Source organism: Perca flavescens, chromosome 1 (assembly GCF_004354835.1).
Source record: "Perca flavescens isolate YP-PL-M2 chromosome 1, PFLA_1.0, whole genome shotgun sequence".
Taxonomy (NCBI): domain Eukaryota; kingdom Metazoa; phylum Chordata; class Actinopteri; order Perciformes; family Percidae; genus Perca; species Perca flavescens.
In genome coordinates, this window is record NC_041331.1 from 16,399,089 (window position 1) to 16,460,036 (window position 60,948).

Consider the following 60,948-nt stretch of genomic DNA (forward strand, 5'->3'; position numbering starts at 1 on the left):
TCCAGGAATTATGGACTGGGATACATGATAACCTATGTCAGATTGCAGGGACCTAAGTTCCATTCAGCCCAAGATTATTTGTTCTGGGAGATGGTTCAATCCTAAACGGGATGAATAAGCACGTCAGAAGCTTGGTCCAGACTAGTTTAATGATAGCCAGACAGATTATTTTAAGAGGATGGAAGAATGAAGTGGTGCCATTAATCCAGGAGTGGGCCGGTGGGATGGCTAGGGTGGTGGTGTTTGAAGAAATGTCATATAAACGGTTTGCAAGATTGGATGTCTATAGAAAATGGGGAAAGTTCCTGAGCTTTCTGGAGGGCTCCTAAGACGCTTTGTGCTGGGGAGTAGTCTATATCCACGACGTTCCACTTCCGGGATTGCTCCGGTGCCACAGGAAATTCTGCCGGATGCACTTCTTTTCACCGATGTCTGTTTCCCTGCGCTTTCTTTGTGTTGGAATTTTAAACTCTGGTCGATTTACGCGGACTATTGTTGACTGCTCCTCAGATTTCTGCATGTTAAATTGAGACAGCTAACTAGACTACATGTCCAATCTGAGTTTTCTCTCCCACAACTAAAACAACTTAAACGTATACGTTCCACCAAAACAAGTTCCTTCCCGAGGATATTTTGCAGCGGCTCCGTGCTGAGCTTAGCACCGCCCAAGACAATTCTGATTGGTTTAAAGAAATGCCAATAAACCTGAGTACGATTTTCTCCCATCCCGGAATGCTGTGTGGACTAGCCAGACCCTCCTCCGCAACGCTGTGGAGGAAGGTCTGGCAAAGTGAGCTGGGGAGAGACGTGTATGATGGTCTTATGGTGTTATCATACATTTTTATTTGGTTTATAGTTTATTGTCTATTTTGTTACTTTTTTGTTGAATGGTCTGGAATATTGTTACTGTCATCTTTTCTTAATTTTTGTCTGGGTGGGTGGTGATGATGGAAGGGGGGCGACTTGTTCATGTTGCAGGTTGTATGTTTGTATTTTGTGAAAAAAAATTTAAATAAAACTGTTAATCACAAAAAGAAGAAGCAATATTTGATGACAGACTTTAAATTAGCAGATACGGTGGTTATTGAACATTTTAATTAAAATAATCTGTATTGTGTCAGACCTAAGAAATCTTCTGAACAGCGTTTATCACATACTGGGGAATGAGCTCAGCAGCTAAATCCACTTTACATGAAACTAAACCACAGTGTGTGTGTGTGTGTGTGTGTGTGTGTGTGTGTGTGTGTGTGTGTGTGTGTGTGTGTGTGTGTGTGTGTCTTCAGCACAGGTGAGAAATTTACTTCCTTGCTGACAAAGAAGTGGCAGAAAATGTCAGAGGAATCAATAAAAACACAGATAATTCATCCTCTATATGCTGTATCAATGAACTCAGCTGACCCTGACATTTATAGTACATGTTCTACAACAACTTTTACAAATACTATTCAACATTAACAGGGTAGATGTTGGTGGCTTTGAATCAATAGTAATTGCAATTGTAATTTATTTATTTGAACAGGGACAATGCACAAAAAACATTAATAGATGTCTTGTGCCAGGTTGTAGCAAATTGCTAATTTCCGCCAGTAGTCCCTACTGCATGTGAGTGGGTTGCTTTCCTGGAGCCGTGAGTTATCAACAAAATGGAGACTTAGCAGATGTCCATTTTTTTTTACTGTACTTAGTCTAATTTGCATAAAAGAGTAGCCAGGTTCAGGCTCCGCTGCCTAAAGATCAATCATGACAAATGTGACCTCCACCACTATAAATGTTGATTTTAGATGGTGTGGTTCTGTGCCCCTTCACTGTGTAAAATCAGCAAAAGGTTTATTCTCTCTTCAACATGGCCCAGTCTCAGACCTCCTCCTCTCTTCCGTTCTTCACACCCACTGTCTCGCATTTTTCAAAATTGTATCACACTGTGGGTGGAGAAATGCTCAAAATGGATGTTAGAGAACTCCAGGCATCTGCTACATGATTTTACAGTAAGACTTACATGGTCTAAAATGTCACAGCTAGTAAAAACTCCAGCTGGTAAACATGCTGACCTCTGCTTTACAGATGTTGATGACACAGAGCTGTTGTGATGAAGCTGTATTGGCTCATCATTCTGTAAATGAGCTTACACTGCAAACATGATTACATCCATGCATGCGTATCATGCCTCCACTCCCCCTCTCAGACACCCTCACAATCCAGACACCCAACCCCAATGATCCATCAAACCACATGAACCACCATGCACATGCATACATACGCCCACAGACCTTGGCTGGTGACCAGTAGCCCACAGGTCACAGCTGTCTGTATGTGGGGGGATAACAGTAATGAATATTGAGTAACTGGAGTGATATCTTAGCCATTCTGCCTCATATCCCACTCTTACCCTCCAGCCCTTCACCCCTATCTCAAACTCAACCCCATCCTTCTCTTCCAGATGGCAATCTTTGGTCCCTCTGGGGCGCCAGAGTCTTTAAGCAGGAAGGACTTCCCAATTATTAGTACCACTGTCGAGAAAATGGCTTTTGCTGTTAATACCAGCAAAAACAGACTGAAAAGTTGCGGTTCCAGTTGCTATGAAATTTTAAAGACTGATAATAATTGCAAGTTAATGTCACAGTGATCTGCTATTTGACAATTGCATCAAGTTGTCATGGTAATTATGGTAATCTGTGATGATGTGGGAATTTGTGATCTGTAAGGGCCTTACAAAGTTTTTAAGCATTTGGCACAAACATGGTGGCATATTTACAGTACTTTGTATTATTTGTAGTAAAATATTCAGAATAAATACATTCTACAGAGGTTCACACACCTTTTCTGGGGTCATCACCCCCATATGACCACTGTCCTCCGTAAACCTTAACTTTTATCCAAAGATTTCAAGCTTTGTTAATTATATTCTGTAATAACATCAGCCAACTGCTGTAAATAATGGCAGTATCACTTTGAAAAATGCAGGGCAGATAATATGATCAAAACCTTGGAAACTACAGAAGTTTGACTTGGTTACGCAACACAAGGTTGCTGGTTTCTGGTGCTGTTTTTATGCAGAAATCCTTTGGGTCTGTACAAGACTTTTTCTATCCCGTCAGACTGCAATTAGGCTGGTTGGAGTGATGTGGTGCCAGAGGCCTTAGTATGAGCTACTTCACACAGGTCCTCAGAGAAATAACAGAGCTTACTTCTCTCTTACGTTTTCTGTCTCACTCAACGTGCTGTCAGCCCCTCTCTTTGACTTTCCCTCTTTTTCTGTCTAATCATTTTCTGTCTCTCTGTTTTGTACTTTTTTATTCTGGTCTTTCTATCCTCTTCTCTCTTTTGGTCTCCTCCTCTGTCTCTCTCGTTCTCCCTTTTTTGTTTATGTTTTTTTTTTGTATGTATTTTCCAAGCTTACTGATTTGAATAAACTGCCAGGGTTGGGATGAATTATTGATTATGGTGTAGACTTTTAGAGCATGGGTAAAGTCCTGTTAAATACACCTTGCAGTAGGTTACAGTTATCTTTTAATTAGAAAAGGAAAATACCACACTAAATCATTAAGTCTCCATGTCCTGCCATTGCTGCTTTAGTAGAATACAAAAATAAATAAAAAGTAATAAATTAATTTCACAGTTTTACATCACATCCATGTTTTATTGCTTGTTTGAATAGATTTTTAATCTGCATCTTTGTTCTTCAAATACAGTGGTGCTCATACGTTTATGAACCCATGCTAAAGTTGACTAAAAAGAGGAATATAAAAATCATCTTTTGGAAATTGATGTTAATGCCTTAATTAAAAAAATTAGGAAAAATCCAACCTTTAAGGACACTAATTTTCTTTGTGAATGAATATATCGTAAATAAATACATGTTCGTCCTTAAAATACAGGGGGCATAAGTAAGTACATCCCTATGTTAAATTCCCATAAAGACAGGCACATTTTTATTTGTAAAGGCCAGTTATTTCATGGATCCAGGATACTCTGCATCCTGATGAAGTTCCCTTGGCCTTTGGAATTAAAATAGCCCCACATCATCACATACCCTTCACCATACCTAGAGATTGGTATGGGCTACTTTCCATAAGCTCATCTCTCAATGTAAATCAAACCAGCTATTAGGCTAACTGAATTAAAACCATGCCAATCTCTAGTCACCTTTTGTCGGTTAAACTCAACTTAAAGGTGCTCTAAGCGATGTTGGGTGACGTTACTTCTTGTTGACATTCGAAGTATTGTCAAACAAAATGAGGCTAGGTCGCCCCTCCCTCCTCCTCATCCCGTCCCCTCCCCCTCCTTTCCGTGCTTCCGTGCACTAACCCCCCATCCCCCACCCCAAAATCCTTCTTGTCGGTTATTGGCTGGGACGCTGGAACTCTGTTATGTTTCGTGGTGCAGGTTGGCCATTTTGTTTTTGTTGGTGTTTGTGGAGCCTGGGCTGTCTACTGAGACTGTGTTTTTTTTTACAGTGTGTTCAGGGGACAGGAAGCTAGCGGATAGTGAGGAGATGTTTGCTGTATGAGAAAAAAAATGTTGTAGCCTAAAAAACGCGTGACATCGCTTAGAGCACCTTTAAGCTTCTTCTCTCCACCAATCCCTCTCTTGTCTGGCATGTATTACCTGTATAGTCAAATATGGCCTCATGTTCCTATAAAGTACATTAGATTCTTTCAGCTCTTTCCTCTTTAAAGTGTTAATGCACTGGTTATCATTTTATTCCAGGACACCAGCATTACAAAGCCCTTAGTATCAGTCAGTACAAGGAAGAAAATAGAATCGAGTTCTTGGGACTCAAAAGTATTTCCAGAGCACAGCCTGACAAACATCCTTTACATTTTAATCTGACCAGGTTTACTGTTTTTGCACCAAGCTGTTTCGTTTGCATGCTCCAGTGTCTTCAATGCATTCAAAGACTACAGCTTAATTTCCCATTGCCATTGATTTCTAGCACTGCCACAAAGGCATAGTAAAGATTCTATTGATTGATTGATCATGCTCTCCCTTCCTTTCTTCATCCTCCTCTCTGACCAGCTGTCGCAAACTTGTGGTACGTTGGAGAGTGGGATAAAGAAGATAAAAGGAGATGTGGCAGGATGTAAGAAGGAGGGGGAGCAGCAGGAAAGGTGGGAAATGAGTGTGATTTGGTGGGAAATATGGTTGTGGAAGAGAGAGAAGGTTTGTGAAGGAGTGGTTGTGAGCAAGAGATGTGATTGTGTCTGTTTGTGTGGTCTTTTGCATCTGTGCAGGTCTGTATTTGATGGACAAAATAGTTACAATTCCATTTTTTTATGTGACACATAAATATAAATTGTCTGGAAAGCTTTTGGCTATTGTGGATCATTTATTTGATCAAGTAATCCCTATCATTCAATTTCTGTTGAACTCCAAACACATGAACCTACTTCCCTGAAAATTAAAAAGTCATCCTCTTCCATGTAAATATATAATCTAAACCATTTACAGAAACAGAGCCTAACGTAAAAGGAAGTACAGTATGACATTCCACGTTCAAGGTAGTGAAGCCAAGACAAATCAAGTATGTTGACCCACTGAGGTTGATTCCAGAATGTGATTATATTGTGCCGCAATTTAATGAAATCTAGGTAAATATGTTTGTGACTAATATTTTATTTCCCATTTCATATGGTGAGGACACAAACATACGAAACAAAGATTTGAAAGTATTCATACAGAAAACGCGCATGTAAATCAAGAACCTACAATTGCAGACCTAACCCTAAGGTCCACCTACTGTACCTAATATGCCGTATATGCTATATCTAAATCCAGTGCTGGAGGTAATCAATAAAATAAATACATGAATATGCAAATACAGAAATTACTATTATCATATAATTCCACCTCTGGTATTTTGTGAAAGAAAGTAACTTAAGTAATTCTTGTGGTTACCAGTGGTTACAGTATATGATGACGTGTACACAAAACATCATACATCTTTGGTAAATATTAATAAAATCAAGCCATAGTTTGTAATAATGTTCAAATCCAGCTATTTCTTCACAGTATGTTGTTAAAGGCTACAAACAATGCAGGACATTGCAAAGAGCACATCAAAATAAACCATGCTTGGCTGCATTTAAAGCTATTTTCCGTTTATTTTTTACTCCCCCTATTTTGTGACGACATTATGGTTCCTTTAATTGGATGTGAAGGTAAATTGTTAAAATATAAATGCGAGCTGTTTGCATCATGGTTTAGAGCAAAGGAAATTAACTATGAGATGTGATGGCAGCAATAAAACAGATAACTCAAACAATGGACAGGTTCACTACTAGTTGTCATTTTAAACTGAAAACTATACTACTGTACAAACTACTGTCTCAAAGATATTTCTATTTGTGACTTTCTTCTTAAAGGACAATCCCGTCGCAAAATGAACCTAGGGGTTAATAACATATGTGTACTGAGTCAACTGGGATATGTTTTCGTGCTAATCAAATGTGTCTCTAGCTTGAAACAAGCTAGCGCAAACCGCTGATTAGCTTATAATGTTAGTCTTCGGGGCAGAGGGTAAAGTAAAAAGAAAGCTATTCCATACCACTAACAAGGCTCGAAATAGCACCACACTTCCAAGGTAGCATAATGAGGGTCCATACGTGTAAACGGAAGCATTGAGAACTTTGTAAGTGTACAGACAGTTTATTAAAAAGATAGTTTACAAAGACTGTACCTTCACGTATACAAGTAGGCGGCATCTTGGGAAAACAGTCATGACCAGTCAAACGACGATTCGGTAGGTTCATTTTGCGCCGGAATTGTCCTTTGAGCTGTGGGTAAGTCTACAAAAACAAACAATGCTCTGAGTTTATAAGGGAAGGTCTATATATAATATATAATATACCTATATACTTACCTACCTACATAATACCTGTGTGTGTGTGTGTGTGTGTGTGTGTGTGTGTGTGTGTGTGTGTGTGTGTGTGTGTGTGTGTGTGTGTGTGTGTGTGTGTGTGTGTGTGTGTGTGTGTGAGACTAAAAGTGACTCAGAACCTATACAGTCAAGTACAGGTACTTGCCCATTAATGGGAAACTTATCTCTCTCAAACACATGTCAACCTTTTACTGACCTTCACCACCAGCTAATTGGCATAGGCAGGATTTTGCTTTCTACAAGACTGTAGTCAAGCATGTGTGTGTGTGTGTGTGTGTGTGTGTGTGTGTGTGTGTGTGTGTGTGTGTGTGTGTGTGTGTGTGTGTGTGTGTGTGTGTGTGTGTGTGTGGGTGGGTGTGTGTGTCTGGGCTTTCAAGTTGAGAAACTGAGAAAACACCTGCACCTGCATCCTGTGCCAATTACCTCACTTAACTCTCTCCTGACTTCTTTCCTCACTCATCTGTGCAGGAGAACCACTTATTGTGAAGCCTCCTTCTCCTTTCTCTTTTATCCCCAGTCTGTCACTTCTGCCAGTTCTAGCCCGTCCTACCTCCAGTCTGTCTCATTCATTCATTCACCTTTTCTTTCTTGTGTGTGTTAAAGGTGCTTGTCAGTTTGAGTGGGGTTGTTTCGTGCGTGTGTATCTGTCTGTAAATTAGGGTCCGAAATTAACAGGAACTCAAGGCATAAATACACTTGGAAGGCCATAGAACAGGCATTGTATTCAAAAGTACTCAAATGCACCAAGGAGGGCCCTTTTTGCATTTTTGTCTTGTTAAAGGTTTTTGTCAAATATTTATGTGTATAGATCTGCCATCGGTTGTAGGCCACTATTTATGGGAGCCAATGGGTGAGGATTGTTTCCAGTGTTCTGGGTGAGTAAAACGGAGCCGTTTTGAAGCAGATCAAATAATGGAGTACACTGCCTGAAGCAGTAAAAATGTTGGCTTTGGGCAGCCGGCGGTAGAACAAAATGCTGACCCTATGCAAACGCAAACTGCTGTCATCAAATAAGCAGAAATAGAACAACCACAACTAAAAAAAACGAAAAAAAAACTTTAAGGCTGGAAGATGGACTGGTTGGGAACACACTGTGAGGAAAACAGCGTCATCCTCTTCTCTAAAGCCTGTTTTCAGAAGTGGGAAAGAAATGTAGGGCGAGTGGGTTATTATGATTTTTAAAGAAGCTGTAACAAATCTTGTAATGTAAATGTGAAAGAAATACCCCAAAAATGTGTATTTCTTACCCTTCAGGGTGTGTCACTGTTCATACATCTGTGTTTGCTGCACATCGCAGAGGACTGTCAGTACTGTAAATATGAAAATGTCTAATTTGTCCAGCTAGTCCTTGTCAGTTTGTTTCCCCTGCGTGACGGTGTAACCCTGTCACATTTGAAGTCTCCAACAGGGATAAAACGCATTAATCACTCCAGTGGAATGACTTCAAGTTAACTAATTGTTTTAATTGTTTTCCACTATAGAAACAGGAAATGATCAAAGTGAATGCAGCCAAGCTCTTGCCACATTGTGTCTCCCTAATGCGGGAGGAAAACAGTACACATCTCCGGCACTCTGTGAATAATTCAGTCCCACCTCGGGCTGTTGTCTATTGATGTTCCTGCAAACTTACCCATTGCACAAGTGACAATCCTGACACTTGCCACATCTAACAGCCCCCCTCAATCATCACTATTTTATCATGTGGATGTGTCTGTTTTAATATTCATTGCAGTGAACGCAAACCAAAGTGGGGTGTGCAGTGATACAATTTGATATTCTCCCCCAGATGTTGTAAAACATTGCGGGGTGATTAACATACTTTGGATGGAACTAAACATAATAATCATTTTATGAGGCTAATACATCAGCGCTTCACCATTACAGCACATTAAAAGATACAGCTACTGGCAAAACATATGTCCCATTTACATATGCAAAAGGTAATTGAGAGACTGAGAAAATCTTAAACATTTTAATGATGTAAGTTCCCCGGCTCATTCTAATTAGCCAAAAGCACTTAAAGCCCACTGTTCTGCTATATAGCTTCATGTATCCTTTTATTTTGGTTCTACAGGCATCGCCAGATCATTCTCTGATGCTCAAATGGTCAAGCCCAGTCATTAGTATTCTCTTCAGACTTCAGCCTGTAATTGGTATCTTTTACACTGCATGTTCAAAGCATTTGCTTAATGTTCACCAAAAGGCCAATATGTCTCTGCTATTTAGTATTAACGCAACATTTGTTCTGACGCCTCCTCCTTTCCAGCCTCCTGCACTGAACAGCCCACTAGCAGTAGAATGTAGAGCAGAGCACACACTGGAAACAGGGTGGTTTTGCAGTTCACATGAAAAGCACAGATTGAAGCTAAATATGTGAGTGTGCGAGTTAGTCATACCGTTAGCATCGTTATTACCTAACTGGCCTGTGCCTCGCTGAGGGTGAGCAGCTGTGTTTGAGGATGTCTCTCTGCAGGTGCAAAGCCCACACACACTCCGGACAGGAAATTACAGCTTCACCTGGGCCAGCAATCACCTGTGCTCCATCCTGACTCAGCCCCTGCTGCTCTGTGGGAAAGAAACCCTCCACAACAGTTCTCACACAAGCTCCTCTCCTCTCCTTTCTTTCACTTTCCACATGCTTTCCAGTTGTTTGCCATATTTTCTCCTTTCCTCTCTTCCTCTTAATGCTTTTCTTTGCATCCTCAATGTCTCACATTTCAACAAACTTCTGCAAGTCTCAACAGGCCTCCCTTGTAGGATATATATATATATGATTGTAGCAGTATGAGTTTAACTGGTAACTACCTGGCGTTCTTCCAGGTCACCTACTCCGCGTTTGTCGCTCTTCTGTGGTACAGGTGAGGTAGCGGCTTTACTGTCTGTCTATTGATAACATTGCAATTAGGAGGTAAAATCATTTCCTGGATGAAATTCCCAGGGTGGCGTTGTTGGTATTTTTGGGTCAGATTCCTCCTAGACCACAATCTCCTGTCCACTCTCGTGCTGCCACATACATATATATATATATATATATATATATATATATATATATATATATATATATATATATATATATATTTTTTTTTTTTTTTTTTTTTTTTCTGGGAACAATTAAAAAAAAATTATTATTATATTAATTATTATATATATTTAAATGTCACTACTTTTGGACCATGTAAATAAATACACTAATGAAATAACAAACAAAATAAGAAGACTCCTATTGCTGCATCTTTGGCTTTGACTTGAGGAGGCACAACTAATTTTTCGCTGGTATTGATTAAGAACCCATTTCAACTACAGCAGATGTACTACATTATGGCCATTCAGTGCAGTCGGAAAAATAAAGGGATTATTTAGTGCTCCTATGAGAAGTTATTTACAGTAAAAGCTGATATTTCGATATTTCTGAACAGCCTACAGAAAACTGGACTTCAGACTGCAGCCTCACTTATGGTGTTTGTTTCATAAGGCTTGGTGCAAAACCAGCCATGCCTAAATGTGATCAGGAAACTGTTGCATTTGGACACAGACAAAAACTTGTAACTGAAAAAAGGTATTTAGAGACTTGAAGGAGAGAAGATCATTCTTCCAAACTGCTTGATTCTGGAGACATTCTTGAGGCTGGACCTCTTGTACTCCTGAAAGCTTAAATAAGCATAAAGAATACGCCTGTTACTTCTGCAGTTTCATATTGAGAGGCAATGATCCCAAGCCATGCCCACTCATCTTAATTAAGATACTACTATAATTATGTTAGGTGGGTTGTAACAGTATGTTTAAGGATTCCTCTGGTTTTAATAATAATAAAGATTGGCCTTTTTTCTACTATACAACTGCTATGGATGTTCACATGGCATTACCAAACAGGTAGCTAAATTAACAATGGTACTGACACACCATTGTGTTCCATTTATAACAAAAATATCAAATCCATGTGGAAGATTTATGGATTGAATATGAAAGCATAGCATAGGATTTGTTAATGAAAATGCAGTGTCTGACTTTTCTCTAAGTCAATGAGCAGATGTCCTTATTTTCTTAAAAACCTCCACCTGAGAAGTTTGTTCGGATAAGAACCTCATATGGTTTAAGTTGCTCCTTTGTAAAAGTTTATTTATCTGCTTGGAAATATTTTCTGTGGAATGAGCTATACCTTTACCATTATTTGGAGCTACCGGGTAACAAGAATCTATCTTGTCTTTGTTTTGCTATTATGCTGTTTTCAAAACATTAGGACAATTACATTTATACACTGTCTGTGGCAAAACAGAAAAACAGTAATTTGTACAAAGCAAGCACAACGATCTGAAAAATGAGACTAATTTTTTCCCGAAATGGAGGAGGAAGTATTGAAGGGGGTATAGGCATAATAAAACAAAACAAAGCTACTGTGAATATCATTATCAAAACCATATATGAGTAGCACAGCTAACAGCAAAACCAATTTGTTTTCTTTATAATACACACTCTCCAATGTGTGTGTTTAATGGATTGAGCTACAGTTCACTTCTTAAGGCTGCAGAGGATGAGCTCTAACAATCTGTCAGCGACCTTTCTTGGCTTTCCGTCTGATCAAAGCCTCAACTCAGCAGCACTCCCTGCTGCAGGTCCCAACCCTCTGTCCTTCTCACTTGATGTAGAGGAGAACAAAGGCACGCTGGAGAAGGACAGACAGAGGAGAGGAGGAGAGAGAAGAAATTGAGAGTAGAGAAGGAGAGAACAGGGAGAGGCCGTGCTGAGAGTTCATGTTTGATGAGAACTCTGAATCTTCTGCAGATAGACAAAAGGGAGAAAGGTCAGCTCAACTTAGCCAAAATAGAAACACAGAGGAGGAGGTAGAGGACAAAAGATGAGGCTGAAGTGTTTGGAATACTGTGGAGGAAGAAAAGGAGGGGGAGGAGGGGAGGGATGAGACAGGAGGAGGACCCATCGGATAGCAGCTCCAATTAAGATTGGTTACCAGATAAACAGATGCCCTGCATGTGTGTGTGTGTGTGTGTGTGAGTGAGTGAGTGTGTGTGTGTGTGTGTGTTTGTTTGTGTGTGTGTGCGCATGTCTCAGTAGTTGTGAGTGCGTGAGAAGAGTCAGTGAAAGTGTCTGCAAATGTATGTGTACAAGTATATATTTGCACATCACCAATGCAAATATGTGCATGACTGTGTGAATACATTTTTTAATGTACCTGTGTTTTCAAGAATCTGTGCATGTTTTTCTGCATGCATCCATTATTTTATTTTTTTCCTATACTTAAAATCATGCATGAGTATGTGTTACTGTAGGTATAGTTCTGTGAGTGTGTGTGTGTGTGTGTGTTGATTAGCTTTACAGTAACTGAATCCACATCCAGCGCCTAATTGGTTGCCATGATGGTCGCCGTGGGGATAGTGTCAGACACATCTCGCTAGCATGGAGGCTGTGAGTCTTCCGTACGTCAGCAGACCAAGTGGATATCAAGCAGATCAACATTTTTGTGGGATGATGATAAAGTACGATGCCTGTACTGTATGTGATGCAGATGATAGAATGGGTGCAAAGGATGAAGACTATCAGTGCTTCTCCTCATCTGTTGCTACTGGATACGGATGATCTTTCCACCTCGTGCAAGGGCGGCGGGGCAGAGTGACAACACCCCCACTGTGGCTCCATCTTTCCTTCTCCAGTGTCTTTTTCTATTGTTGTCACTGTCCTTGTCTGTCTGCCTTTCTCTCTCCTTTCATGATGACACTTAGTATAACCAATAAACCGCAGACTTGCTAAGTATCAAGATAAGACTGTGAACAATCCAGCCTATCATTATTTCTCGGACCTGATCAATCAACAAGATACATTATTTATTGTAGGCTTTCTTTTCAATTCTGGAGTGAGTCACCAGGACAAGTATACAGAATACAATTGTGTGTTATGATCAATTAATTACTTACATCTATAAAGTGATCAGTTACATTTACAGAACCTTTAAATGATAGTATTCCAAAAATGAATGGTTAAAAAAGAAAGAAGTAAAATCACGATTAAATGTACCAAATAAAAGTTTAGTTACAATATTATGTTTTCAAATGATGACATCAAGTTTTTCAAGAGTACATCTGCCACAAAATATTGTCCTTAGAGAAAACTGATGTCACTTATAAGTAAATCTGCAGTACAAATTACCAAGGGAGGTGTTTGGTCCCAGGTGAATGGTTGTCCAGAAAATGTTCTATAATGTTAAATAATGAGCAAAACAGAAGTAGCAGTGGTCCACAGGGACTTTTCAATTGTTACTACCATCATGCAGTCTATCATGTGGATCTGTTATGTTGACAGAGTCACAGTTGTTTGTCAGTTTCCATGCTAATTATGTGACTATACCTAGTTAAGCCAGGGATATTGCACAGCAAATGACTTGTGATTCCAGATCGGCAGTGTGCAGCTCTGTCACTATAAGACCATGTACCGTCTTCCCTCAAACTTACAGTAAGCATAGTTATGTTTGACTGTGTATCTGAACCTGATCTTTTTTCCGAAAGTAACACTTTCTAAGTAAAACCTCACAAAATACCATCATTATAATGAAGCAAAAATATCCTCAATGCAGCAAACTTCAAAAGGAAATATTCTACCATGGGAAACCCTAGTTTGTGTTTGACAAGTTTTTTATTTTTTGTGGCCAGGGGGCCATAGGGGGAGGGGATGACATGCAGCAAATGGCCACACAGTGGCGCAAAAAAGGGGGTATGCGCTATATGCGGCGCATAGGGGCGCAGCACCGTGGGGGCGATGGTAAAAAAAAAAAAAAAGTTAGAAATATTTGTTTTGGTGTTTTCTATATGTAGCTGCTTTTGTGCGTTTCTAAATCATTTCTGCATTTCCTCAATGTTATTATATAACATTGTAGAGGACTAACAGGCTTGAGTAGGCGCCCTGTCTGATAATATTCCATCATAAATGAGAAGAGGGAGCGGGGGGCGCTCCCGTTTATATATGTCAATGGGCGCTCCCTACTATGGCCACGCCAAGACCCGGGCTATTGAAGGGCGGGACCGGTCTTGGCGTGGCCATAGTAGGATTTGTAATATCGCGAGTGGGGGCGCCGTCAATGCTGAGCGAACAGGTACAGTAGTGAGTTGTCGTCTGTGGAAAAAAGCAAAAAAGCTGTCGGTGGCTAAAAATACAAAAAAGAAAGAGGGAAAAGGAGATAGCATGTCAATGGATGCAACAGCAGTTAAATACGTGGATGGTGAAAGGCAACAGGTAGGATTTAAAGTGTGACGTCTGTGCTTGGAGGCTTGCAAATATTCATGTTAACAGACTAGCTAGCGTTTGCTAACACTGGGAATGTAGCAGCCGAATGGGGGTTCACGGCTAGCTTAGGATATGCAGAACTGAGGTTGCTGAGCTGAAAACCGGAAAATATAAGGTAGCATGTACAATAAATGACAAGAATCTGGAAAACATAACTAATACTATAACTTTGGTTTACCATGGAATCATTAATATATTTTGTGTTACCATTAGCTGTCAGACATACAGGCTAGGCCTATACATTTGTACATCTGTTGGGTGACATGGAAGCTGTAATTACAGGGTCACATCTCTCTCTCTCTCTCTCTCTCTCTCTCTCTCTCTCTCTCTCTCTCTATTTAAAGGTCTATGTGCTAAGTGGCTCTCCATATTTGTACTTTTTAAAATCCCCAAAAAACAGCAGCACAACCTTACTGCATAATAGTTGTCTTATCTGATGCCATCACTAGGCTGATTTAAGAATTGAATTGAGGCTGCTATATTTAACAGTGAGTTCATTTCATTCAGGTGTGAGGATGGTGGATCAGGAAAGACAGGGGAAGGCAACGGTTAGGTCTAACATTAGGTGGAAGTGTAGGGGGAGCAACTTGATACCAGCAGTTTAATTTCTTAATATTATGGAAAAACTAATACATAATGTTTGTTTGACAATATGTCTTAGTGGAGAAGAGCACAGGCAAGGAGTGAATGAGACAGACATGAGGTCGGCGATGGCATCAAGTAGAGATGAGACCAGTGATGACATCAGGTAGGAGTTCTATTAGTTAGACCACACAAAACTAAAGGTCCACTATGGTCTGAAGTTCTGTTGACCAACCTATTCATTGTGTCCTTTTTGGGGAAAAAATAGTGCAGACAGAGATGGAAAATATAACAATTAGCCTATGTCTGACAGCGGGCACGTAGTAAACATATCAGAACGGGGGGGGCACACTTATTTATTTATTTATATGTTTTTTGTGGGGGGGGGGGCAAAATTGTTGTTGCATACCCCTCTGACACTGGGTAGGTAGTTGCACCCCTGTGGCCACAGGTCGGAGTTGAACCCACAGCTGCCGCATTGAGGATAAACCTCTATAAGCACGTTTGCGCTACCAACTGAGCTAAGCAGGCCACGTGCTTGACAAGATTAAAGGAAAGCATTGCCACAATTATGAAGATGTCCATCTGTGCTGGTGGTCTGCAGCATGTTGTCCAACACTGCCTAGAGTGCCTACTAGTCCTTATGTGTGACACTCAGATTCTCAATGACCAGCCAAGCTTGGAAAGTTGGCATGGTAATCAAGCTGTTAGCAAAAAAAACCTCCCTCACATTCACCTGCTAAATGCAAGCTTTTGTTCATCTAGACTCTTCAATTTGTGAACTATTCTTATTTGAAACTAACAGACAAGAAAAGTGTCTTTTTTGACAAATTCATGGAAAAAAATATGCAAAGCATTTGCTTGACCAGATGCATCTTAGCTATTTCAAATATTTAAGGCCATATTGAAATATCTTTTTCCCCATCCTCTTCAACCATCATTAGCATGACAAGTCCCATTAGTGACTCAGTGTGTGTCATATCTCCTCTTATCAGTGCTGGCTTTCACACAGTTCAGATCATTTCAAGTTCCTCCCTCTGCAACTTTAATTTACACCTTCTCTTTTTCTCTTTTTCACTTTTCTTCAAGGCCCATTGGTCACAGAAAGGAATCTGTTCTCACTGCCCACCAATCTGGGACCTTGAAGACCCGTAACAACAGAGTGCTAGTGTAACTTTAGTCCCTCTGTGACTGGAGGAAGTAAAGGAAGAGAGGGTAAGAGACATGCCTTGCCCTACTGACCTGTTGTGGAACACAACTAAATGTATTTTTTTCACTATCCGGGTTCTCTCTCTGCTGTGGTTGAGGCTATGAAAAATTAATCAGTATTAAATATACATGCTACAACCAGATTACATTTATAACAGGAAAACCCATATGTGGTGCAACAGCATGCAAAATGTAACTATTTAGAGTTCATACGTTGTGTGAGCAAGTCGATTTGCATACAGATGTGTAATGCAGAGCCCTAACAAAGTGCCTGGTTAATTGAATTAGCACCGGCAGTCTCGGCGGAGAAGTGCTGCGCCAGCAATAAGGTGCCACTGTTGCAGAGCAGGGCAGCAGTGAGTGTAAACAGTCGCCCCGCAGGGAGGCATATATATTGTTATGGTCCTCCTGTGGTCGTTTGGGAGAGCAGCTGTCAGAAACAGGGCTGGGCTGTTACTTCTCTCTGTTCCAACATCCCATCGCCATTCTTACTCGTCGTCTTCTAACACTGTTTTGCTCACCCCTTGTCCCTTTTCCCTTGGGAAGTACTGCATGGTTCGACTTGACTCGACTCACTTTTCCCCCCTGCTGATAGTACCCCCTGAGTGTAGGCGGGATTCTCAGCATCACCATAGCCACGCCACGTGAAACTGCTGTGACATCATCTTTAATGCGACATTTGCTGAATCCTTTCATCGGCAACCAAACAGGGGAACGTCTGCCCTTCATTAATTGTACGGGATAGAGTAAGTAGTGTACAGTAAGTTTTGCGGTGAGTAATTGACGGTTTACCTTGCCCAGCAGCTGGATCACAGGATCACATGATCAGACAAAAATCCATCTTGTCAGGCTTTAAGTAATGTGTTTGTGTCTAAGCCACTAGTCGTTTGGACCATTCAACGTCCTGTAAGGAGCTGCGCTTCCCACTAGTAACGGTTCCCTTTGACCAATCAGTAGTCTGCAGTGTTTTAACTCCACCTTCTAGTATTGGCTCAGCTCACTTAGAACCTCGACTGAGGTGGTACAAAAAAAAATACCAGGGAACTTTTGTCCATAGAGAGGCAAAGTCCCTCCCCTTCTGGTGGACGTCATGGGACCTTAATTCGGAAAAAATATGAACGGTAATGAGCGGTGAGAGGCAAATTATTTTTTGATCCCTTTTGAATTCAGCCATGGAGTACAAATATGATGTTCGTCAATTTAAAAGATAATTTTTCAACCGAAGAAAGTCTCAGTTAGCCGTAGGTTTGTCATATGACCACTTAGTTTTGTGTGAAACCACTCAGTGAACTACATCTCTCGTCTCACACAATTTACATCACCTAGCTTGATGCTCAACTTACTCGCTAGCTAGCTAGCTTAGCTCTGTTCCACAACACATGTAACGTTATCTTACCTGGTGTGTTTTATCCAGTGAAGTGTTTTCAGCAGATAAGCAAAAGAACAAGCGAGATCCACTGCTCATTTGAGTAAGATGTCACCCATGCCACTTTGAAGTGTGTAGTCTTTCCAATTATGTATTTTCACAGTCTTATACTTCAACAGTTTAACAATAAACTGAGACTTTCTTGACTTGCAACATTATCTATTAAACTGATGAACATCATATGTGTAATTCATGGGCGTCAGTTTGGTTTGAAATGTGGTGGGGACAGAGACGCATTTGGAAGTGCATTTCCAGAAGTGCTGGGTACAATGATATTCATTTTCTTTTCTCTTTTTCATGTTTTGAAAGACGCTGTCCTGTAGATTACTAATGTAAATTAATAAAAATGTATTAAAAAATGTGGTGATGTCCGACACGTTTTATGAAGAAGCCTTAAGTTTTCAAAAACCATTAGACAGGCATTCTACAACGCTTAACGTGGTTTAATGCAGAGTGCGAACTACGCAAGCATCAAGGCGTGGCGGCGCTGCGGTGCAAATTCAACTCATGTTTAGGACATGTTAATTTAAAGATTCGCAGAAAAAATATAAACATTGGAGGCCATTAATCGGCACGCAAGTCCTTGAAATCCATTCTGCAGAAAGCGTCATATAGCCATGGTAAAAAGAAAACAAAGCAGTTTAATTAATTACTAAGACATAGTGTAGCGATGACGTTAATAGCACGACAAATTCACCTGCTGCAATGTTATTAGCACACCTCCCATCGGGGTGAAAACGCAAGAAGAAGCTGAAGAAATAATGTCCTCTGGCTGAAGATGCTCCTAATCACTGTTGCTCCTCTCTTTCCCGTTAAATTGGAAAAGTCCTATTATTATGGACGTTATCTAATAAGCGTTTCTGCTTCATTAGAGCCTATAAGGAAAAAGCTTAGCGTGGTTGAATGTAGCAGGACTACCTAAACAGCAATCAATGATCACCACATTTGTCTCTCATATTGCTCATCATAACCACTGAAAACTGTCAAAAATCTAACCCAAAGTCCTATTATTATGGACGTTATCTGACATTAAGCATTTCTGCTTCACATTTTCAGCAGGGCAGCGGAGCGGCTGTGGATTGACTCCCCACGGTTCTCATATGTCCTATAAGGTCCCCAGCAGAGCGGCTTTGTCTGTACCTGTCCTGTGGGGGGGATAGAGCTTTTTGTGGATTTGTTGGCATCTGTCGTTCACGAATTATAGGCCTATGTGTTATGAACTTTATTTTTTTAACTAAATTGAGCTCGAGGTTTTAAAAAAAAGTGGTGGGTACAAAATGACTCATGACGAAATGTGTCCCCACCAAAATCTACGCCTATGGTGTAATTCATGGCTCAATTTAAACGGGATAAAAAAATAATTTGTCTTTCCCCATTCACTCCCGTTCATATTTTTTCGAAAGAAGGGCGTGACTTCGGCTCTCTATGGAAAACCAAAAGAGCGAGTCAAGTAGAGTGGATTTGAGCTGTACCATGCAGTGGAAAAGTCTTTCAGCTTCACAACATCTTTCCTGATTCATGTCCTGTCCACAGTCACATCGAGGTAGACTAATAGGAAAATGTAGTGAAAATGTTCGGACACAACAAAAGTCACAATTACTGCATTAAAACCCTTGATCAAATAACTTTTATACTTGTACCAGACAACATTAATGATAACGTGACTTGTGACATTAAATAGTTGCTGTATTATGTTATTGTCTATATATCAGCAATTATAGAAAGTTAGAGGCAGTCAAAACATAGTCAAATTCACTCCCTTATGCACTTTTTTTGAAAACTCCAGTTTAGTGTGAATGGAAAGCCAAAATGATGAAAAAAAAGTGTTAGCATGACATGGTCTTAGCCTCAGCCCTGCTCGTCTCCTCAGCCCTGATCCTCCAACCCATCAACCAGCAGCTCTTTCCTCCAACAGACCATCCCTCTCTCACCTCAGGCTCTGCTCTCACCTCCCTCACTCAGCCGTGTTAGCCATTCACACTTGGCCTGTGAAATCACACTCTCTTCACAGGGGCTCTTCAACACGCCACAATCTCTCTCTCTCTTTCCTGCCCTCCCTCTCTCTCCCCCGCTGTCTCTTTGAATTCTAATTGACTGAACAATGAATCTATCATTATTTCCTTCGCCTGTAGCAAACAGATGGGGCATTGCCAGTCTCTCTCCATTTTCATTGTTCCTATATGTCTTACACTGTCACTACCGCTGCATCAATCTACCTGTTAGGCACACCCAGTCCCTCTTTCACCTGTTCCAACAACTCACAAATCAAAATGATTTTACTGGGTCAAGCCCATTCTCAATGTCCATGACAGTCCCTCTCTTTTACCTCTTTTACTCAGAAGCTGACTCTCAATCCTAACCACAAAGAAGAACAGCTTATGAATGTAAGCTAAATATTACATTTTAAATGGGACACTAAATCTTGTTTTTTTGCACCTACCTACAGTACAGAAACAGATCTTATGATGTTATGGATCAATTATAGTTTGGCTGACATATTTAGCATTTTTATTTCTGCCATAAGAAACTATTAACGGCTGCATAGTCAGCTATAAAGGGAGTTGTAATCAACTTTACTGCTCACTATCTTATTTCCTTTGAAAAGCACGGTTCTTTTCTGTCAGAATAACATGTGTTATTGCTGTTATAATTGAATGCCTTTACTTTGTTAACAGGGTATCAAACTAACAAAAACATGAAGAAATTCAACTAAAACACATGAATTACTATAGCACTCAAAAAAGACGATATTTTGAGATAGAACCATGACTAAGTGCCTGGTTTGGCATCTTTGTGTGTGTTGATGTGCATGGTCGGTATTGTCCAGTTGGAGCTGTTGTGTAAGAATGAGAGACAGCCTGGAGTGGTGCATTGTTGTTTATGAAACAGCAGAAGAAGAAAAAACTATACACATCATGTATTGTGGATTATATTCAGAAACTGCTGCATTAACAATTTTGATGTAAAAGGTTTACATCTGCTCATCTATACTACATGACAAGACAGCAGCATTGATACAGTTTTAGATCTGAATTCCCTGAATAATCTGATTAGTTATGAAGTCACACTTTTTATTTGTCACCATCAGGATGACAGGAAATGGTTAAAGGATATTTTTTGTTTATTACAACATTTTATTTTGTAGTTTTAGCCATCATGGACCACTTTCACGGCAAACATTTTTGACTTGTCAAAACAGGAAATGCACAGGTGGAAATAATAACATCAACAATAGCTCCTGAGGCTTGTACTACGAAGCAAGATTTGACGTTAACGAGGTAACTTCAGGTTCAACCCAACGGTCTCTTGGTGGAAGTTTTGGGGGAACAAGTTCTTACTTCAACGCCAGAATTAGACCGTGCCCATCGGGCCCTCACCTCCAAGCCAGGCCCGGGCGAGAAACCCTGCTCAGTCGTCATCTGCTTTCACAAGTTCCAAACTCGAGACCTGGTGGTACGTGAATCCCGCAAGATGAGGGGTAGATTCCGGTATCGTGGTGATCCAATTCACATTTTTGAAGATTACAGCCCCGACGTGTTGAACCAGCGGTCTGAATATCGGGACGTCATGAGAGAGCTCTACAACCTTGGTCTCAAAACACTTAAAAACGAAGGCAAGAAACGGCTTTTCTTCCCCCAGGAAGCTCAAGAGTTTGTGTCCTCATATCGCCAACCACAGCCTGACGTGTAGATGGAGCTTTTCAGACGTTCACAGCTGTGCCACAGCCCAGTCTCTGGGCGTCGTAGCCCATTAGGAGGCTAACTATCCTACCTGCCGTGAGTTTGACTTTTAAATGGGCAACAGTTTGGTCCTGTAGGCTACACAGCTCATATATCTGTTCAATAAGCTACATGTAAGTGCTTAACAGGTCGTCTCTATATGTGTGTTATACCACCAGTGACGGACTGGTAATCTGGAATTTGGGCAGATGCCAGAGGGGCCGCGGGCCCTCACGGGCCGGCCGGCCAATCAGAGAGCCGCATGATTGTCACAGCCATGCGGCCACTTACTTCTAAACTGCAAACTACAAAGTTCTTTTGCTAAACGATAGCCAAATGTATCCAAATCCTTCATACTTGCTAGTTATGTAACCTGATTTGTATTTATACCACATATGAGTCTCTTAATATCACAGTCATGGTTACCCTCTACAGTCACAAACGTTTACATCAGTATGTATTGTTTTGTAACAAAATTATTTATTCAGATCAGATGTTCAAAAATGTAAACGTGCATGGTTTGAAATAAACAAATCTACCTGCATTTCTTTTATTATATTTGTTTGCAAAAGTTAAAATGACGCAATGCCTTCTGGGAATTTCAAGACAGAATCAAGTAGAGCCGAGTAGACCGCGTCTGCGTCTTTATGTGTCTATGGTCTGCGTCAGTGTGGTGGTTGGAAGTTGTTGACAAAAATATTAATCGAGGCATCAAGCAACACAAAGGGGGGTGGGGGCAGAGAAAAAGAGAGAGAAATATAAGAGAGCACTGTTGGCTGATGTTGAAAAATGCTGCAAACTGACTGATTTGTTTTTAAACTCAAAAGCAGCTTCAGCTAGCATTAGCGCTAATACAGCTAACATGTTAGCGACACAGCTGAGCCAGCACACCAGGCAGAAAGACAGGACAGTGAGGAATATGACGAAGAGGAAGAACTAAACGAGCAAGAGGAGGATGAAGAGATAGACATGGATAACGATAATCTATGGAACTAACTATTGGAACTAACCAACACAGAACAACAAGCATGCTGTGGGTCTGAATGTGGATTACCAGAAGTAACAGAGATGGAGACCAATGCTGCAGGAGGGAGTGTAGGTACAGTAAGTTTGGCTACTTCAGAATATTATATTATGGAGTTGCTGGCTCTGATGATTTATTCATTTTTTTTATAAGTCTATGTTGTGGTGCAGTTGTTTATAGCATGGGAGTTTACGTTCACCATCACCGGGGCTATCAAAAGTGCGTGTTCTTTCCGTGCGTCAAAATTTCTATCTGCGACCCCCCCCTGTCCCAATAACACTTGTCAACCTGTATGCACCTAATTTTGACAACCCTGATATTTTTCAGAAAGTTTTTAACTCGATTCCAGACATATCCAGTACTAATGTCATAATTGGAAGAGACTTCAACTGCGTGTTAGATCCTCTTCTAGACAAGCAATTTTCCAAAAACCGAACTCCTGCATTTGCTTAAACACTTTGGCTGAGAACCTCAATCTAGTTGATATTTGGAGGCTGAAGCATTCAACTGTGAGGGACTATTCCTTCTTTTCTCCAGTACATAAGTCATTATGACTTTTTTATTGGACTCTAAATTGTTATCATTAGTGGAAACAGTAACATACCAACCTATTGTAATATCTGACCATGCACCTTTGGCCATGGTACTGACAATGGGGGAGGTTAGAGCTGGACGTAATCAGTGGCGACTGACAACACGCTACTGTCAGATGATCAGTTCACTGACTTCCTACAAGAACACATGATACAGGTGATGTCAATAACTCCATCCTGTGGGAAACGCTAAAGGCTGTTATCAGGGGACATGTCATAGCTTATGTTTCCAGTAAAAGGAGAACGGAAGGCAGTAGACTCAAACATATAGAACAAGAGCTTTCTCTTCAAGAACATTTTTATAAACATAACCCCAATGATGCCACTCTTTTACACAACAATTAGCAACTTAAAATATGAATACCATCCTTTCTCAAAGAGTTGGCCTATTACTTGCTAAAACACAACAAAATTACTTTGAGCTGGGTGACAAGCCTCATAGACTCCTTGCAAGGCAGCTGTGACACTCGCAGGCTACACGCTCCATTAATAAAATTAGAGACCATCAAGGTCACCTAACAACAGATCCAGTCAAGATAAACAAAGTTTTTGCTTCATTCTATGAGGACACGTACCATTCTAAAGTCAAATCTGCTGATTCACAGAAAATGAATGATTTTCTGGAGAACAACCAACTCCCCACACTAGACAAAGCAGTGGCTAAAGCGATGGATGCTGCCATAACCCTGGAGGAGATCCAAACTATTATTTCTCAATTTCCTAATAATAAAGCCTCCTGGCCCCGATGGGTTCACCATTGAACTTTATAAGAGATTCTCATTTAATCTTGCCCCATTGCTACTGCGCATGTTCACTCATTCCAAGAAAACCACAGGGCTACCTCCGTCACTGTACAGTGCTAACATTGCCCTAATCCTTAAAAAGGATAGGGATCTTTTGGAAATGTCATCCTATTGTCCAATATCTCTCCTCCAAATGGAAACAAAAATACTCCGCAAAGTATTTGTCAACAGACTCTGTAAAAACATAGCCAGTTTGATACACCCGACCAGACCAACTTTGTCCCGGGTAGACATGTATACTTCAACCATAAGGAGGAGTCTGTGGTTTTGCATTAGATGCCGAAAAGGCTTTGGACTATATTGAATGAAGGTACATGCTGACTTCCCTGGAATACTTTGGCTTTGGTCCAGACTTTATTAATTGGACAGAAATGATCTATGCACACCCTCAAGCCTCAATACTTACAAACGACGACATCTCCCAACCATTCTGTCTCCACAGGGGTGTCTGCCAGGGATGTTCGTGTTCTCCTTATCTAATCAACCTAGCCATTGAAACCCTAGCCAGTCAAATTAGACTGTCAAATTAAACTTCATGATATAGAGAATAAGATATCCCTTTTTGCAGATGACATCACACTATTTCTTTCACACCCCAAAACATCCATCCCACCATTATTACAGCTTATTGACACCTTTGGCAGTTTTTCTGGCTATAAGATCAATTTGGGAAAGAGCGAGCTAATGCCCATATCTGACTTGGTGGACCATAGTTACCTATGCACCGCTCCATTTAAAATAGCAAGAGACCAATTCAAAACTTTGGGTTTCATTGCGATACCGGAGCATGAGAAACTTCTCAACAGTAACTGGGTATCAAAAATACAACAATTGAAACATCCAATTTTGGAACACACTGCCCATTTCTATGGTTGGTCGCATCAACGCCATAAAAATGGTTGTCCTTCCTAGATTCTTATACATTTTCCAGAGCATCCCTGTCTTTATTCCGCTCTATTACTTCAAAAATGTGGACTCTATCGTATCCTCCTTTATTTGGAACAATAAGTTAACCAGAATACCCAAAAAGCACCTGTCTAAGTGTAGAGCAGAAGGAGGCTTCACTTTACCAAACTTTAAGCTTTATTACTGGGTCGTCAATTTGAACACTATACTTCACTGGCGTAATGGTTTGCCGATGGCCCACTTCAATCAAGAAGATGTACCCTCTTGGCTCCAGATAGAAATATCTTCATGTGGGGCCACCTCCAACCCAGCAAAAATAAAGACACCTCTTTATATGAAAATTCCAATTAATCTCCTTAAAAATTTGGAAACAAATTCAATCTTTTCATGACTTGCCATTAGTTTACATAGATAGTCCAATCTGTCACAATCATGCTTTCTCCCCCTGCTTTGATGGATCCAGCCTTTTCCAACTGGAAAGCCAAAAATATTTTTTTCATACAGGATCTGTACCTTGAAGGCAACCTAATGTCATTTCAACAGCTCCAACAGACATATGACTTACCATCCACACACTTATTCAGGTTCCTCCAGATCAGGCATTATATCAGAACTCATATACCATGCTACGAACATATGCTCAAACACAATACACTGGACAGTCTCACTCCTAATTTCCACCGGTTGCGGAATGGTTGCGGAACGGCTCCGGAACGGCGGCGGAGTCAATAGGTTTCCATTAAAGTCAATGTGTGTATTTCCACTTACTGCGGAACGGCTATGTTCCGACTGCGTCCCAGCTCTGGCGATCTGCAGCCCTCCGGAGCAGATACACAGAGCTTCTAGAGAAAATTTGGAGCCGTTAGCCAAACGACCGGGCCAATCAGCGTTGGTTTTGAGGTGGGTTAGGTGGTGATAGACAGATGGTTTATCCAATCAGCTAACCAGTATTTTCAGACAGCGGTAGCCCCAATTCTGTTCGCCACTCGCTAATGCTTTTTTTCTCTTGGATCCTTCATTTGGAATATGGTCCAGGAACCTGAAATGGTGTCTTTTATTCCATAGGCGGCGCTAGGCTATTTTTAGGGGTGCTGAAGCACCCCTAAATATCATCTCAGCACCCCTGAAAATAAAGTCCTTATTGTGATAATGTGAGATCGTTTAGTGCTCAAAGTAGTGGCGGTTTTTGGCACGGGCGAACCGGGCAGCCACTTAACTTAAAAAAATATATAAATAATCCTCTGTGCCGCGAAGCGTTTTTCTGTTTTCTATCATTTCACTGTGTGGGGAATTGGCAGATCAGCACCCCCAGCAGCTGCAGGCGCCCTGCTTGCTGAGAGATGTCAGCACCCCCTACTTTCACAATGAAATGGACTAGTCCGTCCCACAATGCGCCGCCAAAGATAAACAAACGGTGACAGGAGAAATGGGAAGTACACAGAGAGGGAGAAAGACGAGTCTAAACGGTCTAAACCTTTCTGTTATGTCAATGGTCTAAACGCCAAAATGAAAAAAAGTTACTCAAGCGGCTCAAATAAAAGAAAAAAGCGAAAATACATGTTTTCGGGAGTAGCAGGACCTTCATCAGCTCTACTTTGGTAGCCTACACAATGCATTCTCTGTTGATTAGTTGATTACATTTGCCTTCTGGTTGACAGCACAAAGGAGCGAGGAGAATAGAGAGGGAGAAGGGCAGAGAGAGCAAGATGAACAAAGTGAGAAAATGGCTAGGTAGCCTATAAGACATGTATATAGTAGGACTACTGTGTTTTATTTTCTCTTTTATTTGAAGATTATTTTCTAGTTGATTACAAAATGTTTTGCATGTGATTGTCAGTGATAGGACGGAGGGAAGGAGATAGAAGGAGAGAGGAAGATGGGGAGAGAGAGAGAAGGATGGGGAGAGAGAAAGAAGGATGGACAAAGAGAGGGACCTGGAAGAACCAGGTGAGAAAGTGGACATATATTATACGGGCAAAAACATTTAAAACATTCCATTCACATTATATTTACATATGCATTTCATGGAGGACTAGGCTCTTAAGAAAAAGAGATGTTGTGTTTTCCCCAACTGGTTCAGAGGCATTATTAGATTAGATGAAAAAGTTGAAAATCAACAGCAGAAAAAAACATGAATAATCTTGTCTAAAAATATGTTAAGGCTTATTTTACCATTCAAGGTATGTGCAGGGGTGTAGCTCCAAATTCTGGGCCCTGTGAAAGGCATTTTCTATGGGCCCCTCCCTGCAGCCAAAGCTATAAATTCTAGCATATTTTTGGGCCCTCCTCACATGAGGGCCCTGGGCACTCAGTCCCCTTCCCCCCCCAGTCCAACACCCCTGGGTATGTGTGCTGCAATAATCATGCTTTGTAGTTTCCATCTTTTTTTTTCAGCAGATGCCTTGAATCTGTTGATAGTTTGTCATAATTGCATATCTCAATCTGTCTATTTCTTTCCCCAAAACTCACAAGAAGTCATGATTTAAGGGTTAAAAAAAAAAAAATCTTACGGGAGCATGCCCCCAAACCCCCCTAGCTTAACTGCTATCAACTTTTTCATTAGGGGCTGAGCACCCCCAAAGGTCAGATCCTAGAATCGCCCCTGTTTTATTCCTAAATTCTCGTTACACAAACGGCAAATATCCTTTACCGACATGTTGCTTGCTTGCAGGAGCTAACGAGCTATGCTTTGCCTGCAGCAGCAGGGGCGGGCTTGTGGTTGTATTTTCATACGCTTCGTGGATCTGATTGGTGGATTTGGCCCGTCTATCACCAACATAGGTGGTAGACAGATGGTTCATCTAATCAGCTAACCAGTATTTTTGCCCCTTCCCAAAAGTTCTCCAACGGAAAGTTCCCAGATGGATATGCCGAGCAAATGCGAAGCAATCCATCTGGCGGAGTCAGGTTAGAGCTCCGCAGCATTTCAGCACAATTCAGACTGTGTGGGACAGGAAGTCGATCACAGAAAAAAACTAAAACATCTGGTTAATTTTCAAAATAAAATACACCGTGCTCACGGCGGATCATATTTCCTTCCTTTCCTTGTACTACACCTTGAAAACACAGCACAGAGCGGAGCAGGTCCGCAGCCGTTCCGCAACCGGTGGAAATTAGGAGTCAGACGCCTCATACCAGGAAGCAGAGGCACAGTTTCCTCCCTGGTAGCCTTCTGGCCCATGAAGGAGTGTCCACTGTAAAGTTGAAGAATGATTGGGAGCAGGAACTTAGCATTTTCAGCATCAGTTTGGAAGGGAATTCTGGATAGAATTATTGCAGTTCTTAAAAGGAACACGCCGACTTATTGGGAATTTAGCTTATTCACTATAAGACAAGTAAATACATACCCTTCTCATCTCCGTGTGTGCTGTAACTAGAGATGTTCCGATACTGCCTAAAACGCTGTTATCGGTATCGGGAAGTACTGGAGTTAATGCACCGATCCGATACCACGTAATAAAGCCCTAAAGAAAATCTATGTTAAAATAGATTATTTATGTTCTTTTTCTGTTATAACTGACTGTCAAAGTGGACAATAAAAGAAAGTTCTGTGGCGTTCATGGTTTGTGTTTGTTCATGTTTCACAAAGATAGAAATAATATCACATCCATACAGGGATAGTAGTATACAGCTGTTAAAACATAATAAAATATATGACACACTGGTATCGGATCGGTTCTTGGTATCGGGCGATACACAAGTTCAGGTATCGGAATCGGTATCGGGAAGCAAAAAATGGTATCGGGCCATCTCTAGCTGTAACGCTGCCTGACGGTTCTAGCATTAGCTTAGCCCAGCACAGATCCTGCTGGTTCTAACTAGCATACTGCTCCGAATTGTGACAAAAGTGACAAAATAACGCCAACATGTTCCTATTTACATGTTGTGATTTGTATAGTCACAGTGTGTACAAAAAAACAATGTAACATGAGACACAGCCGTCTTCTAACAGTAAACAAACCGGGAATTATATTCTTAGACAAGCTTGCTGCGAGCATATCACTCCGCCCAAGTACTATATTCTTCCGCCTGAGAATATAGTTCCCGGTTTGTTTACAGTTAGAAGACGGCTGTGTCTCATGTTACGTTGTTTTTTGTACACGCTGTGACTCGACAAATCACGACATGTAAATAGCAACATGTTGGCGTTATTTTGTCACTTATTCGGAGCAGTAGGATTGCTGGAACCATTCACCTGCATGTTCTGTGCATGCTGTGATCCTCTGCTGGTCAAATGGTCAGAAGCGTGTAAGACAAATAATGGCCAGGGTGATACCCCTAGCACTTGAGTATGCAGCTTTTCTCTTTCTTTTTTCAATGAATTTGTCCCGTGCACTATGTTGACTGTCATCATTTCATTTTTCCTCTCTGCTGGCTTTTTTATTTATTTTCTTTTTACTTTTATTGATATTTTTAATTTAAAAATTTGTTCTGTGGGGTGGGGGTTGGGGTGGCATAGGCTTTGTAGGCTTTTGTTGCGCTGTTGCTTAAACTTTCAGAAAACCCAGAGACTCTGTGTCTTTATCCTGTATAACCCCTGTACAAACAATTCCTTCAATAAATATATTTTGAAAAAAAATAAAACATTCCCCGGTGGGTATTTTTTATGATATATATATTTTCAGCAGGTGGAATTATGTATAAGCTATTTGTCGGCTTCTTGAGCCGTGTGTTGCCAATGTGCACATCGGTTTGAATTATGTTTTTATATTTTTAATTTTCTCTCACGATTGCTTACCACTGCCAGGGTTGCAACTAATAATATAATATGCTAAAGCAACGACAGTTTATGGAAAGCAAAAGTGTAATTATGATCAGATCTTGTGCCTGACTGATGGGGAAGTGATATTGATAAGCGTTGTGATTTATGCATAACAGCGTCATTTTTTTTTGCCAGCTTTCCTTCCTGCGTTTTGCATGTAAAACCGTGTCTGTGTTCTTCATATTTATGTAGAATTATAGTTTGCTCTTCTTATGTAAAATATGCGGCTCTGGTAGATGTTTGCGATTGGTCATGCTCTGCAAACACCGCCTCTTTTATGTGAACGCGCGCGTCGCTGGATTGGGAAACCCTGGGTTGATTGAACTAGTTGGTAACCCCCGTCGTGACACAGCTTATGCGGGACCGCGGTTGTTAGGTTAGATGAAGCCGGGTAACTGAAATAAATCCAGGGCATGTTGAACTTGATTCATAGTACAGGCCTCTCCTGGTAAGTCATGTCAGGGAGTGAGCACGCACAATACCACAGACCTGGAATTGGCTCACCTTAAATGGAATGCATCCATCATTAATGTTGTCCGCTTGTGACGGGACAAAATGTATTTTCCTTAGTTAATTGCTGAGATCCAGAAACGTAAGAGTAAGAATTAGAAGCACTCAACAAACCCTCCAGTTAGCTAAACATATGTGGAAAAGAACACAAAAATTAAATTTGGCTCTTAGTATTTTATCTTTGCAATGACAGATTTTTGCCAACATTTCAGTTGTTCCACTTATTCACTTCCAAAACAAGTAATTTAGGTAATGGCAAAACATTTGGCTGGTTTAAAACTTAACTGATCATCACATGTCTTGACCTGTTTGGCTTAGTAATTACTTTGATGAGGGCAACTTTAATAATCGATGATGGCCGAAACTTGAATCGTTTAATTATGGCATTCCAGAATTGAACACTTAAATATACAGTAGAACTTGTAACTTCAAACTGTCAAACTTACAAGTAATCCATGTAAACATGTTGATGCTGAAACTGAAGAAGCATTCTGGAAAGAATATCTAATCAACCTCCTACATACTTCACACTGCAGTCAAACCAATGTAATGCCGGGACTGAGGAGGTTGTCGTGCAGCATGGTGCTGTGCAGCTCAGTGTTGTGTTGTGCTGTGCTTCGCTGTGAGGGATAATGATCCGTGGCTGTGTAAGCCATTAGTGAGTAAGTGGTTATGTTGGAGCCCCGGTATCCCTGATGCCTGCTGTCACTTTGATAAATATGCAGCACACAGATGCCCTTCCATGCAACAGTTCTCTGCTGCAGATAGAGGTGCCATTTAGTTTGTTATGTTCCTCAGAATGGATTAAATGTCATTAGGGTTGCAAAGGGGCAGACATTTTCTGGTAAATTTCCGGAAACTTTCCATGGAAAGTTAAGCTGGGGAATTTTGGAAACATTCCAATTTGGAAACTTTCATGGGAATTAATGGAAATTATGGGAATTAAATGGAAATTATGGGAATTAATGGGAATTTACGAGAATTAACTGGAAATGTTGGGTAATTCATACAAACGCCATCTCATACAATCATAAATATAAACATGTTGTTTGATGTTACTTCAGTTTAGCTAGCATATCTGATGTACTGGCTAGGTAGCATTTGTCATTTAGGTAGCATTTTGAATTAATATTTGCTAGTTCAATTAAAACCATAGCTCATTACCTCAGTAATATAATCAAAACTTACTTGACTGGATGTAATCCTTGGGCTCAAATGCAGCAAATGACCTTTAGCTTAACATATGAAGGTAGCTAGCATGTTGCCTTTGATTTACTATGGTTATGGTTATATGCGTGCTAAGCTAACCATCAGCGCTGTCTATTGTTTCCAGCCTATCAAGAACAAATGGGCTATATGTAGTAGCCTATACTGATGCTGTAGTAGCCTGTACTGCGTGCGTGCATGCCATTGACGAATATAGGGAGGACATTCAACTGAAGTTGCATTAAATCAGGTTGTTTTAACCAAGATTATGCTGCAAGATGTTTTTTTTTCAACTACATTTAAGTTCCCTGTTATAGACTAACAGTATTATAACAAGCAGTATTAAAAATATCCAGTTTATTCCCATTAATTCCCGTTAATTCCCATATATTCTCGTTAATTCCCATGGAAAGTTTCCAACTTGGAAAATTCCCGGAATTTAGCTACCCTAATTGTCATGAATATTTTGAGTTTAGAATCAAACTTAAAAATGCAACAGGGTTTGTCGTTATTCCTTGTGAGTGTGTGTCTTTTGTCTGTGTGTGCATAGTCTGATAGGTGGTAGTATGTTGTGCTTACAGCTGGCTGTCCAGGGACAAGCATATTCCTGCAAAGTGCAATGCCCAGAAGGCAGTGAAACACGTGATAAAAGCATCGCAATGAGAAACTGACAGCACGAGTTCTGACATGCATATCCGCTGACAGCGAGAGTAGCCTGCGTGTGTGTTTGTTTCCCAGTGCACTGAATTCACCCTTGACTCCCTTCAAAAGCTGATTTGTTTGGGTCACCTCAGCAAACCTCCACAGACATTCGGAAAGACTTCCTGCAAAGCCTTCTCTTTTAGGTCTGCTTATTTTCACCTCATTTCACACAAGTATGAGATGGGCTCCAATGAAAGGGCTCAATTCACGGTCCACTAGGTAGCAGTTTTTAAAAAGAATACATTAATAGATGCTCTCCCTGATCTCCCTCTAATGTCTCGCGAGTAGCCGGTCCTCACAACCGTATGCTGGCCTTTCACAGTGTTTGTATGAGAGGACAATCAGTATAAAGCAAATGTATATATTCATTCATGGTGAGTGTTTGTTTTTAGCCCGGGTGCCTCTGTCCCACATGCAGATTCAAAGCTGTGATTCTCACATGGAGTGGAGATGCGGCAGCTCTTTGTCTGTATGAAAGGTTGGAGGAAAAGAGGCTTTTTCATGGTCTGAGTCCACTGTGAATCAAGCTTTACATCCTGCTCAACTCTTTTGCAAGTGAATTAGACTCAGTGGCATTATACTGTGAATTCCCTGGGGTCAAACAGACACGGATAATTGTTTATTCTATTTTCTCTGCTTTGCTTCTCCGTTTGCTTATGTATGTGCATTGGTTTTATATTTGTGTTGTTCATCTAAATCTCTTTTTGGTTTTTTTTTTGCCCAAGAGTGGTAGAATTGATGATAATAAATCTTATTTCTCATAGAAAAGTATGTTATCGGAGCTCTTGTTCAGTTTCATTTCTCAACCATGTAAGGTATTTTTAAACTTCTTTCAGGGAAAATGTTGTTGCTTCACTAACTAAAATGCAACCTTTGTAAATTCTTGTAGCTTTTGTTTTCATGATATAACTGAAAAGTGCCCCCTGAGGTTAGCAATTAGGCCTTTCATTGTGTGCAAGTTTAGTTGTGTGTGTACTAGTGTGCCTTTTTGCGTGCAGGTTTCCAGGCATATTTGAACAAATGAACAGTAGTTTTCAAAAAAGAGACTGCAACCCTATAAACGCAGCTGCATCTGAAAGAAAGCCTGGAACCTTTTCAATTGTGCTAGTAGGTTAATCTTCAACCCAGAATTGGTATACACTACCCAACACGCTAGCAGGTTCCTAAGCACTGCTCACACTGGAAACACTGGTCTGGCAATGAGTCTTACTGGCTTGCTGTGACTATCCCAGTTAGGACTGTCACTACTGTGGCCAAGGGACTGTTCTGAGAGAGTGGAGATACCAGCTCTGTTTTTAGGACTGAGCCAAAACCAACATTTTGTCTCTGTGTGAATGTGAGCAGAAAGACAGGCCTCTTATTAATTTACTAATCTTGGGATTAGGAAAAGCAGCTTTGGGCCTTCAACTCGTCCTCACTAATCAGCTTCAGTGTATTCTACTAAACTATGATCTATAACTGCTTCACTTTGTATCTGTGCAAACAAACAGACACTCTTACAAACCAAAAGTGGAGATGGGGCAGGAAGGTAGTCTTTTTCGTTGCTATTATGATTCCCAAACTCTTCGGCAGCAGTGCACCAGTAGATTAACATAAAGAAACTGCGTGGACATGGCTTTGATTGACCGTCCGGTTTTTGCATAATTTTTATCAGCTAAATGTGTATGATCACCACTCTCTTTGTACAGTTAAGCTCATAATCACTATCAATAGACCTGCAGTATTAAGGAGCTAATTTGGACTTTCGAACAATAGCGTTGGCAATGAAGTATCTCCGCATTGATCTCTGCCAAATCACTAAAACTTTTGTAATGAGCTTTTATGTCCACTTGGCAACACCAACTGTTCACATTTACATCCCAGACATGTATATTTCATGTTTTATATATTTCTTTAAGATGATCACAAGATGTGAATAATGCAACATCTTAGATCTGTGCTGGCCAATAAAACTGATTTGCCTACAGTGATATTACTCACATTCCTTAATATCACAGGACATGTGTGTGTGTGTGTGTGTGTGTGTGTGTGTGTGTGTGTGTGTGTGTGTGTGTGTGTATGTATGTACGCCTGCGCGTGCGCATGTGCTTGAGAGATGGTGAGACTTCTTTGCTGGAGGCTTTGTTCAACTCAGAGCTGCCTACTTTCCTGAAAATAGGATTTTGATCTTTTGCATTGAGTGTGATTATAGTTCACTTCGTTTACACATGCCTGCACCCAAACTTTGACAAGCCGCACGCAGCACAAGAGTGGTGAGTGTGTAGGAGAATGTGTACATATGCTTGCATGTGGGTGACTCCCTGTGTCTTTCTATGTGTGTGTGTGCCTGCATGTGCATCTTAGCCAGAATCCATGGGGCTTGCAGATGGCAACCAAACATGCCAGCCACACACACACACACACACAACCCAGGGCATGGTATTCTGGCAGTCCGTGGTGCCAGGTTAAAGCTCCACAGAACCTTATCAAACTGCCATGAGGCTTTTTCTGCTCCTTTACATTGAAGGCCAACTAGACACAAAGCTAATTCGACCACAAGTTGTACATAGTGTACAGTACAGAGAAAGCTAGTTTTGGATTGAGGTCCAATGTCTAATTAAGTGAATAATGTGTGCATATGACAAATAATGTCTAAATAATTTGTAAGAAAGAGCAGTAAAATGGAGCCTGTTCTCTTAACCTAAGTTGTTTTGTGCCTAAACTTGTTCTCTAAAAGGCAGTCAAGACCAAGTCCAGAGCAAATTGAGTCCTGTTCAAGACCATAATAGTCAATAGTGTCTTACCAATGCCTGTATAGTGATTAGAGAGTTAGGATGATGGATCTATAAAAAAAAAAAAAAAGATCTATCTTCTAACATCAAACTAATCAGTGCACAGATTTTAGGTAACGTTCTGTACAACTGATCCCAAAATCAGCAGCCAGAATACAATTTCACCAGTTGTCAATGGCTGAGTCCAAGACAATTCCGGGTCGAATCTGGACTTGAGACCTTTCTACATTTTCATTTTAGGCTATACAGGCTAGGTGTTATCTATGGAGAACGACGACTGAAAATAAACCTGTTTTTCAGTGGAACGTAAGGCTGCAATGCTTATTAAATCTATATGTCAGGTCACTGGGATGTACAGAGGTGGTAAAAGTTGGCTATTGGCTAAATCAGTAAAATGTACGAACCCAAACACATTTACATTTTATGTAAAATGTAGACCTCACAATTAAATATTTATTCTCAGAGATGAGGTGGAGGGGAGAATAGCGCAGGGGAAAAAGCTCACCGGAAGGAAAGAGAGTGTGAGTCCTGAGTTTCCAAGGTGTTTGATGGAACTAACCCGTACCTGACCTCAGAATCCTCTGCTTACCGGCCATCACGGGCAAGAAAGGTGGGACAAAAAAAAAGATGAATGTCGCACTCTAAAGTGTTATACTGACAGAACAACTTGCCTGTGTGACCCAGTGTGTGGCAGAATGCATAACACTGCCAGTAATGACAGACTGAATGTTGACTTACCAGGGTGTTACACCTTGCCTGATGTGCACTTGCAAACAAGTAAACACAGGTAAATATACAGCCGAGAGAGGAGTAATCACCCTATCAAATGCTGACATACACAAATATATGCACGCTCAAACAAAAACCACCCAACCCCAAAGATGCCATCCAGCTGCTATTATCAGCCACATACAGTGATGGATGTGTGTTTTTGGTTTCAGTCCAGTGTGTTTCAGCTAAAGGACAATCTTCTGGTTCACAGGCCCAGCAGTACGCCGTCTCTCAGCTGGAGGGCTGATCAGCCTCCAGAATTAACATAGCTCCAGGTTTGACCTTGCCTCCACAAACCTGCAGAAGCAGCAAGATGCAGAAAAGATTGTAGATGAGGAAAACATGCGGAGAAAAGAGACTAATTATAGCATCACTGCTCAACAATGCAATCTTGTCCCAATGAAGAATTTTCAAGCATTCGTCCTCTCCATCTTTGATCCTACATTCACACATTTTACAATCTCGCTTTAACTCTCACGGCACTTCCTCTGTCCAGTTATCTGCGTGTTTGCAACAAAAACAAAAGCCGCTGAAGTAGAAAAGAAGTAGGGCGTACTGTAGAGCTAACCCAGCTGCCTAGCCAGGCATTCCTTATTCCTTTGGCTTTTAATGCTGGCTGTTATAAAATATGCATTGCGTGGCGTGGAGGGGAGCTACTTAAGGTGGACTACTTTATGTGCCCATAGTCTGCATTGCTGTCGTTGTGTGTATGTGTATGTGTAGTACAGAGTGCAGATAATGGAGTCCTCTTTAATGGGCTGGAGAGCAGGCCAGTCTCCCCGGTGCCCTTATGGACACTGTTAGGCTCTGTCTCCATTTACATACACTGAAGCTGCTGATTTACAGTCGTAATTTGAGGTCAACCAGAATGCATAATACATGTAGAAATACACTGTGTATCCTGCTTGTCCATTTGTTTGTGGTAAAAAGACATCACCTCACACATTAGCTGATGTATTCATCAGATCCAATTGCAATTTAAATGACCACAATAAAGTCAAGCAATACATTTAATGTAAATCTTGACCAATGCTTAAAGATGAGACTTTAAAGCAGTTACAAATAACTTAACACACTTTCTACCTAGTATAAATCTAAAAAGAACTCTTATATGTGATTATTAAAGACTGTTTTTTGACTCTGTATGATATAACTCAGACACATATCAATCCCCCTTGAAGCTGACAAACTTATGAGGCATTAAGCTCTGCCGCTGAGCTATGACAAACCATTTCTTTTAAATCCAGCCTATGTCAACGTCATTCTCATAATCATTTTTTTTATGAAACGGTATATGACTCATCTCTTTAAAATTAAACTCCTACACACTCAAATCCTCCCACAAAGGTTGCAGTGTTTGCTATAAAAAAAAGTGGTTATTTGCAGTTCGGAGAGGTGACTGACATTAACTTAACAAAAGAAGTCAATTATGTAAAAGGTGATGGAAATTACTCTGCGACTTACAGCTGACATGCACTAAGAAAAAGTGCTTCATACCAGGTTCCTAACCATAACCATTGTAAATAATAAATTGGATAACCTAAAGTTCGACATTTTGGGAGGTAGGCTTATTTGCTGTCTTGCAGAGAGTTAGATGAGAAGATTGATACCACTCATGTGTAAAGTATGTGCTAAGTATAAAGAGTTATGTACCAGACTTCTTGACAAGTAACTTACTGGGGGTGGGGTGCAGAGGCTTCGTCGCCAGTTCCACTGTAAGGCTGCTGACAGAAATAGGAGTCAGAAGACAAGGCCAGAGGACAGCAATTAAAGCTCTGGCCAACACTGCGGAAAAGAGCAGTCACTGGCTGTGGCTGAAGAGGAAAGATCCCACCTGGGCTCCCAAGTGACCACAAGCCAACCTTGAGACACACACCCAGGACTGATCATCCTGTGGTGGGCCTGCTGCAACAGAGGGTGTCTTCTGATAAATGGCCAAAACACCCATTGATGTTGATGTACACAACCGATGATGTGTCGCAATGGTGGCTCCACCTGGTGGTAATATCCAGAACTAACTCCATGCTGCTAAAGTGCTGAATCTTCAGGGATTGTAACATCGCGTCCTACTTAATGAATCTTAATTTCTGGAAATGCAGTGACCGCTGCAAAAGGGCAGATGACAACCAGGGAGAGACCTAGTGATTGCCAGAGGAGACTGCTGACGGGAGGGAATAGACCCCACCGGGGCTGGCATGGGCTAGCTACTCATGCCAGCAGAATCCATCACTAGTCAGTGTATTCGGTCCACCCAACAATTGCAACGAAAACGTCAAGAAGAAGTATACCCCTTGAGTCTGCGAGAGCGGGGGCACAAGAAGACTCAATGACAGACCACACGTTAACAGACCCAGGAAAGGAAATGACGACGACTCAGAAGACCAGCACAGAACTTAACAAAGCAGCAGCACTGGCAGGACACAAGCTACAAAGTTGTTGCTGTGGCTGGACAAAGGTAACATCAGAGAAGGGCCTATGAATTGAAAGAACCATCAGCCCAGCCCAAGTCCAGAAGACAGCAGGAATTGTAAAGGCTTGTGAAGGAAAGAAGACACCTAAGGAAACAGTGGAAGAATGCCACTGAGGAGGAGAAGAAAGGGCGCAAGGAACTACAGGTAGAAATAAAACTACGAATGACAAAGCTTTGCAGAGCAGAGTGGTTAAGAAAACAGCGCACAAAGAAAGACCAGGCAAGGACTGACTTCTACAGGGACCCATACAGGTTTGTCAGTTCACTCTAAACAAAATCAAGTTTGGCGCAAAGGCCCTGACACTGCTGTTACAGTATGAATTTGTGAGCCACTGTCAGTTCACTCACTTCAGCTCAAGAAGCATTCATATAATGATGTCCATGCCAGACGGGGATCTTATGAGTTGTAGTGGGTGAATATCAAGCTCTTTATGGCAGGAAGTTAAACATGCAGCCCAAAAGACACGCCTGACATACCACTATATTGTTGATCAATTGCAGGTCACGGTGTACATGGGGCCAGTGAATGAGTAGTCTGTTTGTGTCAGTCTACTTTGGTCACAAATCCCCAATTTAGCCTTTGCAAACATAACTAAATGTATTTTATCTCAAGTGCCAGTCTTATTATTTCACAAATTCACCGATCAACGTAATTGCACATCTTTAGCTGATTTAATCAGGAAAAGTGTAAGACAAAAGACCCTACTGCCTTAAGCCACCTGGCTGCTTCACCCCTTCTGAAAAAATCTCACCGTCTTATCTCATATATCAAAAGAAGCTAATCAAAATTTGCCTCCTCAAAAGTGCCTGAATTAACACACACACACACACACACACACACACACACACACACACACACACACACACACACACACACACACACTATCCAGTCATCTCACTGCCTGTAAAGTGCTTGGCTGCTTTGTTATGCTATTATGTAAGTGTAATGTGTTCAGACATATAGGGAAGGTAGCATAGGCCTACATCATATTGAACTACAGCATTACCCCTAAGGTACTGTTAAAATATGTGGTGTGTGTGTCCTGATTTTAGTTTTTTTTAAGGAGTTTGTTCCTTATTTCTGCAATTACCTAAACTTTTGTTTGTCACTAATAATTAAATTGATGAATTGCTGTTCCCTGATTTAACAGTCAGTTGCCTGCAGCAGTGATGAGCGTCTCCAATTTCTTCTGGCATTTTGGAAATGACACATCTGCTTTCATTTGAGTTCTTAAATCTACCAGCAGAGCTAATAGTGCCATGCCTTTCTTATGACAATTCTAAGCTACTTTCATTTAATCCCGACCTTAAAATTGTTAAATAAACCAACATTAAAGATAGACACAACAAAAAGGAAGAAGTTGAGTTTTAGAGCCTCAGACTTGCTGTTCGGCATCCACAGCTCTTCCTAGTGAAACATGTCTAACAGGCTTCCTGGCAGCTGGCTAATGGCATCATCAGTGTCAATGTAAATGATCTGGCCATCTCAGGCAAAACCAGCTCTGTACAGAATGGCAACATCCCTCACTGAGAACCCCAGAGGACACACATAACCCTGATTACATTTCTGCTACAGATACTGTACAACCATGCAACTAGGAAACAAACAGAATCAGTCTCTTAACGCTTCCCTCAGACAAGCAGGTTTGTTTTCAAGACCCTGCTCAAGAGATGGTTTAAATCTCAATAACGGTATGGTTAGCCGCATGTTTCTGCCAGACCCATATGCACATGCTGCCAAAAATACAGACAGTCACACTTACTCAAAAACACACATGTACACATACACACATGCATTGTATAAACACACACACACACACACACACACACACACACACACACACACACACACACACACACACACACACACACTCCCACACACCTACATGCCAACAGCTTTGCGTTCTGGCAGTGTGATAGAGCCAATGGCAACGATTGAAACATGCCTCTTTAAGCTGTAACCCTGCGATATGGCTCTATCTGCTGGGCTGCACAACCACACTTAGCTCACAACCCCCTTTTGAATAAGCAATACAACCCCACAAAAACACCATCACTGAGTCACACCCACCACCACCTCACCCCATCCCCACACTTGTCAGGCAGAAGGCTTGCTCGCTCTCTTTACCTCAGCCAAACCTCGGTTGTCTTAACTCTCTTGCCCCCTTCTCCCCTCCTTTTCACATCTGTTCACCCTACACACCAGGCCCCAGGAGCTTACCAGGGCTCTCAGTGCAGTAGAAATTGCCCCTGGCCTCAAATCATTAGGGATAGTTAACCCTAAAAAACAGCATCACCTCTTTGATCAAGCCCCCTGTAACAGCTACTTAGCCAGTCCACTCCCCTATCAGTGCAAATAAACAGTCAACCCACTATGGAAGTGCCATTTTGTCACATTGTGTGTAAATAAGCCCAGCAGAGGGAGTAGATGAGTCCTGTGGCTACACAAAGGTGCTTTAAAGCTGTCAAACCATTACAAAGAAGTCACACAAACACACTTTGATTTGCCAATGACATACCTCTATTTCTGTGTGTTGTACTGCTTTGTGGACCAGTGGACAAGGTTGCTCTCAGAACTGCCTTTTCACTGTACTTTCTGTCTCGATACTCCCTTTGCCTCACTTCTTTGCCTGTATAATATAACAGAGCCACCGAGGGCATGTGTGTGAGAAAAAAAAGAGCGAGCAGGAGTGTGTGATTGTCAGTCATGCTTTCAGGTACCAAGGGCAAGTTTAAACTGTTATGGCCTGCTCCTTTGAAAATAAAAAAAACTCAATAATGTACCATCGTGCAGAGATAGAAACAGCTCTGACATAGAAGGTCTTGTGGGGCTGTCACCAGTTTCACGATGCAGAAAAGCTAAAGTACTGAGAGGTGCAATGTGATGGCAGTGTGACTTGGGAGAAGAGACATTCGGGCACAACAGAATTCATAGATGTACATGACCCACTCACACTGAGCAGACAGTTAAGCATTCCCTAGTCATAGTCATTGCCTGAAGGGTTGCTAAAGAAAGAAGCTCATAGACGTAGAGAGGAAGAGGATAAGAAGGCTTATAGATAGTAAGGGTTGAAGTTACAGTAAATCTGGAACATAAACAAAGAACAGAGAAGAAATAGCAGCATAATTGCCTCATCCACCCACACAAAACATATTATCTGTGGAAGAGATGCAAAACTCACAAGAATAATAGGGAATTTGATTGGCAGATGCAAAAATTCAACCAAAGGAATTCAGAAGTGTATTGTGACGGCTGTGTGTGTGCGTGTGTGCGTGTGTGCGTGTGTCCATGTCTGTGTCCGTGCGCATGTGTCTGACAGACAGCTGTTTGTCTGAGAGAATGAAAGGATGACAGAAAAACTGTTGTCTTCTTGGCAGCATAAAACTGGAATAAAAATCACTACTGAGAGACTGACAGAACCAATCAAATCAAGACTGAAACCCTTTCTGTGTGTGTGTGTGTGTGTGTGTGTGTGTGTGTGTGTGTGTGTGTGTGTACGACAAGCTGTCAGGGTGCGTGTGTGATTGAAAAGAACAGCAAGTCTTGCAGTGAGGCATGCTGAGACTGTGGTCTGAGAGAATGTGTGTGTGTGTGTGTGTGTGTGTGTGTGTGTGTGTGTGTATTGTAGGCTTACTACCATTATCACTTTCATTCCACACTCCTTGACAGCACATTGATCCAACAGTGTCCCTCTCTACCTGATCCATTTAGTTCTAAGGCAGACAATTGGGCACAAGCTGCATGTCGTCTCAGGCTTCAAGACAACAGTCCACTCATGCTTAATTTTGAATCAGTATACTGTAATTGTTCTTTCCTCTGCATCTATACAACTGAAACTGAGCTTCATAATTTGGTGATGGCGGCCCCACCTCATAAACCCAGTACAGGAAGTAAAGCTGTGCTGTAACTTTACTCATGCTGATGAACTGCTGGATGATTCACATAGAGCTGTTTAATTTGTGCTCCCAATGAAAGGAGGAAGTAATAGAAGGGAGGGATACAGGGTGGGAGGAAGAGAGGAAATTAGTAAGGGAGGGAAGGCAAGGAGAGAAGAGGGCAGTGTCAAAGTCAGCGTTGGGAGTAACAGCGTTTAAGTATAACGGCGTTACTAACGGCGTTATTTTTTCAGTAACGGAGTAATCTAATTAATTACTTTTCCCATCGTTGCAGCGCCGTTATCATTACTGAGCACCTTACATCAACACATGCTAACATGACAATTGTTTCTGCTTAATATTGCACTTGAATTTTATTTTCAATATTTATTTTTTATGTTTTTATTTCTATGCATATCATATGGCAGGCTGCAATTGATTGAGTTCAAATACATACCAAATGTTCTAAAATAGCCTACTGTATGTAGTGTTTTTATTTAATGAGTTAATATAAACATCTTTGACGTTAAAGATGTTATCCCAGCCAGCAATGACATGTGGGGCCCAGATGAGGGCTTCATGGGCGGCAAATGTGGGCCCCATTATGGGCTTGCACCCGGGATCCACATTGGGGCAAGCCGTGGAAGCCCAGACATACTAAAAGTGGGACCTGTAAGGGTACTGCATGGGTCTTAATTGGGCACTTCATGTCAGACCCATTTGGGCCCCACCTTCCCAAATGGGTCTAAAGTGGGCTTGCACCCGGGATCCACACGGGGGCCAGCCGTGGATGCCCAGATGGGTTTTAAGTGGGACCTGTAAGGGTCTTATGTGGGTCCTAACTGGGTAATTCATGTCAGACCCATTTGGGCCCCACCTGCCCAAAGGGGTTTAAAGTGGGTTTGCACCCAGGATCCAGCCGTGGATGCCCAGATGGGCTTTAAAAGGGACCTATAAGGGTGTTATGTGGGATCTTAACCTGGCAATTCATGTCGGACCCATTTGGGCCCCACCTGCCTAAAGAGCGTTTAAAATGGGCTTGCACCCGGGATCCACACGGGGGCCAGCCGTGGATGCCCAGATGGGTTGTAAGTGGGACCTGTAAGGGTCTTATGTGGGTCTTAACTGGGTAATTCATGTCAGACCCATTTGGGCCACACCTGACTAAAGGGGTTTAAAGCGGGCTTGCACCAACCGTGAATGCCCCTATGGGCTTAAAGTGGGCTCTGTAAGGATCTTATGTGGGTCCTAACTGGGCAATTCATGCAAGGCCTATCTAAGCCCAACCATGCCAAATGGTTTAAGGAAGCAATCTAAGAAAAACGAAGAATGAATATAAGTCCAAGATAAATAAGACACTTGACACTTTGAACTGCAAGAAATATTTTGTTAAATTGAACAACAAAAATGATCTTTAAAAAACAATTTAAATGTCACAACATACCGGTAAACAAATCAAAAATATATTTTTAAAAATCTCAAAAAAAAAAAAAAACACCTCTCCAAAAAAATACATTAATACAAAATTGTTACATCGAACAACAAACAATCTTTAAAAAACAATTTAAATGTCACAACATACCGGTAAATAAATCAAAAATATGTTTTTTTTAAAATCTCTGAAAAAAAAAAACACCTCTCCAAAAAATACATTAATACAAAATACACTCATGGCTCCGTGAACCTACACCTTATCGTGGTGGAGAGGTTTGTGTGTCTCTGTGAACCTGAGGGCTGTGTTGTCTGGAGCTTTGTGCTCCTGGTAGGGTCTCCCAAGGCAAAGTGGTCTCAGGTGAGGGGCCAGACAAAGAATGGTTCAAAAACCCTATGGAAAAACAAGGTAAAGATGGAGTGACCCTGCCCGGAGGAAGCCCGGGGCCCCCGTCTGGAGCCAGGCCCAGACGGCGGGCTCGTCGGAAAGCGCCTGGTGGCCAGGTTTGCCACGGAGCCCGGCTGGGCACAGCCCGAACAAGCTACGTGGCTCCCATCTCTCCAGTCCATGGGCCCACCACCTGTGGGAGGAACTGCTGGGGTCGGGTGCGCTGCCACATGGGTGGCGGTGAAGGTCAGGGGCCTCGACGGACCAGAAGGAGTCTTTCCGGGATATGTTATCCCAGAGGACTCCGGAGGCGGTTGCAGTGTACCGAAGGGCCCGAAGGGCTGCAGCCTCTGCCGTGAAAGAGGCAAAGCAGCGGGTGTGGGAGAAGTTTGGAGAAGACATGGAGAAGGACTTTCGGTCGGCACCAAAGTGCTTCTGGAAAACTGTTCGCCACCTCAGGAGGGGAAAGCGGGGAACCATCCAAGCTATGTACAGTAAGGATGGGACACTGTTGACCTCAACTGAGGAGGTAATAGGGCGGTGGAAGGAGCACTTTGAGGAACTCCTGAATCCGATTAATACGCCCTCTATGTTAGAGGCAGAGCTGGAGGATAACGGGGGATTGTCGTCGATTTCCCAGGCGGAAGTCACTGATGTAGTCAAACAATTCCACGAGTGAGGGGACAATGGAGCGGGAGATTGGTCGGAGAATCGGCACAGCGGGTGCGGTATTACATTCAATCTATCGCACCGTTGTGACGAAAAGAGAGCTGAGCCAGAAGGCAAAGCTCTCGATCTACCGGTCAGTTTTCATTCCTACCCTCACCTATGGTCATGAAGGCTGGGTCATGACCGAAAGAACGAGATCCAGGGTACAAGCGGCCGAAATGGGTTTCCTCAGGAGGGTGGCTGGCGTCTCCCTTAGAGATAGGGTGAGAAGCTCATTCATCCGTGAGGAGCTTGGAGTAGAGCCGCTGCTCCTTTGCGTCGAAAGGAGCCAGTTGAGGTGGTTCGTGCATCTGGTAAGGATGCCCCCTGGGCGCCTCCCTAGGGAGGTGTTCCAGGCACGTCCAGCTGGGAGGAGACCTCGGGGAAGACCCAGGACTAGGTGGAGGGATTATATCTCCAACCTGGCCTGGGAACGCCTCGGGATCCCCCAGTCGGAGCTGGATAATGTTGCTCGGGAAAGGGAAGTTTGGGGTCCCCTGCTGGAGCTGCTCCCCCCGCGACCCGACACCGGATAAGCGGACAAAGATGGATGGATGGATGGACACTCATGGCGTCTGTGTGGTGGACGCTCCTTTTTCTCTTTGGGCTCTTGCAGCCCTCTCCCCTCCACGGTCACGTGCGCCGGTAAACCACTTCAACAGTGCCATTTCCACTTCTTTGCGGTTCACATTTTGAGTCATTGCATTACTCTTCAGTGCACCTAAAAACAAAGGAGCATAAGTCAATTTAGCAAGGTTCTTTTTTGCTCCAACAAGTGCATGTTCTGCTCTTTCAATGGGTTGTCTCAGTCCGTTTTTAGCGCTCACGGAGATATTCGTGGGCCCACCACCTGTGGGAGGAACCGCTGGGGTCGGGTGCATGGCCTCGACGGACCAGACCCGGGCGGCAGACGCTCGGGTCTGCCGCTCACGGAGATATTCAAGCAGTTTAGCACTGTGATGGCCACAGCCGTGGCCACACAGCCATCTTAAAGGCGGTAACCTCATACACTCACATTTATCTTAGTTCATGCTGTTTTCCTTAAGATTGGTTTCTATATCTTGTCAGACACATTATATATATATATATATATATATATATATATATATATATATATATATATATATATATACACATTTATTTAGTTTAAAATAACTTACAGGGCACTGGATTTGGTTTACATATATACTTTATTAGTTTTGGATTGGTTTTCTAATATAACGGTTTTCTTTCTTACCAGTGTTGCGGATTCCACACCCTGGAGTGAGGCATGCAGGCTGCAGGGACAAAGGGGTGGCATCTGGAACTACAGCAGCTTTATAGGGGTGGTGGCTAAATTGGACTCTACCACTACTTGTTATGTCAGGGGGGAGTTCGCTTTATTTGTCCTCAAGATATTTGAGTTTTGATTTGTATTGTCTTTAGTACATTTATTCAGTTAATGTTAATTAAGATTACATTTCTTATGGAGTAAGTGTTTAGTTGTTTTCTTTTGTTATTTGTAATTTACATATTAGTGTTATTGTTAGTCTCCCCCTGGGTGTCAAACCTGGTCTGAGGGGGGGGGGGGGTGAGACCTTTTTGTATACAAAATAGTCACTCAATCAACCAAGTTATTCTGCCAATACACTAACTTTACATTTCATCTGATATGCATTATGAAATGTTATTAGGAAATAAAAATATCCAGGTAAAATAAAATATATTCCAGACTTTTCAAGGGCCTTCTCTCCCCTTGGGCCCTGGTAATCAGTATTGGTTTTACCCCTGGTCCGATGGCCCTGGTGTCTGTGCTGCTGCTCGTCTTTATCCAGAGAGAGCGAACACTAAGCAGCGCACAGGTCTGCTTCAGAGCTCCGTCTATTGTGATATATTAATTATTGTCCAACCTCTCCCGCTGTTTTTCCTTTTGGTTTGATTCTACATCAGATTAAACAGCACAAACCAAAAATACAGACCACTGTACAATCTGCAGTGTTATTTTTCTGGCAAAATAATATTTCAACTTACCTCAATTTGTGAATGTCTGATAGAAGTTCTCCTTGAAGTCATGTGAAGTGCTTTCCGAATGGACTGCTAACATTTTGAGCGCGAAACAAGGCCTTTGCATACAGGCCCCTTATAGATGTCCTAAGAACTGCCTGACCAAATAACAATTAAATACAGTAAAATTCGTAAATTGAGAGAATTAACAAACGTTAACTGCTCCGCTGGCTTCATTATGAATGAGCCTAATTAGGTGTTGTGTGCATAACAGGCAGAAAGAGTACTGAAAATGTGTACTCAAGTACAAGTACTGTTACATTGCTAAAATATTACTCTGTTACAAGTAAAAGTACTGGTGTTAGAGAAATACTCAAGTAAAAGTACAATTTGTAAAAAAACAGTATTAGTTAATTTTAACCACCGTCACTTCTCCAGACTAGGGCTGGATGTGTGTTTTCCTTTACCAAAAGTTAAAATGCCAACAATCTATTAATCATTAATAATTGATTAGATACAAAACAAGTGTTTTTCCCTCATTTTTTTCTCAAACAGATCTACTGAACCTTTTACAGCCAACACATCAGTCATTGTTGGTTTATGAGCTACACCTTGATAGAAACACATGCTACTCCTTGGTCCAAGGACATCTATCAACACAGAAGTGGAAGACAGATTGATGATGAGGCCTCCTGCAAGTCCTTTTCTAACAAATATTGAATTACAATTTCCTAAATATTGTCCAATGCTTAATTTCCGATACCGATATTAGCCGATACAGATACCGAAACATATGATCGTTTATAGGCTTACTGCCCACTGTTCCATGACTCCCTTGATACTGGGGATTTGAATGTTTTGAAGGACTAGCCAGCAACCGGTAGGCTAACTGGGGTGCGGTGCTTACTACCCCTTCGAGAGAAGATGCCAACTGAACATTTCTTTGACTGAGGTTAACTGAAAACAAATATCCACACAAGAACAAAAATTCAACTCATTCCACTCATTGGGGCTTAGATCTGCCCTGCTCAAGAATTTATTTACTCTACAAACCCTGTGTGTATGCTGGTTGGCCAACAACCTACACCCAAATTTTGTCTGCATTCGCTTTGAGAGGAAACAAGCTTTCCAATAAGGTATAAAATGACATACTTTAGTCATTTTAAACCATTTCAAAAACCGATACCGATATTTACGGATATTGAATTTTAAAGCCAATATCGGCCGATAATATCGAGCATACAGTGGGGGAAATAAGTATTTGACCCCTTGCTGATTTTGCAGGTTTGCCCACTTACAAAGAATGCAAAAATCTACAATTGTAATCATATGTACATTCTAACAGTGAAAGACAGAATCCCAAAGAAAATTCCAAAAAATCACATCATATGAATTTATTAAAATTGATAACCATCTGATGAGGAAAAACAAGTATTTGACCCCCTGGACAAACCGCAAGTATTCTGGCTCCTACAAGCCAGTTAGTCTTTCTTTAAGACACAGCCCCAATCCGAACCAATTATCTACATCAAATACACCTGCCTCACCTCGTTACCTGTATAAAAGACACCTGTCAACACCCAAACAACCAGCATCCAACATCACCACCATGGGCAAGACCAAAGAGCTTTCTCACGGACATCAGGGACAAGATTGTTGATCTGCACAAGGCTGGGATGGGCTACAAGAGAATCGGAAAGCAACTTGGAGAAAAAAGATCAACTGTCGGTGCAGTTATCAGGAAATGGAAGAAGCACCACACCACCGCCAACCTCCCTCGGTCTGGGCCTCCACACAAGATCTTGCCTCGTGGGGTGTCCCTGATCATGCGAACGGTGAGGAATCATCCCAAAACCACAAGGGGGGAACTGATGAATCAACTGAAGGCAGCTGGGACCACAGTTACAAAAGAAACGGTTGGTAACACACTACGCCGTCATGGATTGAATCCTGCAGCGCACGCAAGGTCCCCCTGCTCAAGAAGAAACATGTACAGGCCCGCATGAAGTTCGCCATTCACCACCTGGACGACTCAGAAGAGGCCTGGAAGAAGGTGATGTGGTCAGATGAGACCAAAATAGAACTTTTTGGCCTCAACTCAACTCGTCGTGTTTGGAGGGCAAAGAACACCGAGTACAACCCAAAGAACACCATCCCCACCGTCAAGCATGGTGGTGGCAACATCATGCTTTGGGGGTGCTTTTCAGCCAAGGGGACGGGACAACTCCATCGTATTGAGGGGAGGATGGACAGGGCCATGTATCGTGGAATTCTGGACCGACATCTCCTTCCCTCAGTGAGAGAGCTGAAGATGGGTCGAGGATGGGTGTTTCAGCACGACAACGACCCTAAGCACACCGCCAAAGCAACAAAAGAGTGGCGGAAGAAGAAGCACATCAAGGTTCTGGAGTGGCCTAGCCAGTCTCCAGACCTGAATCCGATTGAAAATCTTTGGAGGGAGCTTAAAATTCGAGTTGCCAGGCGACAACCTCGGAACCTGAATGATTTGGAGGCTGTCTGCAGGGAGGAGTGGGCCAACATCCCTGCCGAAATGTGCACAAACCTTGTCACCAACTATAAAAACCGTTTGACATCTGTGCTGGCCAATAATGGCTTTTCTACAAAATATTAACATGCTGTTTGTCCAGGGGGTCAAATACTTGTTTTTCCTCATCAGATGGTTATCAATTTTAATAAATTCATATGATGTGATTTTCTGGAATTTTCTTTGGGATTCTGTCTTTCACTGTTAGAATGTACATATGATTACAATTGTAGATTTTTGCATTCTTTGTAAGTGGGCAAACCTGCAAAATCAGCAAGGGGTCAAATACTTATTTCCCCCACTGTAGTTATTTGTCTAAATATGTGTTTCTGCCCCAAGGGACAGGCGTCTGGAACTGGGCTATTATTTGAAGTGTTACGGTAGACCTGCAACCTTTCTGAGAGTCCACTAATCAGCATAATTCAACACAGCGTAAACTTTGACATATTTTGATGTTTTTTACATTTTTGGGAAGTTACATTTTTCATTTTCTGCACGACTAACATAAATGACTGATGGATTGTTTTGGCGAAAGATCTACATGTATGCAATGTTTGTTCTTTGGTGACTAGCGTGACTTGAAATGTATTGAGTTACAATTACTAAATCTCAACATGCTTGATTAGCCTAAATGTAGAGTTACTACAAGTTACTAAAAATTGTACAATAAGTAATTACATAACTCAATAGGCCTACATAGTTACTTTGTGCCTCTGCCATGCAGGACCCATATATGTGTTCCCAGATTAAACCCATGCCCACATGGCCCATAAAAATTCTATGCAGGACCCATATATGCGTTCCCAGTTCAAACCCATGGCCACTTGGCCCATAAAAATGCCATGCAGGACCCATATATGTGTTCCCTGATCAAACCCATGCCCACATGGCCCATAAAAATTCTATGCAGGACCCATATATGCGTTCCCAGTTCAAACCCATGGCCACTTGGCGCATAAAAATGACATGCAGGACCCATATATGTGTTCCCAGTTCAAACCCATGCCCACTTGGACCATAAATATGCCATGCAGGACCCATACTGTATATGTGTTCCCTGATTAAACCCATGCCCACTCGGCCCATAAAACGTCTATGCAGGATTCATATATGCATTCCCAGTTCAAACCCATGCCCACTCGGCCCAGAAATGTGCCATTCAAGACCCATATATGTGTTCCCAGATCAAACCCATGCCCACTCGGCCCATAAAACTTCTATGCAGGATCCATATATGCATTCCCAGTTCAAACCCATGCCCACTCGGTCCATAAATGTGCCATACAAGACCCATATATGTGTTCCCAGTTCAAACCTATGCCCACTCGGCCCATAAAACTTCTATGCAGGACCCATATATGTTTTCCCAGTTCAAACCCATGCCCACTTGGACCATAAATATGCCATTCAAGACCCATATATGTGTTCCCTGATCAAACCCATGCCCACTTGGCCCATAAATATGCTATGCAGGACCCATATATGTGTTCTCAGTTCAAACCCATGCCCACTTGGCCCATAAATATGCTATGAAGGACCCATATATGTGTTCTCAGTTCAAACCCATGCCCACATGGCCCATAAATATGCTATGCAGGACCCATATATGTGTTCTCAGATCAAACCCATGCCCACTTGGTCCATAAATATGCTATGCAGGACCCATATATGTGTTCTCAGTTCAAACCCATGCCCAATTGGCCCATGCCTGTCCCTTATGGGGCCCATGTAATCAGGTCATATGGGCTTCCTATGTGGGACTCATACTACAAAACCTACATAGGACCCGCTGATTTCACCCAGCCAAAGCCCATGCCCACACAGTAACCATGGAACCCGTACTTAACCTATCTGGGCCCCACATGTCATTGCTGGCTGGGATAGAACGTAATAGCGTTATAGAACATAAAAAAATAACGTCACAGTTACTTTGCTGAGTAACTAATTACTTTTACAATGTGGTAACTGAATTACTAAATCAATTACTTTTTGGGAGAAGTAATTTGTAACTGTAACTAATTACATATTTTAAAGTAAAATGACCAACACTGGTCAAAGTACACATGGTAGCCAATGACAAGCTGTAAGTGTAGTCTTCAGTAATTACATATTTTAGTATTTACGGTTCCAATAACTATGTGTAATCTGAAAGGGGTTGCTCAGAGTGCTAAAGCCACAAAGAATTTTCACTGACTCTGAAATTCCTCTTAGCTATACGGAGCATTTTAGTGTCTTTCAGCTTGTTGTTTTGGTTTTCCTGCAACTTTACTGTTTTGGTTAGGTTTCAGCTCTCGAACCACCTTCTTTTTCAGCTGCAGCAGTTAAACTCAAAGTATACTGACACAGTCAGCAAAGAACAGGTGAATATAGCAGATAATTTAGCTACATAAAGCTATGATGCGTACATTTTGTTTTATGGAAGATATTTGACATATCACAGTAGAAAAAGCTCAGGCGTGAATAATAAAATGATTGATGGATGAATTTCATTTAGCTGCTTCAGTTTCATGGGCCTGGTATTGTTGGCTCACTGTCACACTGTCATTGACTTGAACAGTTGAATAGAACAGAGCCATTGTTCTATGTATGTTAAATGTTTGTTCTGCTGCCCCCAAGTGACCAAAAAAATCTATTTGTACTGCCATACTTATTTAGAATGCACTATTCATTGTGTTTAGTTCTGAATTACATTTTGACAGAACTTAAACATCTTTATCAACATTATAGTAGTGCCTGTAATGCTTCAAAGTCCACTTTAAATACATCTGAACTTTTGCATTTTAGGGTTGTTATAGACTGGATACTGAATATCTCAGTCAACAGCAGTAGTTATAGGGCAGGAGTGGTTTCAGAAGTTTTCAAATATGATTTAATACTCACATTAGTACACTCTAATTTAAAAATGAAGTAATCTAATTGTATTCACTTGTGGTGAACGCAAGCAATTAAACAGAAGGTCTGGAATGTTGCATGTGTCCTTCACTCAAAGGATATAAAAGCAAAATCAACCTATCACCTATCCTTTACTGTACAGTATGTACTGAAAGAAATGTGCGAATGATTAGTTAGGCTGGCAGTTTGGCACCCCTGACATCACCCTTAAAATATTTGTTGAAATAGTGAGTATTATTTGTTTCATAATTAACATATGATGAATGTCTTGCTCTGTAATGATAATTCAGTCAGCTGTCTACAAACCATTTTGGGAAAGGGACACAGCTACACGCTAATTTGGTTTATTTGTTTACTTGTTTGTGTGTGTCTGTGCAACACCACTGTGCTTTATGCAAGACACTTAATAAGAGATGGCTTTTTTATTGCAGAAAGATTTTTGTTCACTGAAACTGAAACAAACATTTGATCAAAACCATAAAAGAATGATGAAAGGATTACTTTTAATGAAACAGGTTGTACTGTAGAATCATAAAATCACAGTGCCTGCTCTCCATTTACCAAATAGTTTGAAGTGTGGGTGCCCTGCATATCATCTGAGAAGCTATAGGCAAACAGAGCCGGCAGCCTGGGGAAACAAGGTAAAGAGTAAAAAAGATCAGTTTCATCTTCTCATTTGGAATTCCTGAAATCTGATTTCTTCCACGTCCCTTTTATTATGCCTCTCTCATCTTCAGCACTCCTTTACTTTTATCTCTCCTCAGATCCACTTCTCTGCCTAAAACTATGTCACAGAATAGGAGAAAAGGTCTAGGAAAGGACACAATATGGTCAAAAGAAGATGGGAAACATAAGAGGGTAATTAGTTCCCAGATGGCACTCCCTAACTAATAGTCAAAATTATCAGTAATGGGGAAAGTTTGGGATCAGAGCAGAAAGCGGTGAAATCTCACCATGACAGCTAGCTTGTTACGGAGAACAGCTTCTGATTAGGGCAGAATTGGTTGTAACGAACCAGCACACAGCCATCTTTAAGCAATCATGTGTCAGGGGTTAAGACGTACCAATGGTGTCGATTACATCAATCTCTCCACTCTCTCTTACTCTGTCCCACACACTTGGTTCTTAGTATTCTTATTTCGCAGAATTCTTTGGCATGGTGGTGCTATACATTTTTTTTAAAATGTAGTACCAAAATATTTCATATTTTGTATGCTAAACTGTCATGACAATACACTGTATGTCCAACACCCTATTTTGGAAGTAGAATGAATGAAGGTTTTCTGGGACATTTGTGCTGTTTTTTTTCATTTCTCAAGGAAAGCCTAGACGTTCTACTTTTCTGACTATAGTCAGTTCCCCCCTATTTACAAAGAAAACAATTTTTTTCCTTTACCTACCTCAACTTACACCTGGCCATAGCCTGATAGTTTTGACTTTAATTGTCATGCAAGTTTTGAGATACTTGAGACCCCAATGCAATGGGGCTGCATGGCATTTTGATTGTGTTTCTCCCCCGTCGCTCTGGGTGATCTCACAGATAATATCAAGGAGGCGAGACATTTTTCATTGAAAGACATGTTGATTTTCAATTTTTTAAATGTAACTTGCAATGAGGTAAGCACCACCAATACAACTCCATTCACCAACATTGCAGTTGGGTGAAGGCAAAATCTCAGAGACACATATTTCCAAACCCTCACCATGACCCTTTAATATTTCACCCAATTTTGAAAGATAAAGAGAGAGAAGTTAAGGGGTACAGGGATTCAGGGAAGTAGTGGATTTATTCAGATATATTCAGACAGTCACAAACTTTTTTCCCTCAGTGTAGTTTTCAAAGTTGAATTACATCATTTATTTCTGCCCTGACTCTACTTTGCTTCACCTGGCAGGTCAATAGGGATTGATTTTGACTGTATAATCCATGCATTATTGAAATGGCGATATCCACTTGGGACTCGTGGCGTTCATAGGATTTCACTGTGTGGGCTGCTACACCTGGCAGAGGGCCAGCGCTCAGAGACCTCAGACAGATCCCACACATACACAGGTCAAACACAGATATTTGACACCTCTCTCTCCTCTGGCTTCTCTTCTGAAACATACCTCATCAGAATACAATGAACCTGCTACCTTGAGGTCGTGTTTACACTAATGCACACCAAGAGCATGCTTACACACACAGTGTGTGTACAGTAATAAACCAAGCTCTAGAATAAAATGACTATGCAATATTATTTCAGGTATGGAAACTTTAATAATTGACTAAATATTATTTATAGCCTATCAGTGTTGGGAAAGTTCACTTTCTACATGAACTAGTTCAGTTCATAGTTCATACTTCAACATTTTGAACTAAGTTCACAGTTCCAAAAATGAACTAGTTCATAGTTCTTTTTTTCCATATGTTGCTGCGAGCTATTATTTTTCAAAATTGAAAGGCTAGCCGGTTGCTTCAGTTCAATGTGCCATTTCAGGTTTGTTGTGGATGTGACTGAAGTGCGGATTTTCTTTTTGAAAGGCAGCGGGAAACGTTTACACAGAAATGTACGATTTTTCCCATCCTCACGGACCTTGTCATAAAACTCGTTTAAATGATCATACGACGCCTCCTTGCCGCTTTGTCGCCTCCATGCTGCTTTTTTTTTTGATGACGCATGCGGCGGTGCGATACTGGTGGCTGGTGTTACCAGATTGGGTATTTTTTCCGTTACATATTAAGGCCTGTTTACAGTGTGTTTTAGCCGGGTTTTTGCCTGGAAGGCTCTATAGAAATCTGGCACCTTATAGAACGAAGTTAAACTGAGAACGTGCTGTTCACAGACACCAGAATGAACAAGTTCACAGTAACGTTCATCAGGCAGTAATACAGTACGTTCAGTTCACGTTGTCCCAAAGTTCATGAACTATCGTTCAATGAACAGGCACAACACTGTGTAGCCCATACTTTGAGTCATGTAACTATTTCAGTAGCATATGTTGAATGTGACCACATGTTGAGTATTCACATCTAAAAATCAACTTAAAATCCACTGCATTAACACGTGTTTAGTAGATTGAAGATGACAGCTAGCAGGCAGCTGGCATTGCATGAGGTATTTTACTTTCTAGCCAAACGAGACAAAGTTTTGCTGTTTTGCACTGTATTATATTTAATTCTCCTAAGACGTCACTGTTGAATGTTTGTTCCAATTAACAAAGTCTCTCATCTCCTCTGTAAATTAGTTGTTTGTGTCAAATACAGGACTCTATGACTCAGGGACAGGAGGGATTTGGCCTGTGCAAGAGAGTTGTATCAAAGCAGAACAGCCCTATGGATGTTGTTGCAATTCCCAATGATTGCCAATTTAAGCCGATCAGTCTCACGTGTATTTAATGCCCCTTTAAATGTTTATTTCAAAAGCTTGTTGCTTTCTTTTTCCCATTAATATTTATACCTTTGGGGTGTTGTGTTTACACTTTTGTCTGTGCTTTGTCTACATAGTGAAACCAAGTAAGGATCCCTGGCGTAAGGGTTCAACCAACCATTCTAAGTTACACCAATTTCAGGTTTCTCCTTACTGCCGAGACTCGGTCATACCCTCCATGAATATTATACATAATTATTCTGCATCCAGAATGTATCTTCCATTATCCATATTTATAATTTTCTCTTTTTTGTCTGGTGAAATGCAAAAGCATATTGCCTACATGGCTACTTTCCCTTGTGGTTCATTCAACATTTCTCTTCCCATATGTTTCTTTATCAAGAGATCACTGGTACAAGGGAAATGAACTGCATTCAATTCCTTAAGTCCTATTAATGTTAATGTTCTGCAGGGAAACAGCTGGTCCGGTCCTCAGTACTTCGGCGCCGTATTTGTAAGCCATCTTGCATCCGTGTGTGTGTTGCTGAATAGTTTTATTGAAAAAAACTATGCCAAATGTAAACAGCAGCCATTTCAGATGAATGCACACCATAGAACTGTGAATGTACAGTATGTCTGACCATCTTACACTTTCGTGATTGACCGTTGAAGCATTTATATGGCAATTGGATGTTCTGATTCCTTTCTACCAGTTGCCCTCTTTTCTACATTTTGCTCCTCTCAGTGGCAGCTAAGATTGATAATCAGCATTTATCTGGTGAACGTGGGCTCTATGGGACACACATTCATGCACAGTTGTACATGTGCCCACCCAGACACACACACACACACACACACACACACACACACACACACACAGACACACACTGCCAGTTTGGCAGTTTGCCATATAGGCTAATTGTGTGGCATCTGACAAGGTCTCAAACCATTGAGTTTTAATCATGATGAAATGATGTTTGCCCCAGCAAGTGGAGGTAAAGCTGCTTTCCTCTACAGACCATCTAGAGTGCTGATTCAACAGACCCGGATGCATGGTTAATTGGGGGATAGACTGTGGCTGTTTATAATAAAGGGTTATTTGAATTTGAGCTGTATCGCCACTGATTTGGAGGTCAGCGGGTGGCTGTCTCTCAATTTATCCATGCAATTAATGGTGTACCTTTGCATGAGTTGTGTTAACTTTCCTGCTCACATTTGGTTTGTAATGCAATTTACTATAATGGAGAGAAAAATTACTGCAAAGCTAATTGGTTTTCCACATGAGCAGCTGGATGAGCTTGAAAACTTCATCGCTGGAAACATGACAATGATCTGGGGGTATTTCACAAAGCAAGCTTAGGCACTAAGCCTTGACGTATTTTGGTAAATTCATATTATTTTGGTTTCATGAATGACACAGAATACTGCCTTTTCTGTATTTTATAAAATTATTTTTTATTACTTTTGAAATGTTGTTTTCTATTGCAATATATATAACCTCAAAACAAAGCCACAGTTCAGTTTAATGAAACCAGTCCAACATTGTTCATAAAATACCCTTCTGGTCTGCAGCTATTCTCAATAATAATATTCTCTCATAATTCCTCTGGTCCTGACAAACAACACATTCTTTCCATCCTGCACGTTGATTCACCCGCTCAGTATATTGTGAAGGCTGTTTTCAGCACTGATGACAATGGAGTGAACTCAGCAGACAGGTGACATTCCTTCTGGAGAGAGAGAGAGAGAGAGAGAGAGAGAGAGAGAGAGAAGACTGGTGGCCTTTACCGGACTCCAATTGTCTAGCCTGAACACATGAAAACCAGGTAAATGTCAGGTGTTGTTAAAGAACGTCAGAAGCTACATTTCACTCCTTTTATTCCACCTTTTTCCCTTCACCCTCTCCTTTCATCGCCTTCCCTCTCCCTGATGCTGTCTCTCCTAGATAATGTCAGTGCCTCCAGGGTGAGTAGCGCAATGTGATCCTCCCCCCTTCATCAATGCCTCCACGCCCTCTCCCTCTTTATTTCTCTCCTCATCGTCTCCTCTCCACCTTGTTTCTCTGATCTGCTCCTTCTTCCTTTCTGATAAGTCCCAATCTGTCTCTCTCTTTCTCGTCTTTTCCCGTCAGAATTTAGAGGAGGATAAAAATCCTTAAGCTCTGAATGATCTGGCTCTGCTAAAGGTCACAGTCCTAATCATCCAGGATGATTGTGAATGGAACCAGCAGCAGTCATTAGCAGCACTCTGTCTGGAGCCGAACCAAAAAAAAGATGACAAGAACATATCGTAGTTTTTGCTCCAGATCAACCGGAGAGAAGGTTAGGCAGTCTGATGAGCAGGCAAGATTTAAAAGGACAAAATTGTATTTTTAATGGCCAACAATAGCAGTATATTCTAAATATGTTTTGTACCATAGATTAAGTTAAATAGATTTTCAATATTTACTTGTTAATTGATGAAATAGAAAGTGGTGTAAAAAAAATAATTTAACACATCTTCCATAATGGGTGTAGTTTAGCATATTTGCACAGTGAGAAATGACAGGAGCAGAAAAACAGTGCTAAATCATGATGGTAAAAATCCTTGAGGGGAGAGATGTAATCAATAATGAATGTGTGGGAGACAAAAACCCAAAGGGCATTTAAAAACATCTCACTGCACAAGTAACAAGTAAAAAAAGATTATGGCGACAAGCGAAGACACAATCTGAATTATAACAGAAAGCAGCATGATAAAAAATACCATAACAACAAAGAGATACATTTCATATCAAGGGAAATAAATAATATAAAATAAATTCGCCCTAACACTGGAATAAAAAAACAGGAGATGTGTGTGTGGTGATGTATTTGAGGAAGAAAGATAAGAGTTAGAGAGTGTCCGTGAGAGTGACATAGATATACGGAATGAGCTATAAACACAGTACCTATAATGTTTTGAGAGTTTTTTTTGAGTAGTTACCTGATTGGGCAAGTACTGACACAGATTTATTCAGGAGATTGTTTCCGGCAGGAGACAATCACGAAAGCGGCACGCTGACAGCTGCAAACCACACGCTTTCTACACGGAGAACACTATCGAAGACAAAGACGCTGAAAGACTATTCTTGTTTTCCCCCAACAGAACTTTTGTTAATACACCTTTTAAACCTGAACTACAACACACCAAGGAGAAGTAAATGAGGGACGCTGGAAAGCCGAACCAGAGCGGAGGTCGTCTCGACTAGGGAGACACCAGAGTTGGCCGGCCTGGCTTCAGAACGCCAAACTAAGCAGCGGCTGAGTGAGTCAGTTCACAGCCCAAACCCTCTAATTAGGTAGGAAAGTATACACTCATCCAGACCAGTTTAGGTCTCACCCGCATGTTGCACGCAATATATACGTTATGTTTTCATGAGCAGGTCAATGTTTTTTTCTTTGTATCTTATGCTCTACTACTAGCATTTGCATGAGGACCTGATGTTATCACATAACCACAGTTTTATGCTTAGGTCATGTCATGCCAACTAAACTATTTCCATGACAAATGAGCAAACTCCAGCCATTGATGAAGACTGTAAGATGCAGTGGGGCAAAAACAGCTATGTAGTCAGTGGACCTTGAGTTAAGATGTTTTTGTCAAAGCTTAAAAAATATTTCATGAGGGAAAGAAATGCATTCAACACGTTTCGGCCTGAAGGATGCACATAGTTACTTTTGCTGAGAAACTATGCCTATAAACAGGCCTGTGTCTGTTTACGAGGGAACTCCACAGGGTACTAAGTTTGAAGTCCGACAATGTAACCTACACAGTTCCTCAGAGATTTAGATGCTTGGCATGCCTGCAACAGTACAGACCACAGACAGAAAGCATCACAGAATAAAAAAAAAAAGCCCTAACCATTTCAGAATACCCGGTAGTTCTTACCAAAACAGCACGGTACTTTGTTCAGAGCTCCTGTCAGCCCAGTGGCAGGCACTTTCACCAGTCTATCACTCAGTCAGCTTTCCAGCGTGCGTCCACTTTCTTCCTGATAGCTCTCTTTTAACTCTCTGATGCTATCTATTGCTCCAGCTAGCTATCATTCAATCAGCCCTGCAGCCTATCTTCTCCCTCCTCCACAACCTCCTCGACTCCCCCACATCTCTGTCGTGGTTTCTCTCTCTCTCTCTGTCCTGTGAATCGATGAGTTACTGCTGTGCTGAATGTCAGGCTGTCTGACCGAAGACACATTGGCTGCCCGGACGCCAGGGGACAAGCGCTGACTTCATGTCTCCACCTACATTAGCATGATGGTTGTAGCAGTGAGTGTGTGTATCGGTTTCTCTGCATGCGTGTATCTGATGAGGAGACAATTGATTCTCACCAGTCACTTTAACTTTATTCTTTTCACTGCAATAGTGGAGCAGGGCAGGTAAAGGTCACAGGAGAGTCAGCTCAAGCTCAATGCATACACAGCACAAATATTGTGTTATCGGCCCTCATTTATCAATCTAACGTAGAAACCAGCGCAGATATGAGCGCAGAAATCATCTTACGACAGGCTTGTGATTCACGAAACGTTCGTATCACACCAATCAGAGTGTTAGAATGGTCGTACATTGATAAATGCAGCGGCTGGAAACGATCGTAATTTAAATATCACCCCAATATATTTCCGGTTTTGAGGCCTCGCCCCTGCAATTTAAGAAGTGGAACTTTTCAGAGGTGGGGATTGAAACCCTGATATCTCAGGTTCATTTGCACTAACATGTACTATTTGGTAGCCTGAAAACTGGTATTAAAGGCTGTAGAAAGAACGCGGAATGGAAAGAGATCACTGATGCGGACAACAGTGTTGCCGTAGTAAATCGGACTCCAGCTAAAGTTTATTTAATTTATACATCCTTGACATATGTATGCTATAGTCCTAATAGTAATATACAGGCTTATATTGCCATCTCATAGGCCTCCATGTAGGTGTACCTATATTTAAATAAACACACAGCGGATCAGTTCATACAGTGTCTTTTATTTTACTTGTGTTTTTTTCATGAGTCAGAGCCAGGCAACTGTGAGCTGTGAGGGAGAGCGTATGTCCTCCACCCCCCTTGCTGGACAACCACCCTGACCCTGTCTCCTGACAGCAGCGGGGCCGGAAAAACAAGCCGAAATATGTTGGTCAATGGCAGAAATAAATCGTTCACTTGTGGCCATTAACGAGAGAAATGAAAACCTGAAGAATAAATAAAAATGTTGCGCATCGTCATGTTTCCTGTATTGAATATCATTGCCAAACATAACACTATGGGCCCTATTTTAACGATCTGAAACGCAAGTATCAAACGTGAAATGCAAGTAGCTTTGTGGGCGGATCTCGGGCACTGTTGCTATTATAATGGCAGGATAAATGTCTCTTGCGCCCGACGCAAATCTAAAATGGGTTGGTCTGAAGTAGCTAGGTATGGTTTGGGCGTAACGTGCAATAAACCAAATTGTTTTCTGAAACTGCAAAATAGCACCAGGGAACGTTTGCGCCTGAACACGCCTCCTCTTTTCGCTGAACCGCCCCCGGGAGCGCAAATACTTTCCCTAATTTACCGACGTGCGTCTGTGGAGGGAAAAGTCTGCTGTGCGTCGGGTGCAAAATAGGAATGATACAGGCCCTATACCTTTTTAAAGTGAGGAATAATATCCTGTCTCCTTCATATAGCCACAGTTGGGGCTGTGCTGTACACTGCTCTCTGGGCATCGAGTCATCTTAATTGAGCGTCAGCGTCAGTTCTGGCAGGCCAAGTAGTCAAGATGCTGTTAGCGCTATTGGCCAACAACACGGCCTCATCAGCTGATCTGCTCCAGCTGAGCTGCATCAGCTGATCTGCATCAGCGCATCAGTTGGTCAACTCCCCTCGCTGCTAAATGGCTATGCTCAAACAGGGCGCCCTATTTAAAGCAGATTCTGTTTGCTCCTAACTGCTTGCTGCTCGATTCTCTGCCGCCCACCTCCTCCCCGGCTCCTCCTTGTCGTGTATAACGTGGCATTTGCTTTTATGTCATCGTTGCTGCTCTGTTCATGTGGGGGAATAGTTCAGCTCTCCCAGTCCTAAACTGTGTGAGCGTTCCCTAATGCTGCTACTGTCCTCTGACTCTCTGCTATTTCATGGTGCTCATGAAAGGTCAGAGGACTCCCTGAACA

The 60,948-nt window shown here is 41.6% G+C and overlaps 1 long non-coding RNA gene across 2 annotated transcripts; it reads left to right on the forward strand.

The window, feature by feature from the left end:
- Positions 1–14,071: 14,071 nt before the first annotated feature.
- LOC114556650 (uncharacterized) lies at positions 14,072–59,300 on the forward strand. Of its 2 annotated transcripts, none has more exons than XR_003692723.1 (3): positions 14,072–14,113; positions 15,836–15,961; positions 57,918–59,300. It is a non-coding gene; the product is annotated as an uncharacterized LOC114556650 (long non-coding RNA). The 2 variants fall into 2 exon arrangements; XR_003692720.1 differs by lacking the exon at positions 14,072–14,113 and adding an exon at positions 14,871–14,912.
- Positions 59,301–60,948: the final 1,648 nt, after the last annotated feature.